Source organism: Hordeum vulgare, chromosome 6H (genome assembly GCF_904849725.1).
Source record: "Hordeum vulgare subsp. vulgare chromosome 6H, MorexV3_pseudomolecules_assembly, whole genome shotgun sequence".
Classification (NCBI taxonomy): Eukaryota; Viridiplantae; Streptophyta; class Magnoliopsida; order Poales; family Poaceae; genus Hordeum; species Hordeum vulgare.
In genome coordinates this window covers 30,271,411-30,343,499 of record NC_058523.1, presented here as the reverse complement: position 1 = coordinate 30,343,499, position 72,089 = coordinate 30,271,411, and the positions used below count along the sequence as shown (strand labels likewise).

The following is a 72,089-nucleotide window of genomic DNA, read 5'->3' as shown; positions in this document are numbered from 1 at the left end:
CGAGCGAGCGGAGCGAGGTCCATGTGGGCCGCCCCCGTCAGGGACGCCTGGGGGTGCGGTACAGATTAGGGTTGACCTAGGACACATGTGTTATATATACCTCTTGTAAGCCGTCGCACGGGATAAGTCAATCAGTTCTAAATCCACGACGTTTGTAACCTCTCCCGATCATAGTGAAGTTTGGTTGGCTGACGCCCATGGATATTTTCCCTTCATGTTGGAGGGGTTTTCCACGTTAAAATACTGTGTCCCTTTTGCTTGGTGCCGTTCTTCATCGTATCGATTGTGTATCGTATCTCTAACAAAGACGATGTTGTAGAGGAGGGCGTCGGGGAGCACGCTGATGCGGTCCTCGCCGTCGGAGGAGGTGATGGTTGCGGAGAGGTGGGCGGCGAGGGAGACCCGGGAGGCCGGGAGGCAGCAGTCCATGATGTGCTCGAGCCAGGCGTTGATGCCCATCGACATGGCGCTTGACAACAGCGGCGGAAATAGGTGTGGGTTTTCCCTTCGGGGGGGGGGGGGAGCAGGTGTGTATCCTTCCTCCCGACCGAACAATGAGAGCTGAGTTAAACTGAGATATAATAAAAAGATTTTTTTTAGAAACTAATAAAAAGAATAAATGGGTTTGGTACTTTGTTCTCTTACTCAGTTGCTAGGGTTTCTTGTTGGTGGGTCGGACAAGGAACGAAGCGGTTGGGCCTTCTGCCTTGTTCGTTTGTGTGGCCGCCTTGGTAGCATTGGCGTGGTTCTTGAAAAAAATAGCATTGGCCTTTGTCTAATAATCAATAAACCGATAATAAAAATAGAATTTTCTAAATCATATTTAGATGTCAAATAAGTAGCTTACATTTAAATTTTAAACTGTAGGATACATTGTTTGAAGATTCCTTTTTTATAGTGTGGGCTCGTTAACCTGGTTGACTGACTAGTGTGTGTATCTGTTTCGTTCCATGTGCCTGGGCCTTTTACTTAAACTTTTAGTTTCTTTTCTATTATTTGACTCGCGTCGGTCCACTCCAACACTTGTGAGTGCATTTGCTTGCTTCACATTGTCATCGTCAGATGGTATGTCCTTGTCGTAAGAATCAAGAATTTCATCAGAATTTTGACTATGACAATGTTCATGTTTATGCATGTGAATGTCTTCAACAATGACATTGTTAATAGTAATGACATCTCCTTTATCACGCATGAGGTCATGAAACTCAAATAGACATTTATCAAAATTAGGATCAGTTGGCTTCATTTTGTGAAAGGCAATGCATTTATGGAAAATGATATCAAGATTTTTCAGGAAATAGTCGGGATATGTTTTCTCTAAGTTTTTCCACAAAGTATGATCACACTCAAAATTCTGCAGTTGATTAAGCACATTTCTTGGCAGTCCTCTAATGATTAGATTAACAGTTTTTAGATTGCCAAGCATATGAAGTTCTTCATCATGAGAAGGATGCAAGGGATCAATGGAAGGCGCATAGAGATATTCAACATACTTGCGCAAATGGAATTCATCAAATATATCAAGCATTTCATATTTTCATTGTGTATAATGCTCCCCATTGAGAATAGGCACTCTACAACTAATATTTCCCAAACTAGGCACATTCGTCTTCCTCCAATGGTGTTTAAACCAAGGCTATGGAAACCTGGCTCTGATACCAATTGTTGGATCGATAGAAGGGTGTCTAGTGGAGGGTGAATAGACTAATTGCGTCAAATTAAAATCCTAGCCTTTTCCTAATTTTATTGGTTGACAGATTTTAGCAATTCTAACAAGTCTAGTGCATCCTACACATGCTAGTCAACATATATGGCACGGAAAGTAAAGACATTGTACATGTAAGTAAGGAGTAGAGTCTAGGAAGATCAAACGCAAAGATGACACTGCAATTTTTGGCGTGGTTCCGATAGGTGGTGTTATCGTACGTCCACGTTAGTGGAGACTTCAACCCGCATAGGGTAACGGTTGTGAGAGTCCATGGAGGGCTCCACCCACAAGGGGTCCACGAAGAAGCGGCCTTGTCTATTCCACCATGGCTTACGTCCACACAGGACTAGCCTCACTCATGGTAGATCTTCACGAAGTAGGCGATCTTCTTGCCCGTACAAACTTCTTGGTTCAACTCCATAACACGAAGTAGGAGGCTCCCAAGCGACACCTAACCAATCTAGGAGGCACCACCCTCCAAAAGGTAATAGATGCGGTAGAACGATGAACTCCTTGCTCTTGTGTTTCAAAAGATAATCTCCTAAACACTCAATCACTCTCTCATTTGGCATGGGTAGGAGAGATTGATTTTATGGAAAGCAACTTGGGGAGGCTAGAAATCAAGTTTCAAATTGTTGGATTGGAATCTCTTGATCTCAACACATGAGTAGGTGGCTCTCTCTGAGAAAAAAAGATCTGGCAAGTGGGTGTGTGTTCTGAGTGCTTCCTATGCGAACGAGAGTGGGTGGAGGGGTATATTGTTGGAAATATGCCCTAGAGGCAATAATAAATTAGTTATTATTATATTTCTTTGTTCATGATAATCGTTTATTATCCATGCTATAATTGTATTGATTGGAAACACAGTGCATGTGTGGATACATAGACAAAACACTGTCCCTAGTAAGCCTCTAGGTGACTAGCTCATTGATCAAAGATGGTCAAGGTTTCCTGACCATAGGCAAGTGTTGTCACTTGATAACGGGATCACATCATTAGGAGAATCATGTGATGGACTAGACCCAAACTAATAGACGTAGCATGTTGATCGTGTCATTTTGTTGCTACTGTTTTCTGCGTGTCAAGTATTTGTTCCTATGACCATGAGATCATATAACTCACTGACACCGGAGGAATGCTTTGTGTGTATCAAACGTCGCACCATAACTGGGTGACTATAAAGATGCTCTACAGGTATCTCCAAAGGTGTTCGTTGAGTTAGTATGGATCGAGACTGGGATTTGTCACTCCGTGTGACGGAGAGGTATCTCGGGGCCCACTCGGTAATACAACATCACACACAAGCCTTGCAAGCAATGTGACTTAGTGTAAGTTGCGGGATCTTGTATTACGGAACGAGTAAAGAGACTTGCCGGTAAACGAGATTGAAATAGGTATGCGGATACTGACGATCGAATCTCGGGCAAGTAACATACTGAAGGACAAAGGGAATGACATACGGGATTATATGAATCCTTGGCACTGAGGTTCAAACGATAAGATCTTCGTAGAATATGTAGGATCCAATATGGGCATCCAGGTCCCTCTATTGGATATTGATCGAGGAGTCACTCGGGTCATGTCTACATAGGTCTCGAACCCGCAGGGTCTGCACACTTAAGGTTCGACGTTGTTTTATGCGTATTTGAGTTATATGGTTGGTTACCGAATGTTGTTCAGAGTCACGGATGAGATCACGGACGTCATGAGGGTTTTCGGAATGGTCCGGAAACGAAGATTGATATATAGGATGACTTCATTTGGTTACCGGAAGGTTTTCGGGCATTACCGGTAATGTACCGGGAATGACGAATGGGTTCCGGATCTTCACCGGGAGGGGGGACCACCCACCCGGGAGGGCCCAAGGACCTTGGGGGTGGCGCACCAAGTAGGTGGGGTCAGCCCAAGGCTGTCTTGCGCAAGAGAAAGAAAAAACCAAAAGAAGAGAAAGAAAAAAAAGTAAAGGTGGGAAAAGAGAGAAGGACTCCACCTTCCAATCCTAGTTGGACTAGGATTGGAGGAGGACTCCTCCTCCCCTTGGTGGCGCAGCCCTTGGGGCTCCTTGAGCCTCAAGGCAAGCCTCCCCTCCCTCCTCCTATATATATGGAGCAATTAGGGATGATTTGAGACAACTTTTTCAAGGCAGCCCGACCACATACCTCCACGGTTTTACCTCTAGATCGCGTTTCTGCGGAGCTCAGGCGGAGCCCTACCGAGATTAGATCACCACCAACCTCCGGAGCGCCGTCACGCTGCCGGAGAACTCATCTACCTCTCCGTCTCTCTTGCTGGATCAAGAAGGCCGAGATCATCGTCGAGCTGTACGTGTGCTGAACGCGGAGGTGCCGTCCGTTCGGCACTAAATCATGGGACGGATCGCGGGACGGTTCGTGGGACGGATCGCGGGGCGGATCGAGGGACGTGAGGACGTTCCACTACATCAACCGCGTTCACTAACGCTTCTGTTGTGCGATCTACAAGGGTACGTAGATCGGAAATCCCCTCTCGTAGATGGACATCACCATGATAGGTCTTCGTGCGCGTAGGAAATTTTTTGTTTCCCATGCGACGTTCCCCTACATATATATAGGTATCCCCTAAAATCCAACCGTTACAACATTATTGCCCAACTCGATGACATCAAAATGAATCTCGGTGATACCGAGTTTCACTAAATATGGCAACTTTTGAATTCTTGGTGAGACCGATATATGAATCTCAGTGGTATCGATACGATGACATGGAGCAGTTTCCAAATCTCAGTGAGACCAATTCCAATCTCAGAAATTTCGATTCTTGGAATTTGATCAACAGAAAGTTGGTCAGTGATCTCGGTGGCACCGATATGAAAGTTGGTGGTACCGAGAGATTAGGGTTTGGCATAGGATCTGTGTGGTGGAAAATTGGTAGGGCCGAGTGGAAAAAGTTAGTGGCACCGATTTTGCTGGTTTGACTTTGGACAGAGATATTTTGTGGGAGATAGGTGTATATTTTTGGTGGCTATCTGTAAGCACTTGAGCAACCAATTCATCATAATATCTCACCCCCTTTTAATAGTATTGGCTTTTCTATGGACTCAAAGTGATTTCTCATAAATGTAAAATGTAGAGTCTTCTTGCTTGAAGCTTGAGCCGATCCTATTCCTTTCCTTGCATGAAGGGCTTCTCCTCACAATTCTATGGCCAATGCTCTCTATGGACTATACCTGAAATATACTAGGTAAAAGTGTTAGTCCAAGAGACAATGTATGTTGTCATGAATTATCAAAACCATCAAGGAAGCATATGTGCTTTCACCTACCACTTACTACCTTGACACGCACCTGATTGGGTGTCAATAAAGGTAATTCGTGTTCGATCGATGCCATGCATCTTGACATCTATAGTTGACTCACTTGGTTGATCAACATCTATCACCAACTCACTAACGTAGAGTGGTGGAATAGTAGATTCTGCCTTGCTTTGCTCTGTCTAGCCGACAGGCTGGGTCAGCTCTTGCCGGGGCGAGATGTTTCCTAGCATTGCTTGATCTTGTATATGTATATCCATTTTCCACACTTGATCGTAAAAAATGAACCAGTCTTGTCTTGTGCTTCTCGGATAAGGAGCTCCACACCTTGTCGGTGGGTAGTCAGGGTAGTGAATAACTACACCAACAGGAGCCCCCGGACCTGGGCCAGACGTGCTTGTGCAGCGTTTTTGTGGGTTAGGCCCATCAACACGCACATGCTAGCGTGTGGTGAAATTTTACTATGGATAAAGACTTGTTACCGTTACTATTAGGATCTTCTGCATTGAATGTGAGACCGTGGATGCTAGAAACAGAGCGAGTGGGTGTCATGTACGTGGAAAGACGCGTCACATCTTGCACGGTGAAGAGGTCATTTCTAAATATAAGTATTTTTAAAGATTTCAATATATACTGCGTACTGATGCGTACAAACATATTTTAGATTGTAGATTCATTCATTTAGCTCCATATATAGTCCATATTGAAATATCTAAAATGATTTATATTTAGGAATGGAGGGAGCAGTATGGATATCGGCATTAGTGGAAGTTAAAAATATATGAAAACAGATTTGAATGCAACCTTTATTTATTTATAAGAAAACATATTTAGTAATATCAAAGGGTTCATGTATGCAAGAAATAAATTGTTTCACAAAATTTCAAATTGTATCAAAACATATTTGCACTTGAAAAATTATGCATACAACATTAAAAGTATATATCGAATAATGTTAGAAGACATGAAAGCAGCAATTATAGAAGAAAATAATGTACCGGACGTAGGTCCGGTTAGCAATTTCAAATACTGAAATTGATATATGCACTCATACTTCATAGAAGAAAAAAAAACGTGAACAAAGACTACAAGCATTGAAACATAGCAAATCAAAGCTAGTAGTACTTCATAGTACATGAGTAAGCAACAGAAATATATCAGTGCGTATCGCCTCTGACCAAATCAAATAGTGATTGGCAAGTATCCATTTTTTACAACGTGAAGTGAAACTGATTCAAGAACTATTTTACTCGCTTTCACCATCAGAATGGAGGAGCCACTACATACTTCATAAAGAACAAAAGAGTAATTACATCCTCATTTACGTTTCCTCATATCCAGTTCACATAGAAGATAACATGAAACAAAGATAAAAATTCATATATAGCTGGAATCCCTTTTCCAAATGTAAATTACATCTTTTTACTCTGTTGCCTCCCTCTCTCTCATCGACTGCCGGCAGCATATGTACACCAATGTCCTTCATCTGCCGTCAACGGCATGTGCTACAGTTAGCCAGATCATCTCCGCTCTCTCCACGCAAATTGGCTCAGAGGATTGTGAGGAAGATGTCAGATCCTACAATGCGTTCCTCTGCCCCACAAACTTCCGCGCAACGCCAAAGATGAGAGCCTTTGTCAGGAGCCCTTGGTCCAGTGTACACGCCAAGGCCACGGCCCCGCCGAGCACAAGGAACCTCGCCATACGGTTTTTCACAGGTTTCTCTTCGGCTTCCATGATATCTGATTGGTCACTGTTGGACTCCAGTCCTCGGACAAAATTGTCACCGACCTTGGTGTTGATCCGTGCCATCAAGGCGCTCGGCGAAGGTGGCTCCCCAGCAGCCCTGGCTTTCTGATAGGCCCGGAGTCCGGGTTCGATTCTCTTCACGCATCCCCACATGCCCTGCCGAATGCCAATCTTCGCAATCTCATTTGGGATGCCCATATCCTCATGGTGGAACAAGAGGATCTCGCAGGCAGACGATCCACCGTTCCCTCGTCTTGACTCCACTGTTCCAAGATCAAAACAAAAGAATCTGAGTTGTCAAATAAGAAATGAAGGAAGGAAAGTGGTATTGTTTCATTAATCTCCAGAAAATATAGTCTCCATTTCATTCATTTCCATGTCTATAGAAAAATTTATTTCCTTCAACCTCACTATTCAAACTGCTTCGTTTCACTTCCTGCCACATATATGCAAACAAGGTAGTCAAGGGAAGTGGCTACCTGCACGGATGCACCAGCTTGAGTAATACGAATCTACTCTGCGAGGTTTGCTGCGCCGTGGGATGGATGAACATGGCACACCCTGCATCATGTACATAAAACAGAGACAGATAAGTAGTTGAGCAAGAGTATACGATGTTAACTTGTAAGCCTGATATACATGTACACATCAACCCCTTCTGGTATTCACTCCATGCAAGGTGAAGTTACATCAAGAGTCTAGACTGCTGATCATTAACAAATTTAATCCACTCTCATCCACAAGTTTTAAAGTCATGCTACTTTCTGGCTGATGCAAAAAATCTCTGAGCTTTGAGAAACTCTACAGAATCACTGCATAGTGTGTAAATAACTGAAATAACAATTATTGAGACACTTGATATCCACCAAATCTACATAATTCCTTTTAGGGAAATCAGAATAACACAATTGCTTCTAACTTTAATTTCATGTGCCTACAAGCTACAAAAGCAACCAAGAGAGAACTCTCATCAAGATAGAATAGGCAGTTTGATGAAGCCATATAAAACATAATCATATCAATTTTTCAAAGAATGAATAACTGAGTGTAGAGGGATGCAGTAACAGAAGAGATAAATGTCAGATGACACGAACAAGCATGTCAAGGGAAACAGTAGTATGCATGGAACTTTCTATAAGGCACGTGATAAGTATCGACATCAAATAACATTTTGTTATAGCAGGAATGGAACGAAGACAATAGAACATGGATTTAGTCATGAAATGCGGTCCAGGTACCAAATTCAAATTAACAGGTACTTGCACGTGTCTTTATTGAGATGATGTTAAGATGAGGAAGACAGCATGGAATAAAACTACAACCAGAACTGGTATTGACATGTTTTTAAGTTTGACACTGATGTACCAACTCTTCCTGGTTTTTTCGTTCCTTTGTATTGTGTGGTTACCACTATTAAAGATAACTTAATGCAAGGGGTTATCTAGCTGTCAACATTGCTTGATTTCAAACAAATAATAGCGAAAAAAAGAAACAGCAGAGACTTTTCCTCCATCAACAACTCAACATTAATATCAAGACTTCAACGAAATTAGAAGTCTGTCCTGGTACATGGACTCGAAGGATGGAGAAGTGGCCTTGTATCATTGTCATTAGAAAAAGATATCAGCATGCTTGACAAAGAAAAGCTGATCTTATCAAGTTACCGTACGTGACACCTCATTGTCATTTATAAGGTATCCACAGAAGTGTCGTTGTCCAGTCAACTATATCATTAAATTTACCTAGCTGTGACTATTCTGAACTGAGTTGGATGATGTGCTACGATGCAATTTTTTGTCAACGTCATCGATTTGTTTACACAGATGTTAAAGCAGCAAAACTGTTGATTTTGCCCGCAGGATTTTCCACACGAGTCCCTTGTTATGTTGGAGCATCTTACTGTGCATTCTTTTCTTGTAAAACAAAAGGAGTAACTAAAATTTCCATTGCAAACAAGGAAACATATAAATTTGATTATGGACATTGTGGTGATGTAACTGCAATTTTACACAATTTCCTTCAGCAGAAGCATATGCTAAGGATCAAGCACGGTTCTCCTATAAACCTCAAACCCCCAGAATAGAAGGAAGCATAAGTGATGAACACTGGTAAATTTCCGAGTTTCCTTACCTTTGTAACACAATAGTACGCGCTTCCCAGTTTCCATATCCGGCGAGCAATGATGTACTCCCTGTCACTACAGAAGAAGGGGAACTGCAAGCAAGAGAGCAAACCATAAGCATGAAGCGATAAACCTAGCAGAACTCGGAGCTAATTCACCATCTCCAGATCATCTACCTTGCGAACCCAATGCACTTTCATCGTCCCGGTTGTCTGGCACTCCTCCAGCGTCTGGTGAGAGATGAGCATATCGTCCCACTTGTTGGACATCCGGAACTCATCGTCCCCAAAAAAGTCCCTTACTTCATCCGGGGTTGCGTTCTCAAAGATTGTGCTGCTCTGGTATTGCGGAGGCCCATTCTGATTTCATCCAAGTACAGTACAGACCCGTAATTAGCTCCCAAATCAGGAAGGATTCAGTACTTCACATCAAACAAGTAGGAGTAGTACGGTATAAGAGGACGCGATCAGTCCACCGAGAAGTGATGTTCACCTGGGGATCCCTCCTCCAGGCCTGGTAGGTCATGTTGGGCAGCGCCTTCTCCATCATCTTGATCCACGCCGGGCCGCCGTCGTTGCCCTCCACCAGCCTCCAGAGGTTCACCAGGTCGTCCTTCCCCACCGCCAGCTCCTCCTTCCCCATCTCCGACGACCTGCCAAGGCAAAGCAGCAGCAGCAGAAGGTGAGCGAACGAAGGCCGCTCCGATTTCGCCAAATTCCCCACTGAGGAACACGCGGCTTTGACCAAAAAGCTGCTCCCCACAGCAGGAAGAACCAGGCGCGCATTTCACCGAACATCTCGCGGGCCAGCCAGGCAACGTACCCGTGCAGGGAGGCCTCGTCGTCGTCCTCCTGCTGCTGCCGCGCGCCGGCGAGGTAGTCGAGGGGGGCGCGGATGCGGGCGGGGAGCTGGGCCCGCCAGAAGTCGAGCGAGGCGAGCTGCGGCGGGTCGGCGGGGGCGACGATGCCGGCGGCCCAGCGCGGGCGCCAGGCCCAGCCGAGCAGGAGGCCGACGAGGGCGGCCGCCCAGAGCGGCCCGGCGAGCAGCGCCATCTCGCAGGCCGCGCCCCACGCCGTCGGCTGCTCCAGCACCCTCGCCACCGCTGACAGCACGTACCCCATCGGCGCCGCAGCCGGGGGCGGGGGCCGGGGCCGGGGCGGGGGTGAGGATTGCGGCGAGGGGAGAGAAGGAAATGGGGGGGGCTTTGCGCTGCGGCCTATCGGAGGAGGATTAAAGACTGGATTTTTCGCTCCCTATCTTCTCTTTTGTTGGGTTTCGTTGGTGGAGGAAAGGAACGGTAAGGTGTGGTGCACGAGGAGCGACGTGACGACTGGCGTGTGGACACGGCGCATGGACTCTCTCTCTCTCTGCTTCCCTTCTTTTTCTATCTAGTTTCTGCCTTTTATTTATGGGGGTTTGTTGGAGCTCTTTTTCAGTTGGAGAAGGAACATATTTTTGTAGCCATAGGATGCTTACTTCCAAACTTCCAACGTAGATCTTTTTAGCATCTCCATGTTATTTTTTAAAAGACTGTGATATAACAACATCTACAGTCAAATCAAATATGACTCAATATACGCCCGCGGAAGCATCCACTCACTGATCAGACGTGTCCCCTATTTTTCCGTTCGCGTAATCACATTTCTTTTTTTCCTAATATATCCGGTTATTTATACGTGATTGGTGAAGAGAAAGAGAGAAAACAATAATGAATAAAGAAAAGGAAAATGTGGTCCAGGCTGGGGTCGCGTCCTACGTGGCGAACTGATCAGACGCGTCCCGACGCATCCGTGAGCCCTCGTACCCTCCCTATATTTGAGATATACTCCCTATATTTGAGATGAATATGAGGGTTTGTGAACGGACCGAACGTATAGGGATGATATCAGGGGTCTGGTTGAGTCATTTTTTTCTTATCTCTTCTGTCCGATCACTGATCGGGTGTATCCATGAACGTACGAGGAATCATTTGAGGCGTTCAGTTATAGATGCTCTAAGTATTAAAAAAGATATGCCTATATAAAAGAAATGAAGACTTTCATAGGATGTGAATGACATAAAAACGGCTAGAGGAACATTGACCGACAATAGTGTAAGCTTTGGTCAATTCGGTGTTGGTTGAGGAGTCATTTTCTCATGGATGTTTAATATGTTTTCCATGTTGTTCCTTGAAGGCACAAAAGATGGTCCAGAGGCATCTAAGCCTTTGTTGAACTAAGAAATGCCATTCCGTTTTATGACAATGATAACGTGTTAGATACTTCCCCCGTCCCCAAAAATGATGTGGTTTTAGTTAAAATCTGAACTAAAACCATGCCATTTATTTTGGGACGGTGAAAGTATAAACAAAACAATATGTTGAAATGAATGTCGTGTAGGCGATTGATGAACTGATGACATCTATGTATACGCATATAAACTAATTGTCACTTGCCATGAGAATGGTACGAGAGAAAACGCTTTATACGAGGGTACCTGCAGAAGAAAAAAAATAACTAGCCGCCAACCATCGTTGTCTCCTCTTGTTGCCGCCAAGGCACCCCACGGCGAGGAGTTCCTCTTTGGGAACAACCTACTCGAGGGTTGCTATGGGATAGTGAAGGAGATGTGTGCTCGAGTAGAGGTGGCGTTCGTCGTCGGGCGGTGCTCGTTGAGGGCATTAGCAAGCTGATGGCAGATGGAGGGATTTAGCGTGGCGATCTTCCATGTTGGTTGGTTCGGCTAGATCACGTGAGAGAAGGTCGTCAATTCATGGTTTTGGACGACGGTGCTCGACACCAATGTCGAATCTGTTGGCATGGGTGATTTATTTGAGGCCCTTTTAGGGAGTCTTTGTGTACGTGTGGGCGACGAGGCGATGTCGTTTCCCCAGGGTAGGAATAATTTTCTCCCCGACCTATCCATGTTTCGTTGGCGTGTTTCTTGCACGCAGAGGGTGTGTGGAGTTGTGTCTCCGACGGGTCTTTTGGGATCTGGTTGGTTCAGGATTCTCATGGATCAGTCTGGATTCGCCTGGCTTTCATGGGCTTCGGAGTTTCTACGTGCCCTTATCTTTGGGGCAGTGATTTGTGTTTGCTTTGCAAATCACGGTCGCAACATATACTAGTCTGCATTGACGAGTTACTTCTACAAGTTCCTCGATTTTTTTTTGCTCCGTCAGAGACCGCGTTGAGCTATGATAGCGATGCACCCTAGATGAATGCAAGAGGAAGATGACTTCTGCATCCTTAGGGCTGTGAATGTAAAAATTTCCTTCTTTTTGGGTGTGTTTTGAACATATATAGTACAATTGTAGACCCTTACATACACTCATAAACATTCATCCATATTAGGGCACTCACGCACACCCCTACCTCGATAAGGATGGCAACTTTACCCAGGGATATGGGTATCCGCGGGTACCGTATCCGCATGGGCAGGGTATGGGCACACTTTTATACCCATGGGTAGTACCCATACCCTACCTGTTAAATCATGGATAGGGTCCGGGTATAGCCTTGTACCCGTGGGTATGCCCATACCCTACCCATTTGTGAACTAATGTTATGTTATCGCCAATTAATCATTAATTTGTCATGTGACTCATCTACTCCTATTAACTTATGAATATGTTGTGACTTCTCAATTTTTCTAATGGTCATGTACTCATCTACCTCTTATCGAGCCAAGATAATTCAATTTTGTGTCAAATATGCTATTAGTGAGTGTAAAATTGTGAACAACTTGTGTACTATTTGTTCTACCCGCTGGATACCCAATGGGTACAGATAATTGTCGGGTATGGGTATGGGTAAAGTTTTATACCCGTGGGTATAGGTATGGGTAGAATTTTATACCCATTAACTATACGGGTATGGCTATGATATTGCTCTACCCTGCCCATACCCTACCCATTGCCATCCTTATACCTCGATGAGCATTTCCAGCACAACATCTTGAGATTGACGAAGTCACTCCAAACGCTTCGTATTTGATGAACACGTCACCTTTCACTGAAGGAATATCGTTAGAAAGTCTAGAATAAATCCAGGAAAATTCGAGAACCAGTGTCAAGTCTAGATATAAAACCCTCGTTAGATGGTTCCACCACAAAGAATTGAACCATCTGAGTTTTGTAGGTACTCGTAATACTTTTTTTTCAAAAGACCTTAGATCTATTGTAAAATCTCATCAAAAGTAAAAAAAATGCATTTCAAATACTCCATCCATTCCTGAATATAAGGTGTATTATTTTCCAAAAAGTCAAACTTCTCTAACTTCGATCAAGTTTATTGATAAAAATATCAATATTTAGAATACCAAATCATTATCACTAGATTGACCATGAAATATATTTTTATATTTGTTATTTTTAATATTTTATATGTTTATATACTTTGCTACAAACTTGGTCAAACATAGACATCATTTGATTTTTTTTAAAACTAACACACCTTATATTAAGGAACCGAGGGAGTATAATAAAGTTACATCAAATCAAAATTCCAAAACCACTGAACGACTACTACTACCGCCAGATATTTTCACACACAAACAAATACTAATAATAACCACCAATTATACGTAACCCGTAAAAGTTATACGAGAAGAGCACAAGCAATATGGATATAAGGGAGTACGTAGATACTACTAATTCGAGGAGTATGAGGGAGTATGGACCAATATGGAAACCTGTGGCTCTATCCCTTCTGTTTTGCAGGGACGTGCCACCCTATCCACCCGCAAAATACTTGTCACAAGCGTTTCCATGTTCAAACATAAGTCCAAATATACAGTGGAGCACTGGAGCTACTACTGGAAAGAGTACACACCATATACGTACATGCCAGCGCGGGAAGGGGCGTATGGACTGGGTTCAGAGACGTGGACGGCAGCAGCCCCAAGAGATAAGGCGATTTGGGGATTAGAGGTCGGGGTGGCGCGTGTCTGATTCCTGTGGGGTCCCGGCCCCCACGCCGTCCAATCAGGGGCCGCCGCGTACACGCGCCGACCCACGCCGTCCAATCAGCGGCCGCCGCGTACACGCGCCTAGTGCGACCATTGGCCAGCCAGGCAGGCAGCCAACAAAACTAGAACGGCCGACGTCGGCCTCCTATTGGTTGGGCGCGGGGTTGGCGCCTCACCAACTGAACACCATCATCGTCGTCCGTCGCCAGGATAAAATTAGGCTGATGCATGCTTAATTGAGACACTGATCCCTATCCTGCCCGATTGACGAATCGCGCCTGTGTGCTTAGAAAACATTGTTTCTATCGTGATGCCTTTTTGTTTAGATATTATTGCCTGTGTTTCTTCACCGTGGCACCTTCGCCGGGCTCGAAGAGTAATTACGCGAGTGGTAGATGCGTGTAAGGCTAATTACTACTCCCTTTGTAAAGAAATATAAAAATGTTTACTTCGTTCAGTCGAGATGTTGATGTGCAACTATGTAAATGCACCTGACGGTACAGTCTCGGGTATTTGCACGAAAGCAAATTGGTTGTGGTCAGCGGTCAGATCTCAGTCGCAATCTTCGGTAACACACCGGGGCGGTTAGTAAGATCACCGCCGACCAGTTTGTTCATATAAGGGTTTGTTTATAGAGGGGCAAAATATACTACATGAAGCCAACCTATATAGTCCATAGTCGAGCTGAACAATAGGGTTAAACTTAAAGCACTTACAAATGCTTGAGCTTAAAGTCACTTTGCGATGGTTGCGACCCCTGCACTTGCCAAAGGGCAGACGAAACGGCTGATCAATGTGGCGTACCATGCTCATTGCTAAAGCTCTAATGCCCCCAGAGCCGTGCATATGGGTTAACAAATCTAAGCTAACCAGTAATCAAATGAGCTAGCGATCGTGACTGGTGACGAGTGAAGAGCACTAAAAGTACGTAGTACCAGCACTAAAAATTAACAAAGGTTTTCGTACTACTTGGGGGTCCCGGGTGCAAAAGCTCCCACTAAAATTGTTTAGTTGATTATTAATTATTAGTTGGTGTGCGACGCGCATCCGTGTCTCGGGTCAAGGGGCAGCTAATAATGCATGCATGGCTGCTAGCTAAAGCTTTGTGCGTGTGTGTGCAAGCATATGCTCCGGTGTGTTACACGTTGTTTGTGATGTGAAATTAGCGGCTGGATGGGCACCAACAAGGAGCACCGTCCACCTCCGTCCTCTTAATTAATTATATTGACCGGCACACGGCCGAAATGACCTCCCCAGAGCACATGCTAGCTCCTGGGAAAATATGTTTTTAAGAGATTAGATGCATATTAGTGTTGCTACCATGTGAACTTTTTGTGTGTGTGTGTGTGTGTATTTTTTGTGTCTAACTTTTGTTTCAGTAGTTTTACACCTACACATAGGACACGACTAGCACATGTATATTTGTCGCCCAAGCCTTTTATGAGGAATCAAATTGGCACACGGTATATTTGCCTATCTTGTGAGTACTATATTGCTATTGACAAATGCATCGTTTAACCTCCTTTACGTGTCATGAAAATGTAGGATAAGGTAGTGTTTCACGGCTCCAGGCTTGGGCGCGCCGGTCGAGAGCACCGTCCGCACCACGCCGTGGAGTCTCTGTGCCTATTCAACGTTGAAGAGATTTGATCAGATGGGATGCGACGATTCTCTATGGGTTCAAAAGGGTTGCCCTTTCGACGATGAGCCGACGACATCACCCACGGCGGTCCATGCCTGCTTCACCTTGGAGCGGGCACGTGCACACTTCAGTGCCGTAATGGCGGTAGAGCAGCCGGCATAACGGGTGTTGGCGTTCCAGTGGGTACAGGAAGACCAACGTTGTAACCTCCGCCTCCTTGACGACCATCGGCTCATGTAGGGACAAATCGTAGGTGAGCATGCCAACAACAATGTCACCGCGACCACGGTGGAGGACAATCCAGGCTTCTTGGATTAGCAGCGAGCACTATACAAGTCCACATGTAGCCCACAATATTAGCCGAGAGCGATGGTCCCCGGGGATCATACGGGTGGAGAGGGACAACCCATTCGTCGAGCTTGACACGGAGGTGTTGGGTAACGTAGCAAAAAATCAAAACTTTCCTACGCCATACATGGATCTTCCTATGGAGAAACCAGCAAGGAGAGAGGGGTGAGAGCATCTTCATACCTTTGAAGATCGCTAAGCGGAAGCGTTGCTAGAACGCGGTTGATGGAGTCGTACTCGTTGCGATTCTGATCTAGTGCCGAACCACGGCACCTCCGCGTTCAACACACGTGCAGCCCGGTGACGTCTCCCGCACCTTGAACCAGCAAGGAGGAGGAAGAGGTTGGGGAAGAGCTCCGGCAGCACGACGGTGTGGTGGCGGTGGAGCTACGAGGTCTCCCGACAGGGCTTCGCCAAGCACCGTGGGAGAGGAGAAAGAGGGCTGCGCCGAGAGAGAGAGAATTGCCTATCTCCAAAGGCCAAAACCCCCACTATATATAGGGGGAAGGGGAGGGAGGCACATCCCTTAGGGTTCCCACCCCTAAGGGGTGTGACAGTCTCCCAGATGGGAGGTGTGGGCGGCAGCTAGGGAGGAGAGGGGGTGGCGCACCCCTAGGTGGGCCTTAGGCCCACCAGCGCCTAGGGTTTCCCCTCCCTCCCTCTTTGGTGCGCCTTGGGCTGGGTGTGGGGGGCGCACCAGCCCATCTAGGGGCTGGTTCCCTCTCACACTTGGCCCATGTATCCTCCCGGGGCTGGTGGCCCCTCCCGGTGGGCCCCCGGAACCCTTCCGGAGTTCCTCGTGACGTCCGAGATCTCATCGAGGACTCTGAACAACCTTCGGTAACCTCGTACAATAATTCCCTATAACCCTAGCGTCATCGAACCTTAAGTGTGTAGACCCTACGGGTTCGGGAGGCATGCAGACATGACCGAGACACCTCTCCGGCCAATAACCATCAGCGGGATCTGGATACCCATGGTGGCTCCCACATGTTCCACGATGATCTCATCGGATGAACCACGATATCAAGGATTCAATCAATCCCGTATACAATTCCCTTTGTCTATCGGTATAGAACTTCCCGAGATTCGATCGTCGGTATCCCTATACCTTGTTCAATCTCGTTACCGGCAAGTCTCTTTACTCGTTCCGTAGTACATCATCCCGTGACTAATTCCTTAGTCACATTGAGCTCATTATGATGATGTTCTACTGAGTGGGCCAGAGATACCTCTCCGTCACACGGAGTGACAAATCCCGATCTCGATTCGTACCAACCCAACAGATACTTTTAGAGATACCCATAGTGCACCTTTATAGTCACCCAGTTACGTTGTGACGTTCGATACACCCAAAGCACTCCTACGGTATCCGGGAGTTGCACAATCTCACGGTCGAAGGAAAAGATAGTTGACATTAGATAATCTTTAGCATACGAACAACATGATCTAGTGCTATGCTTAGGATTGGGTCTAGTCCATCACATCATTCTCCTAATGATGTGATCCCGTTATCAATGATATCCAAATGTCCATGATCAGGAAACCATGATCATCTATTGATCAACGAGCTAGCCAACTAGAGGCTTGCTAGGGACACATTGTGATCTATTTATTCACACATGTATTACTGTTTCCTGTTAATACAATTATAGCATGAACAATAAACGATTATCATGAACAAGGAAATATGATAATAACCATTTTATTATTGCCTCTAGGGCATATTTCCAACAGTCTCCCACTTGCACTAGAGTCAATAATCTAGTTACATTGTGATGAATCGAACACCCATAGCATTGTGGTGTTGATCATGTTTTGCTCGTGGAAGAGGTTTAGTCAACGGGTCTGCAATATTCAGATCCGTGTGTACTTTACAAATATCTATGACTCCTCTCTGGACCTGGTCCTGGATGGATTTGTAGCGGCGTTGAATGTGCTTGGTCTTCCTTTGAAATCTGGGCTCCTTGGCTATGGCAATGGCTCCAGTGTTATCACAGAAGAGTGTCATCGGACCGGACGCGCTTGTAACCACTCCAAGGTCGATGATGAACTCCTTCATCCAGATCCCTTCATGAGCTACTTCTGAAGCAGCTATGTACTCCGCTTCACATGTAGATGTTGCCATGACGTCTTGCTTGTTGCTGCACCAACTCACCGCCCCAGCATTCAGAACATACACGTATCCGGTTTGAGACTTAGAGTCATCTGGATCTATGTCGAAGCTAGCATCGGCGTAAACCTTTACGACAAGCTCTTCGTCACCTCCATAAACGAGAAACATTTCCTTAGTCCTTTTCAGGTACTTAAGGATATTCTTGACCGATGTCCAGTGTTCCATACCGGGATCACTTTGGTACCTCCCTACCAAACTTATGGCAAGGTTTATTTCAGGTCCGGTACACAACATGGCATACATTAGAGAGCCCACGGCTGAAGCGTAGGAGACAATACTCATCTTCTCTCTATCTGCTGCCATGGTCGGTGACTGAGTCTTACTCAATCTCATACCTTGTAAAACTGGCAAGAACCCCTTCTCCGAGTTTTCCATATTGAACTTCTTCAATATCTTGTCAAGGTATGTACTTTATGAAAGACCTATGAGGCCTCTCGATCTATCTCTATAGATCTTGATGCCTAATATGTATGCAGCTTCTTCAAGATCCTTCATTGAAAAACTCTTATTCAAGTAGGCCTTTATGCTCTCCAATAACTCAATATCATTCCCATCAATAATATGTCATCCACATATAGTATGAGAAAAGCTACAAAGCTCCCACTCACTTTCTTGTATAGACAGGCTTCTCCATAAACCTGTATGAACCCAAACGCTTTAATCACCTCATTAAAGCGAATGTTCCAACACTGAGATGCTTGCACCAGTCCATAGATGGAGCGCTGGAGCTTGCATACCTTGTTAGCACTCTTAGGATCGACAAAACCTTCTGGTTGCATCATATACAACTCTTCCTTAAGATACCCGTTAAGGAACGCTGTTTTGACGTCCATTTGCCAAATTTCATAATCATGAAAAGCGGAAATTGCTAACATGATTCAGACTGACTTAAGCTTCGCTACGGGAGAGAAAGTCTCATCATAGTCAACTCCTTGAATTTGTCGAAAACCCTTTGCGACAAGTTGAGCTTTATAAACGGTCACATTACCGTTTGCGTCAGTCTTCTTCTTGAAGATCCATTTATTTTCTATGGCTCGCCGATCATCGGGCAAGTCCACCAAAGTCCATACTTTGTTCTCATACATGGATCCTATCTCGGATTTCATGGCCTCAAGCCATTTGTTGGAATCCGGGCCCGCCATTGCTTCTTCATAGTTTGAAGGTTCTCCGTTGTCTAACAACATGACCTCCATTACAGGGTTGCCGTACCACTCTCGTGCGGAATGAACCCTTGTGGACCTTCGTGGTTCAGTAGCAACTTGATTCAAATCTTCATGATCAACATCATTAACTTCCTCTTCAGTTGGCGTAGGCACCACAGGAACATTTTCCTACGCTGCGCTACTCTTCGGTTCGAGAGGAGGTACAGTTACGTCATCAAGTTCTACTTTCCTCCCACTTACTTCTTTCGAGAGAAACTCTTTCTCTAGAAAGGATCCGTTCTTGGCAACAAAGATTTTACCTTCGGATCTAAGATAGAAGGTATACCCAATAGTTTTCTTAGGGTATTCTATGAATACGCATTTCTCCGCTTTGGGTTCGAGCTTTTCTGGTTGAAGTTTCTTCATATAAGCATCGCAGCCCCAAACTTTTAGAAACGACAGCTTAGGTTTCTTGCCAAACCATAATTCATACGGTGTCGTCTCAACGGATTTAGATGGTGCCCTATTTAAAGTGAATGTTGCAGTTTCCAATGGGTATCCCCAAAATGATAGCGGTAAGTCGGTAAGAGACAACATAGATCGCACCATATCTAATAAAGTGCGATTACGACGTTCAGACACTTCGTTACGTTGCGGTGTGCGAGGCGGCGTTAGTTGTGAAACAATTCCACATTTCCTTAGGTGTGTGCCAAACTCGTGACTCAAATATTCTCCTCCACGATCAGATCGTAGACACTTTATTTTCTTGTCACGTTGATTCTCAACCTCACTCTGAAATTCCTTGAACTTTTCAAATGTTTCAGACTTGTGCTTCATCAAGTAGATATATCCATACCTACTCAAATCATCGGTGAGAGTGAGAACATAACGATAGCCACCGCGAGCTTCAACGTTCATTGGACCGCATACATCAGTATGTATTATTTCCAATAAGTCGGTTGCTCGCTCCATTACTCCTGAGAACAGATTTTTAGTCATCTTTCCCATGAGGCACGGTTCGCATGTGTCAAATGATTCAAAATCAAGAGACTCTAACAGTCCATTAGTATGGAGTTTCTTCATGCGCTTGACACCGATATGACCAAGGTGGCAGTGCCACAAGTATGTGGGACTATCATTATCAACCTTACATCTTTTGGTATTCACACTATGAATATGTGTAACATCACGATTGAAATTCATCAAGAATAAACCATTCACCAGCGGAGCATGACCATAGATTATATCACTCATATAAATAGAACAACCATTATTCTCTGACTTGAATGAGTAGCCGTCTCGCATTAAGCAAGACCCTGATACAATTTTCATGCTCAAAGCCGGTACTAAATAACAATTATTAAGGTTTAGAACTAACCCCGAAGGTAGATGTAGAGGTAGCGTGCCGACGGCGATCACATCGACCTTGGAACCATTCCCGACGCGTATCGTCACCTCGTCCTTGGCCAGCCTCCGTTTATTCCGCAGTTCCTGCTTTGAGTTGCAAATGTGAGCAACATCACCGGTATCAAATACCCAGGAGCTAATACGAGCGCTGGTAAGGTACACATGAATAACATGTATGGCATATATACCTTTGACGTTGCCGGTCTTCTTATCCGCTAAGTACTTGGGACAGTTCCGCTTCTAGTGACCGTTTCCCTTGCAATAGTAGCACTCAGTCTCAGGCTTGGGTCCATTCCTTTTCTTCTTTCCGGCAGCTGTCTTACCGGGCGTGGCAACAACTTTGCCGTCTTTCTTGAAGTTCTTCTTACCCATGCGCTTTTTGAAACTGGTGGTATTATTGACCATCAACACTTGATGCTCTTTCTTGATTTCTACTTCTGCAGATTTCAACATCGAGTACAACTCGGGAATGGTCTTCTCTATCCCTTGCATGTTGTAGTTCAGCACAAAACCCTTGTAGCTTGGTGGGAGACTGGAGGATTCTGTCAATTACAGCGTCATCCGGAAGTTCGACTCCAAGCTGAGTCAGACGACCGTGCAACCCAGACATTCTGAGTATATGCTCACTAACAGAACTGTTCTCCTCCATCTTACAACTATAGAACTTGTCAGAGACTTCATATCTCTCGACCCGGGTATGAGCTTCAAAAACTAGTTTCAGCTCCTGGAACATCTCATATGCTCTGTGTTGCTCAAAACGCCTTTGGAGCCCCGTTTCTAAACTGTATAGCATGCCACACCTAACCAGAGAGTAGTCATCACTCCACGTTTGCCAGATGTTCTGAACATCTTGGGCTGCCGCGGGAACAGGAGGGTCACCTAGCGGTGCATCAAGGACATAAGCCTTCTTGGATGCAATGAGGATGAGCTTCAAGTTGTGGACCCAGCCCACATAGTTGCTACCATCATCTTTCAGCTTGTTTTTCTCTAGGAGCGCGTTGAAATTGAGGTTGACAGGTGCGTTGGCCATTGGATCTACAATATTTGTAAAGACAACTTTTAGACTAAGTTCATGATAATTAAGTTCATGTAATCAAATTATGTATGAACTCCCACTTAAATCGACATCCCTCTAGTCATCTAAGTGTTACATGATCCATGTTGACTAACCCGTGTCCGATCATCACGTGAGACGGACTAGTCGTCGATGGTGAGCATCTCCATGATGATCGTATTCAACCATACGACTCATGTTCGGCCTTTCAGTCTCTCATATTTGAGGCCATGTCTGTACATGCTAGGCTTGTCGAGTCAACCTAAGTGTTCCACGTGTGTAAATCTGGCTTACACCCGTTGTATGCGAACGTTAGAATCTATCACACCCGATCATCACGAGGTGCTTCGAGACAACGATCCTTCGCAACGGTGCACACTTAGGGGAATACATTCTCGAAATTTTATGAGGGATCATCTTATTATGCTACCATCATTCTAAGCAATAAGATGAAAAACATGATAAACATCACCTGTAATCATATTGTGACATGATATGGCCATTATCATCTTTGCTCCTTCGATCTCCATCTTCGGGCATCGCATGATCATCATCGTCACCGGCGTGACACCATGATCTCTATCATCATGATCTCCATCATTGTGTCTCCGTGAAGTTGTCACGCCAACTATCACTACTACTACTATAGCTAACCGTTAGCAATGAAGTAAAAGTAGTAAACACACGACGTCAAAGTTGTCAGAATCGCGATTCTGAATCGGATCGGAGCTCCGTTGCTAGGATCGTGAATCGTAGAATCTTAACTATCAGGATCATAGAAACTTAGATTCTGTGAGCAAAATCGTAGAATCGGAGGGGCTAGTTTGGATCGTAAGATCGTAAGATTCCAAGACTTGAGTCACGATTCTGACAACTTTGCATGGCGTTGCATCTCATACAATAAATTAAGACAACTCCTATGGCTCCTGTCGGTTGTCATACTCATCGACATGCAAGTCGTGAATCCTATTACAAGAACATGATCATCTCATACATCACACATGTAAGATCACATCCTTTGGCCATATCACATCACATGTCATACCCTGCAAAAACAAGTTAGACGTCCTCTAATTGTTGTTGCAAGTTTTACGTGGCTGATTTGGGTTTCTAGCAAGAACGCCTTCTTACCTACATGACAGCCACAACGTTGATATGCCAAAGCTATTTACCCTTCATAAGGACCCTTTTCATCAAATCCAATCCGACTAGAGTAGGAGAGACAGACACCCACTAGCCACCTTATACACCATGTGCATGTCAGGCGGTGGAACCTGTCTCACGTAAGCGTATGTGTAATGTCGGTCCGGGCCGCTTCATCTCACAATACCGCCGGAAAGGAATAAGACTAGTAGTGGCAAGCAATTGACAAAATAAGCACCCACAACCTTTGTGTTCTACTCGTGCAAAGAATCTACGCATAGAAAACCTGGCTCTGATACCACTTTTGGGTTACGTAGCAAAAATTCAAAATTTTCCTACGCCATACATGGATCTTCCTATGGAGAAACCAACAAGGAGAGAGGCGTACCTTTGAAGATCGCTAACCGGAAGCGTTGCTAGAACGCAGTTGATGGAGTCGTACTCGTTGCGATCCAGATCGCAGTGTGATTCCGATATAGTGCCGAACCACGGCACCTCCGCGTTCAACACACGTGCAGCCCAGTGACGTCTCCCGCACCTTGAACCAACAAGGAGGAGGAAGAGATTGGGGAAGAGGTCCGGCAACACGACGGCGTGCTGGCGGTGGAGCTACGAGGTCTCCCGGCAGGGCTTCGCCAAGCACCGTGGGAGAGAAGGGAGAGGAGAAGCAGGGCTGCGCCGAGAGAGAGAGAGAGAGAGAATTGCCTATCTCCAAAGGCCAAAAACCCCAATATATATAGGGGGAAGGGGAGGGAGGCACAACCCTTAGGGTTCCCACCCCTAAGGGGTGCGGCAGCCTCCCAGATGGGAGGTGTGGGTGGCAGCAGGGAGGAGAGGGGGTGGTGCACCCCTAGGTGGGCCTTAGGACCACCAGTGCCTAGGGTTTCCCCTCCCTCCCTCTTTGGTGCGCCTTGGGCTGGGTCTGGGGGGCGCACCAGCCCACCTAGGGTCTCGTTCCCTCTCACACTTGGCCCATGTATCCTCTCGGGGCTGGTGGCCCCTCCCGGTGGGCCCCCGGAACCCTTTCGGTGGTCCCGACACATTGCCGGTGGTGCCCGAAACATTTCCGGCGTCCAAACCATCCATCCTATATATCTATCTTTACCTCCGGACCATTCCGGAGTTCCTAGTGACGTCCGGGATCTCATCTGGAACTCCGAACTATTGGGTAACGTAGCATAAATTCAAAAATTTCCTATGCATATTCAGATCTTCCTATGGAGAGACCAGCAACGAGATAGGGGTGAGTGCATCTTCATACCTTTGAAGATCGCTAAGTGGAAGCGTTGCTAGAACGCGGTTGATCGAGTCGTACTCGCGGCGATTCAGATCGCGGTGTGATTCCGATCTAGTGCCGAACCACGACACCTCCGCATTCAACACACGTGCAGCCCGGTGACGTCTCCCGCACCTTGATCCAGCAAGGAGGAGGGAGAGGTTGGCGAAGATCTCCAGCAGCACGACGGCGTGGTGTCGATGGAGATACGAGGTCTCCCGGCAGGGCTTCGCCAAGCACCGGCAGAGAGGAGGAGAAAGAAGGGCAGGGCTGCGCCGAGGGAGAGGGAAAACTGTGTCTCCAAAAGCCCAAAAGTGCCCACTATATATAGGAGGAGGGGAGGGGGGGTGCCACCCCTAGGGTTCCCACCCTAGGTGGTGCGGCAGCCCCCCAGATGGGAGGTGCGGTGGCCAGGGCCAAGGGGAGGGGTGGCGCACCCCTAGGTGGGCCTTAGGCCCACCAGCGCCTAGGGTTTCCCCCTTCTCCACCTCCTGCGCCTTGGGCTGAGTGTGGGGGGTGCACCAGCCCACCTAGGGGCTCGTTCCCTCCCGCACTTGGCACATCTAGCCTCCCGGGGTCGTTGCCCCCTTCCGGTGGACCCCGGGGCCACCTCTGGTGGTCCCGGTACGAAACCGGTGACGCCCGAAACACTTTCCATGTTCGAAACCATCCGTCGTATATATCAATCTTTACCTCCGAACCATTCAGAGCTCCTCGTGACGTCCGGGATCTCATCTGGGACTCCGAACAACTTTCGATATCCTCGTATAACAATTCCCTATAACCCTAGCATCATCGAACCTTAAGTGTGTAGACCCTACGGGTTCGGGAGACAGGTAGACATGACCGAGACACCTCTCCGGCCAATAACCATAAGCGGGGTCTGGATACCCATGGTGGCTCCCACTTGCTCCACGATGATCTCATCGGATGAACCACGATGTCAAGGATTCAATTAATCCCATATACATTTCCCTTTGCCTGTCGGTATAGAACTTGCCCAAGATTCGATCGTTGGTATACCTATACCTTGTGCAATCTCGTTACCGGTAAGTCTCTTTACTCGTTCCGTAGCACGTCATCATGTGACTAACTCCTTAGTCACATTGAGCTCATGATGATGTTCTACCGAGTGGGCCCAGAGATACCTCTCCGTCACACGGAGTGACAAATCCCGATCTCGATTCGTACCAACCCAACAGACACTTTCAGAGGTACCCATAGTGCACCTTTATAGTCACCCAGTTACGTTGTGACTCTGATACACCCAAAGCACTCCTACGGTATCCGGGAGTTGCACAATCTCACGGTCGAAGGAAAAGACACTTGACATTAGAAAAGCTTTAGCATACGAACAATACGATCTAGTGCTACGCTTAGGATTGGGTCTTGTCCATCACATCATTCTCCCAATGATGTGATCTCGTTATTAATGACATCTAATGCCCATGACCAGGAAACCATGATCATCTATTGACTAACGAGCTAGCCAACTAGAGGCTTGCTAGGGACACATTATGATCTATTTATTCACACATGTATTACTGTTTCCTGTTAATACAATTATAGCATGAACAATAGACAATTATCATGAACAAGGAAATATGATAATAACCATTTTATTATTGCCTCTAGGGCATATTTCCAACAGTCTCCCAATTGCACTAGAGTCAATAATCTAGTTACATTGTGATGTATCGAACACCCATAGCATTATGGTGTTGATCATGTTTTGCTCGTGGAAGAGGTTTAGTCAACGGGTCTGTGACATTCAGATCCGTGTGTACTTTACAAATCTCTATTACTCCACTCTGGACATGGTCCTGGATGGAGTTGTAGCGGTGTTTGATGTGCTTCGTACTCCGGTGAAACCTGGGTCCTTGGCTATGGCAATGGCCCAGTGTTATCACAGAAGAGTGTCATTGGACCCGACGCGCTTGGAACCACTCCAAGGTCGGTGATGAGCTCCTTCATCCAAATTCCTTCATGAGCCGCTTCTGAAGCAGCTATGTACTCCGCTTCACATGTAGATGATGCCACGACTTCTTGCTTGCTGCTGCACCAGCCCACTGCCCCACCATTCAACACGTATAAGTATCCGGGTCTGTGACTTAGAGTCATCCGGATCTGTGTCGAAGCTAGCGTCGATGTAACCCTTTACGACGAGCTCTTCGTCACCTCCATAAACGAGAAACATTTCCTTAGTCCTTTTCAGGTACTTAAGGATATTCTTGACCGTTGTCCAGTGTTCCATACCGGGATCACTTTGGTACCTCCCTACCAAACTTATGGCAAGGTTTATATCAGGTCTGGTACACAGCATGGCATACATAAGAGAACCTACGGCTGAAGCGTAGGGGACAGAACTCATCTTCTCTCTATCTGCTGTCATGGTCGGCGACTGAGTCTCACTCAATCTCATACCTTGCAAAACTGGCAAGAACCCTTTCTTTGAGTTTTCCATATTGAACTTTCTTCAATATCTTGTCAAGGTATGTACTTTGCGAAAGACCTATGAGGCGTCTCGATCTATCTCTATAGATCTTGATGCCTAATATGTATGCAGCTTCTCCAAGGTCCTTCATTGAAAAACTCTTGTTCAAATAGGCCTTTATGCTCTCTAACATCTCTATATTGTTCCCCATCAATAATATGTCATCCACATACAGTATGAGGAAAGCTAGAGAGCTCCCACTCACTTTCTTGTACAGACAGGCTTCTCCGTAAACCTGTATGAACCCAAACGCTTTAATCACCTCATTAAAGCGAATGTTCCAACTCCGAGATGCTTGCACCAGCCCATAGATGGAGCGCTGGAGCTTGCACACTTTGTTAGCACCCTTAGGGTCGACAAAACCTTCTGGTTGCATCATATACAACTCTTCCTTAAGGTTCCCGTTAAGGAACGCTCTTTTGACGTCCATTTGCCAAATTTCATAATCATAAAAGGCGGCAATTGCTAACATGATTCAGACTGATTTCAGCTTCGCTACGGGAGACAAAGTCTCTTCGTAGTCAATCCCTTGAATTTTTCGAAAACCCTTTGCGACAAGTCGAGCTTTATAAACGGTTACATTACCGTTTGCATCGGTCTTCTTCTTGAAGATCCATTTATTTACTATGGCTCCCCGGTCATCGGGCAAGTCCACCAAAGTCCATACTTTGTTCTCATACATGGATCCTATCTCGGATTTCATAGCTTCAAGCCATTTGTTGGAATCCGAGCCCGCCATTGCTTCTTCATAGTTCGAAGGTTCACCGTTGTCTAACAACATAATTTCCATCACAGGGTTGCCGTACCACTCTGGTGCGGAGTGTACCCTTGTGGACCTTCGCGGTTTAGTAGTAACTTGATCCGAAGCTTCATGATCATTATCATTAACTTCCTCCTCAGTTGGTGTAGGCGCCACACGAACAACTTCCCACGCTGCGCTACTATCCTGTTCGAGAGGGGGTGTAATTACCTCATCAAGTTCTACGTTCCTCCCACTTACTTCTTTCGAGAGAAACTCTTTCTCTAGAAAGGATCCGTTCTTGGCAACAAAGGTTTTACCTTCGGATCTAAGATAGAAGGTATACCCAATAGTTTCCTTAGGGTATCCTATGAATACACATTTCTCCGCTTTGGGTTCGAGCTTTTCTGGTTGAATTTTCTTCACATAAGCATCGCAGCCCCAAACTTTAAGAAACGACAACTTAGGTTTCTTGCCAAACCATAGTTCATACGGTGTCGTCTCAACGGATTTAGACGGGGCCCTATTTAAAGTGAATGCTGAAGTTTCTAATGCGTATCCCCAAAATGATAGCGGTAAGTCAGTAAGAGACATCATAGATCGTACCATATCTAATAAAGTGCGATTACGACGTTCAGACACTCCGTTGCGTTGCGGTGTGCCTAGCGGCGTCAGTTGTGAAACGATTCCACACTTCCTTAGGTGTGTGCCAAACTCGTGACTCAAATATTCTCCTCCACGATCAGATCGTAGACACTTAATTTTTTTGTCACGTTGATTCTCGACCTCACTCTGAAATTCCTTGAAATTTTCAAACGTGTCAGATTTGTGCTTCATCAAGTAGATATACCCATACCTACTCAAATCATCGGTGAGAGTGAGAACATAACGATAGCCACCGCGAGCTTCAACGTTCATTGGACCACACACATCAGTATGTATTATTTCCAATAAGTCGGTTGCTCTCTCCATTATTACTGAGAATGGACTCTTAGTCATCTTGCCCATGAGGCACGGTTCGCATGTGTCAAATGATTCAAAGTCAAGAGACTCTAATAGTCCATCAGTATGGAGCTTCTTCATGCGCTTAACGCCGATATGACCAAGGCGGCCGTGCCACAAGTATGTGGGATTATCATTATCAACTTTACATCTTTTGGTACTCACACTATGAATATGCGTAACATCACGATCGAGATTCATCAAGAATAAACCATTCACCAGCGGAGCATGATCATAAAACATATCACTCATATAAATAGAACAACCATTATTCTCTGACTTAAATGAGTAGCCGTCTCGCATTAAGCAAGACCCTGATACAATATTCATGCTCAAAGCTGGTACTAAATAACAATTATTAAGGTTTAAAACTAATCCCGACGATAGATGTAGAGGTAGCGTACCGACAACGATCACATCGACCTTGGAGCCATTCCCGACGCACATCGTCACCTCGTCCTTTGCCAGTCTCCGCTTATTCCGCAGTTCCTGCTTTGAGTTGCAAATGTGAGCAACATCACCGGTATCAAATACCCAGGAGCTACTACAGCACTGGTAAGGTACACATCAATAACATGTATATCACATATACCTTTAACGTTGCCGGCCTTCTTGTCCGCTAAGTATTTGGGGCAGTTCCGCTTCGAGTGACCCTTTCCCTTGCAATAGAAGCACTCAGTCTCAGGCTTGGGTCCATTCTTTTTCTTCTTCCCGGCATCTGGCTTACCGGGCGCGGCAACGGCTTTGCCGTCTTTCTTGAAGTTCTTGGTACCCTTGCCCTTCTTGAAACTAGTGGTCTTGTTGACCATCAACACTTGATGCTCTTTCTTGATTTCTACTTCTGCAGACTTGAGCATCGAGTACAACTCGGGAATGGTCTTCTCCATCCCTTGCATGTTGTAGTTCAGCACAAAACCTTTGTAGCTTGGTGGGAGAGACTGGAGGATTCTGTCAATTATAGCATCATCCGGAAGTTCGACTCCAAGTGAAGTCAGACGACCGTGTAAACCATACATTTTGAGTATGTGCTCACTGACAGAACTGTTCTCCTCCATCTTACAGCTAAAGAACTTGTCGGAGACTTCATATCTCTCGACACGGGCATGAGCTTGAAAAACTAGCTTCAGCTCTTGGAACATCTCATATGCACCGTGTTGCTCAAAACGCCTTTGGAGCCCCGTTTCTAAACTGTATAGCATGCCACACCTAACCAGAGAGTAGTCATCACTCCGTGTTTGCTAGACGTTCAGAATGTCCTGGGTTGCTACGGGAGCGGGAGGGTCACCTAGCGGCGCATCAAGGACATAAGCCTTTTTAGCTGCTTCAAGGATGAGCTTCAAGTTGCGAACCCAGTCCGCATAGTTGCTACCATCATCTTTCAGCTTGTTTTTCTCTAGGAATGCGTTGAAATTGAGGTTGACGTTGGCCATCTACAATATTTATAAAGACAACTTTTAGACTAAGTTCATGATAATTAAGTTCAGTTAATCAAATTAAGTATGAACTCCCACTTAAATCGACATCCCTCTAGTCATCTAAGTGATACATGATCCATGTTGACTAACCCGTGTCCGATCATCACGTGAGACGGACTAGTCACCATGGTGAGCAACTTCATGCTGATCGTATTCAACCATATGACTCATATTCGACCTTTCGGTCTCTTGTATTCGAGGTCATGTCTGTACATGCTAAGCTCGTCGAGTCAACCTAGGTGTTTCGCGTGTGTAAATCTGGCTTACACCCGTTGTATGCGAACGTTAGAATCTATCACACCCGATCATCACGTGGTGCTTCGAGACAAAGATCCTTCGCAACGGTGCACACTTAGGGGAATACGTTCTCGAAATTTTAAGAGGGATCATCTTATTATGCTACCGTCGTTCTAAGCAATAAGATGAAAAACATGATAAACATCACAATGCAATCATATAGTGACATGATATGGCCATTATCATCTTTGCTCTTTCGATCTCCATCTTCAGGCATCACATGATCATCATCGTCACCGGCGTGACACCATGATCTCCATCATCATGATCTCCATCATCGTGTCTCCATGAAGTCGTCACGCCAACTACTACTATCACTACTACTATAGCTAACCGTTGGCAATGAAGTAAAAGTAGTAAGCACATGGCATTGCATGTTATACAATAAATTAAGACAACTCATATGGCTCCTGCCGGTTGTCATACTCATCGACATGCAAGTCGTGAAACCTATTACAATAACATGATCATCTCATACATCATCATGCAACATCACAACTTTGGCCATATCCCATCACATGTCAAACCCTGCAAAAACAAGTTAGACGTCCTCTAATTGTTGTTGCAAGTTTTACGTGGCTGATTTGGGTTTCTAGCAAGAACGCCTTCTTACCTACGTGACAGCCACAACGATGATATGCCAAAGCTATTTACCCTTCGTACGGACCCTTTTCATGAAATCCAATCCGACTAGAGTGGGAGAGACAGACACCCGCTAGCCACCTTTATGCATGGTGTGCATGTCTGTCGGTGGAACCAGTCTCACGTAAGCGTACGTGTAAGGTCGGTCCGGGCCGCTTCATCCCACAATACCGCTGGAAAAGAATAAGACTAGTAGCGGCAAGCAATTGACAGATCATCGCCCACAACCTTTTGTGTTCTACTCGTGCATATAATCTACGCATAGAAAACCTGGCTCTGATACCACTGTTGGGTAACGTAGCATAAATTCAAAAAATTTCCTACGCATATTCAGATCTTCCTATGGAGAGACCAGCAACGAGATAGGGGTGAGTGCATCTTCATACCTTTGAAGATCGCTAAGCGGAAGCGTTGCTAGAACGTGGTTGATGGAGTCGTACTCGCGGCGATTCAAATCGCGGTGTGATTCCGATCTAGTGCCGAACCACGACACCTCCGCGTTCAACACACGTGCAACCCGTTGACGTCTCCCGCACCTTGATCCAGCAAGGAGGAGGGAGTGGTTGGGGAAGATCTCCAGCATCACGATGGTGTGGTGTCGATGGACAGACGAGGTCTCCCGGCACGGCTTCGCCAAGCACCGGCACAGAGGAGGAGAAAGAAGGGCAGGGCTGCGCCGAGGGAGAGGGAAAACTGTGTCTCCAAAAGCCCAAAAGTGCCCACTATATATAGGAGGAGGGGAGGGGGTGCCACCCCTAGGGTTCCCACCCTAGGTGGTGCGGCAGCCCCCCAGATGGGAGGTGTGGCGGCCAGGGCAAGGGGGAGGGGTGGCGCACCCCCTAGGTGGGCCTTAGGCCCACCAGCGCCTAGGGTTTCCCCCCCTTCTCCACCTCCCGCGCCTTGGGCCGAGTGTGGGGGGCGCACCAGCCCACCTAGGGGCTGGTTCCCTCCCGCACTTGGCCCATCTAGCCTCCCGGGGTCGTTGCCCCCTTCCGGTGGACCCCGGGGCCACCTCCGGTGGTCCTGGTGGTCCCGGTACGTTACCGGTGACGCCCGAAACACTTCTGGTGTCCAAAACCATCCGTCCTATATATCAATCTTTACCTTCGGACCATTCCGGAGCTCCTCATGAGGTCCGGGATCTCATCCGGGACTCCGAACAACTTTCAATATCCTCGTATAACAATTCCCTATAACCCTAGCATCATCGAACCTTAAGTGTGTAGACCCTACGGGTTCGGGAGAGAGGTAGACATGACCGATACACCTCTCCGACCAATAACCATCAGTGGGGTCTGGATACCCATGGTGGCTCCCACTTGCTCCACGATGATCTCATCGGATGAACCACGATGTCAAGGATTCAATCAACCCCGTATACAATTCCCTTTGTTTGTCGGTATAGAACTTGCCCGAGATTTGATCGTCGGTATACCTATACCTTGTTCAATCTCGTTACCGATAAGTCTCTTTACTCGTTCCGTAGCACGTCATCGTGTGACTAACTCCTTAGTCACATTGAGATCATGATGATGTTCTACCGAGTGGGCCCAGAGATACCTCTCCATCACACAGAGTGACAAATCCCGATATCGATTCGTACCAACCCAACAGACACTTTCGGAGGTACCCGTAGTGCACCTTTATAGTCACCCAGTTACAACACGAACAACCTTCGGTAACCTCGTACAACAATTCCCTATAACCCTAGCGTCATCGAACCTTAAGTGTGTAGACCCTACGTGTTCGGGAGGCATGCAGACATGACCGAGACACCTCTCCGGCCAATAACCATCAGCGGGGTCTGGATACCCATGGTGGCTCCCACACGTTCCACGATGATCTCATCGGATGAACCACGATGCCAAGGATTCAATCAATCCCGTATACAATTCCCTTTGTCTATCGGTATAGAACTTGCCCGAGATTCGATCGTCGGTATCCCTATACCTTGTTCAATCTCGTTACGTGCAAATCTTTTTACTCGTTCTGTAGTACATCATCCCGTGACTAACTCCTTAGTCACATTGAGCTCATTATGATGATGTTCTACTGAGTGGGCCCGGAGACACCTCTCCGCCACACAGAGTGATAAATCCCGATCTTGATTCGTACCAACCCAACAGATACTTTTGGAGTTACCCGTAGTGCACCTTTATAGTCACCCAGTTACGTTGTGACGTTTGATACACCCAAAACACTCCTACGGTATCCGGGAGTTGCACAATCTCACGGTCGAAGGAAAAGATACTTGACATTAGAAAAGCTTTAGCATACGAACAACACGATCTAGTGCTATGCTTAGGATTGGGTCTTGTCCATCACATCATTCTCCCGTTATCAATGACATCCAATGTCCATGATCAGGAAACCATGATCATCTATTGATCAACGAGCTAGCCAACTAGAGGCTTGCTAGGGACACATTGTGATCTATTTATTCACACATGTATTACTGTTTTCTGTTAATACAATTATAGCATGAACAATAGACAATTATCATGAACAAGGAAATATGATAATAATCATTTTATTATTGCCTCTAGGGCATATTTCCAACAGGAGGCACCGAAAAGGAGGCGCAAACCTAGAACATCGCCAGCTTCGTGCTGGTCGCGCGCCCACACGGTTCACGTCTAGCCGCAACGGCCACAAGTCCAGCCCATCCACTTCTGGCGGGGTCCAGACGACAAACTCTGACAACGAATAGTAGGAGGTGGCCACATGGGTGTGGGCACTTCTGGTGTCCCATGTGGGCCGTGTCCCACGTCATATTCTTCCCCTCCAACAACTCCACTTCCCGAGGCTAACGATTATTGACCTTGCCGAACATGGGGAAGACAGGACATGGAACACATACATCTCCATGACCGTGAAGATTTTTGTCAAGGTTAAAAAAGTGCCTTCAGTTAGTTGAAATATGTTGAAAATGTAATGAATTTGATCCGGTTTAAAGGAACATCATATGACTTGCATGATGTTTGTTTGATATGCCCGATTTTGGTTTGAAATGTATGCGAACACGGTTGTCACATTTCTGTGTCCTTGGAGTGGTTGCGGACCAGTCTGTGGATAAAATACAATGTTCATTTTAGGGGTCCGAGTTGAAGATGCCCTTACATGACTTTTGAACTAAAGTAATAATGTTTCAAACCATAGCCCCATTTCCAAAACCCAGTGTTTTTTTCACTTACCGTATAATATATTTTTTCAAGGATATGATGTTTTATTTTCTTTTTAGAAAACCGGATTTTGAGAGAAAACAACTTGTTTGTAAGCAAAACTTGTTCAAATGGCTAGCCCGACCCGGTTCCACACGTCCCGACCTAGGTTATACATGCCACGCGCGACACGACCGACAAAGGCACGCTAAATACATGGGTCGTATCGCGATGACAGGCGTGCTTCCCTCCCTGGGCCATGCACGACCCCTTGTTACACTGGCCAACACGACTGTCCGTTTAACCTGTTGATCGATGTAGAATCCAATCTATCAAGCTTTTTTTGACCTATATTCAACCTATTAGGTTGTATAAATTTTTAAAAATAAAAATAAAAAATAAAAAAAAACTCAATGGGTTGTGTTATGCCGGCACTCGTGCCCAGCCTCACGGTCTAGGCATGGCCCTCGACGGGCCATGTGCCGGCATGGCCCGATTATAAACGTGACATGCAGGCTATCGGGCAAGCTCGCTAAGACTTGCCCATTCGGCCAGGTTAGTTTGTAAGAAGGCCAGGCCGAAACCATCGGGCCTGACCTCTGAAATCAAAATGGGCTTCATTCCACACAAAAGATGAACTGAAACCACAGTGTCTTTTCCACGGTCCAGCCCATGAAACCCGCCTCGTCGCCTCCACCACCACCGCCCACTCCACAGAGCGAGCCAAGGTAGCCAGAGATAACAAAGCTCGGACGCGCCGGCAGCGCAGCAACCGCACGCCGTCGCCATGGCCACGGCCTGCTCCTCCACCTCCCTCTCCGCCCCGTCCTTCCTCTCCCCGGCCCCATCTCGCCCCCGCCCCCTCTTCCGCGCCCTCGCGGCCTCGGGCTCGGGCTCGGGCGGCGGCAAGAAGAAGTCCGGCAAGTCCAAGAACAGCAGCAGCAGCAGCAAGGGCAAGGGCAAAGACAAGGCGCTGGAGCCGCCGCCCGACGTGGTGGTCCGCCGCGCCCCGGCCGGGAGCGCGTCGGTGTTCGAGCAGCAGCGTACGGAGGCCGGGTTCAACCCCGGCGGCGACGGGAACCGGCCGACCGCGGAGGAGGTGCGCCAGCGGCAGGCCACCGAGAGCGCCTTCCTCTTCGCCTGGCTGGGCCTCGGCGGGATCATCCTCTTCCAGGGCCTCGCGCTCGCCGCCTCCGGTAACTCACCTACCTTTGTACAGTAGCTGGTTTAAGCCTGTATCATGGGGAATCTGGTGGGCATTGCTCGTAGATATCGTAGGTATTCGAAATTTACGCTGATGCCATGATGCGATAAGAGTTAAGAGGCATCGTGGCGCACTGGAGTACTACGTATTACTAAACATCCTTTGCTCTGTAAATGCTAGATGCGTTTTTCAGGTTCGCCATGATGCCGTTGACTTGGTGATTTTAACTGGACTGAAATTTTGCTTGCCTGATGCCGAGCGATGGATATAACTCATCGTCGCCTTGGCTCGTTCTAAATTATCTGAGTTAATTATCTACCAACCAAATTCTCTAAGTTGGACCGTTTGGAATGAGAGAAAAGCTAGGGTCTTCCACCACAAGTCCGCTCCGCCGACAATCCTCCTTTAGGGTATATGGAAAGAGGCAAAACTTTGGGTTATCGCGGGGGTGAAACACTTGGGTCTAATCATGCCGGGAGAGTAGTGTCCTTGTTCAATGTTGGTGGACGCTTGGGTGTCGTCTTTGTAACCATAAGTCCGTAACACTCTATTTCTTCCTTAATTAATGGATGAGGCAAATCTTTTGCCTCTGTTATCATCATTTTTTTTTTGCTAAGGGTGGCCAAGACTTTGGTACTGTAGAATTGTTGACTCAACTAATCATACTTGAACCTTCTTATGAAAATGTAGGTTTCCTGCCCACAGAATGGGACAGCTTTTTAGTCAAGTACCTCTATCCATCGTTCACTCCGACAGTACTCCTGTTCCTTGGGGGTACGACTGGGTATGGTGTCTTCAAGTACTTTGAAGGCGAGAAAAGCAAAGGCTAGATACATTTCAATACAAAGGTGAGGCTAAATATCATCATCCCGTCAGTATGTGATGTTCTTTGGTACGTTTGTTTTGTTCACCCCACTTGAGGTATTCTTCAGTAAGTCTGAAATACATGTCTACTTCATATACATTATGTAGCTATTGTTGGATTGGATCTCTTGTTCCAGCTTTAGAAAGCTACAACACAATAGACTCATCATTATTGACTACTGCATTATGGTATATATGTGCTTGCATCTACAAGTTTCACAGTGTAACAGATCATCTACATTATAATACTACTGCATTATGGTATATATGTGCTTGCATCTACAAGTTTCACAGTGTAACAGATCATCTACATTATAATACTACTGCATTATAGTATATATGTGCTTGCATCTACAAGTTTCACAGTGTAACAGATCATCTACATTATAATACTACTGCATTATAGTATATATGTGCTTGCATCTACAAGTTTCACAGTGTAACAGATCATCTACATTATAATACTACTGCATTATAGTATATATGTGCTTGCATCTACAAGTTTCACAGTGTAACAGATCATCTACATTTGCGGAAAGCACCACCTGTGCTCCTCTTATATAGAAAGAACTAGTCATAGATCATAATCCCCAAAATAAACAGAGGTTGCTAAAACAACGACTACCCAGTACATGCGTGGGGTTCACCTTTCCTGTCATGTTTTATGCTGCTCAACATTCTTCAGTTGTTACAGTTGAGATCATCCTTATCGTCTAGGTACATGAATTGAAACTTGATTTTCCATTTGGTGTCTTTTCCACAGTCCACACTATGACCCTGTCATCTATTCTTCTTTTACATGACCCTATCCATTCCATCTGATACAGCATCTCGGAGCAGAATTTGCTAACTTTGAGGGGTGGAGTTCCTTGTTACTGTGTGGTAAAGGCATATAGCGGCCCAGAAGTAGCTTAAGGCAGGAGATGAGTCCCAGAGAGCTAGGCTGTTGCTGTAAAAGAATTTATCTTTTGGTCGCCAATCCCGAATCACTGATGATCTTCTTTGTAAAGGTGTTGGCCATTGTATATTCATGTATGAACTGAGCTGTATAATGGTTCCTACGCATTAGTCACCTGGCTGCCTGTACATGTTACTCGTATCGAACATTTGTGCCCTGTACAGTGTGCATGGATTGCATGTCCTGTTAGAATGATGCTAACTGAGTTTAGTTATGGTTCTTTTCATGAAGAAATCCTAAACAAAATCAGTTATGTATCATAGGATGTCCACAATCATCTGGAGTAAAATGTGTGGTCGTTTTAGCCAAATTATTTATCTTATTGTGATTGTTTGGTATCACTATTTTGGTTATCCACGAGATTTATCAGGTTATTCGTGACACCATGCACCCTCAATCGGATGGGAGAAGGGAGCATGCTAACGGACCTGTATGCTGCTGGTTTGTTTTTTACACTTGCAGCTGATACAGGTTATCCATGGATGCACCCCACCCCACACAAACTTTCATCTCAACATTTCAATGTAGAGCCATGCATGCATGATCAAATGAATTCAGTCAAAGGAGCACATAGAATAGATTATTTTGCTGCATTTCATATTTCAGTATTCAGCACACATTTGAATCATCAGTGGTAGACATCAACAAAACTCTATGTCCTGGGGTTGGATAGTACGGATATGCATCAGGAACACAATAATAACCTTATATGTAGGAATCATGAAGCACAGATTCAGGAAGCAAACTTGGAGAGAAGCTCCTTGAGAAAGGATGGGCTGCAGGTCATGATTATTTGCTCCAGCCCATCAGCCGTGAATCCGCGTGCAAATTTGTGCTAGTTTTGAAGAACTCCAAGCAAGACTGCTTCAACAAGAGGCACCCGTTCCGCTCAGCCACGACAATGACGTCTGCCACCGTGTCCTTGCAAATCAATTCGGTCAACTTCTCTTCACAGATCGACTTGAGCCTTTGGATACCATATCTTTCTGCAGCTTCAAGGAGCTGCCGCAGCCAGTCTTCTTCCGTTTCATCCTCTTCTGTGTCATCATCCTCTTCCTTATCTTCAGTCTCATTGTCACTGTCAATCTCGAATTTGGGCATTCCATCAGTGTAGATGAAAGTAAGCAAGCCCTGGAAGACGTTGGCTTTGATGTTTTCTATCTTGGCAACAGTTGACGTAGCAGCACCCCAACAGTTGACGTAGCAGCACCCGCGTTCATGGAGCCAAAGAGTTGTGCTTTGAAGACGGCAGATCGGGCTGCAAGCATGTTCCTATGTGCAGCAAACTGCTTGCCGTCAACCTCAAACGTAATGTCACCACCCTCCTTGCTCAGGAGGAGATCGCCAAGATGGCTTTGCAAGTCAGACCGTGGCAATTCAGTGAATGGGAGAAGGGTGGTGCCCTTCTCCTTGTTCGCAGCCGACTCGAGGACAACAAGGTCACAGCGGATGACGAAGCTGTCGTCCTTGAGATGCCTTGATCTTTCAAAAACCTCCCTTTTCACGAATTCAAAATATTCATCCAAGTCCAAGTAAACTGGTTGGCTTTGCCGTTGCCGGATGTGCTTTGGTACCCGCAACTCAGGCTGGTCAATGAAACTGAAGACATACTGAACCTCAATGCTATGCTTGATATCGTCCTCACACTAGTGGGGACCGGGCCTATAGTCCCGGCCCGTAAGGGGCTTTAGTCCCGGTTCATCAACCGGGACCAAAGGCTTTAGTCCCGGCCCTGTTCCAAGCCGGGACCAAAGGTGCTCCACGTGGGCGCCTCGGAGCGCCCTCAGGGGCAGACCCTTTAGTCCCGGGTCTTTACACGGACCGGGACTAAAGAGTTTCAGATTTTATTTATTTTTGGGTTTTAGGTTTTAGGGTTTAGGTGTTCGGGAGATTAACGTGATGCCTCGTTTGGTGTTTGGGAATTAGTTTTCATATAATTCTAAATAGAAATAATTATGCATATATATATAAGATTAACTTATCTTACAAGCGAGCATATATATACAATTATATGGAGATCTGAATTATCGGGACTAGAGCCCGTCTATTCGATTACATGGACCAACATCAATAATGGTCCTTAGCTACACTAAATCGTCCTTTGTCATCTATAGCTTCCGTCCTCAGAAAGGTCGCAAGCTCCTCTGCAACAGCAATCGCGCGTTGCTCTGGTAGGGACTTCTCCCTCATGGCCATGTACTATATAAGCAGAGGAGATGAATATGAATATCAATCATGATAACAAAGAATGACGGGTAAAAATAGAGGTGTGAATGTTCATTGCTTACGTCGTATCTGTGATCCTTGTGCTCAGAGGTAAACGTGCGAATGGTCTCGCAAACATAGTATCCGCATAGATGCGTCCCCCGTGGCTGCTGGTCGCACTTTACGAGAATAGAATATATATAATCAAAATAATAATCTAGCATCATAAATGTATTGAAAATAGAAGTATATCATACTACTACTTACCTGAGCCGCTCTAAAGGTCAGCTTCTCAGGCTCGATACCGGGAGTCACGCACTTGAACCGCTTCCAAACCCTGCCCGACAAGGATAATGATTTGCTAAGTTTTTCATTAATTGATATATCAGAAAATCATCGAAAGAGACCGATAGAGCGCAAGAATGATTGAAATTACCCTTGGAGCATGTCCTGCAGGCTTTGGAACTGTTCCAAGGGTCTCGATAATGGGTCGAAGGCATCAACTCTTCCCTTATCAATTTGAATGTCCAACAGAATCCAATGAAAGCTGCACATGTATATATATATATGTGTGTGTGTGTGTGTCAGTAACTTATCAATTACACTTATAAGTGAATGGACACAACAGAGTAAAGACCCTCACCTGAAGTTGTATGGAAACAGTATGTGGTCACAGAAATTTTGATCTGTTAGAAACCTTAGAAGGTTTTCCTCCGTCTCCTTGGGTTTATCAGTTAGCGTCGCTATATGTATTTTATCTGGGTCAATAAACCTAATATTTAGGATGTTCCTATTTTTACAATCCAGAATCTTCATTCTGCATAATAGAGTACAAGTTATATATAGACAATGAATTGAAATAACTAAACAAGTTATATGTAGACAACGAATTGAAAAACTTACAGACAATAGCAACTCATAAGCGATTTGTCGAGGGCGTCGGCATTGTACATCTGGAAGAGATCATCAAAGTCGATATGGATTTCTTCGGGGTGGCCGTAGTACTCCCGTGGGACACTCACCACGATCATCATTCTCCCATTCTTTGATTCACTTAAGTACCATGTATGCAAGTAACGCATATTTGTTGGAAGATCATCTTTGCTGACCAAAGGCGCTCCCATGACAAACTGTGGCTTAGGGGCTACCACAGCCTTGGGTAACTTGTCGTCTTGGGAAGCCAGAATGTCTTCAACCGGGATACCCCATTCATTCGCCCACTTCTTTGCTAATTCCAAATCTTGCCCCTGCACCAGAGGGGGGACATTCTCGGGTAACACCCTGAGGGGTGGGATCGACTGTTTGGCCTGTTGTCCAAGCTGAGGAACGTCTGATCTTTTTTTGCTTGTAGTTGAACTTGATTTGCTCCCACTTGCACTTGCACGTGATCTGCTCTTTTTCACTTCCTTCTGCAATGTGCGTGTATAGTCATCAGGCTTATGGTGTAAGTCATAATGTGATGGAAGGTTCATGAAGTATTTTGCAAACGCTATTTGCTTCTCGGTGTATTCCGGGCGGGGCTCGGGTTCCTTCTTTTTCATCTGCGCATCATGATGTTCCTTTGCTATCCTGGCGTTTTCCTTGGGGGTACGATCATAAGGTCTGATAGGAAGATTAGCATGAGGTACCTTCGGGAGGGGCGACAGTTTGCGCTTTGGGAGGCTCCGTCGCTTAGAAATCATCGGCGGAGCGTTCTTGCTGGCACGCTTCCGCTTAGTATCCGGAGCGGGCGGCGGCGGAGACGGACGACCCAAGTCTGGCGGCGGTGATCGAGATGGACTCGTGTTGTGCTGGCCGACGTCATGTGGAGGGCTTGGAGGTGATGGAGGTGTAGGTGACCTGCGACGACTCGGAGGCGGTGTTGTCCTTGGGGCCGAGCCTGGAAGCTTGATGTAGTTCTTGTTCCATAGGATGACTCCACCCAGTACTTCTCCGAGTGTCCTCTCATCTTCGGGCCCAGCTATGTCGAGCTCCATATCATGAAACCCCGCCATGATTTCATCCACCCCGACTTTAGCAAAGCCAGCTGGAATCTCACGGCCATGCCAGCGTGCATCAGGGCCAGAAGGTAAAGCTTGTCCGACGGCCACCTTCATGGATATGTTCTTGAATTTCTGATGGAGTTCACATGATGTTGACTCCTTGATTCCATCCACGGGGTAGCCGGGACCGCCCTCTATCATTCTTTGTGCATCATCGGGCGGGGCCTCAGATTCAGCCACGCTGCTTTTCCGCTTAGATGGGGCGCCGGTAATATCGAGTGCAGGATCTTCCTGGCGCGCTACTCCTCTAAGCTCATCAATCTGTTTATGTTGCTCGTTAATCCTGGCAAGCAACTGGTTGAACTTGTCATTATCCTCATCGTGCTGCCGCTTCTTTGCTCTCGCTCGGCTTCTGTAAGTGTCTTGGTCTCTGGCAAACCCAAGCCACCATGGGTAAGAAGGACCGAAGCCTCGCGTTCGTCCTCCATGTTCGTCATTGCCGAGGACCAGTGTGAGCAAATCTTTCTCTCTATCTGAAGTGAACTGTCTTTTTCCCTCCTTAATTTCTTTCACTATCTTTTTCCAATTCTCCCTGGGTATCCTAAGACCGTCACTGCAGATGAGGTCCCCTGTTTCTTCGTCGTACGAACCACCATGCGCAAGGAACCAATTTCTTGCTCTCAATTCCCACTCATCACGGAGTGGTTCAGGTACGATGCCTTTAGCTAGCAGATCTTGCTCTTTTCTTATCCCACTTTGGGATGGCAGTCTCATAGCCCCCTGGCCCCAGCTTGTGGTGATATTTCTTCTTGTCGGCATTTTTCTTGTTCTTTAATGATAATGCCTGGGCATCTTCTGACTCCTTGTACTCTTGAAATGCCTTCCAATGATTCGCCTGCTTTGCTAGATACCCCTTGAATACTGGCACTTTCTTTGTCTTCAGATAGTTTTTCCATAGCTTCTTCTTCTAGCTACAGAACAGTTCGGCCATGTTCTTTAGAGTTCACTGCTTGACTTTGGCCCTCAGTTTTTTTGCGGCGTCTTCATTCTCACATTATGGCAGGTTGAAATGTGACATGAGATCATTCCAAAGATTATCTTTGTACCTTTCAGCGACATAGTCACTATCGGCTGCCCCTTTGCGCTTGTTCCACTCCCGAACGCTGATCGGGACGTGATCCCTAATGAGAACTCCGTATTGCTTCTTGAATGTGTCAGCAACATTCTTAGAAAGCTTGGGTTCGCTTGTAGGCAATATCACCTCAAAGGTGTAATGCGTCCGTGCATCCAACTTTCTAGTCGGGCCTCGTTTCGTAGCTTTGCTCGACGTGGAGGCCTAAGAGGGAGAAACATTCGTCAAATGAATGTATATGTATACAATATAGAGCTATCTCCAATATTTTTCACATATTACAAGTGATTGTCGAACTTCATATGTATACCTCGCCGGACTCTCTACCGGCTTCTCCACCGGCTTCTCCACCAGTGGAGCTATCACCTTCTCCGTCATTGGACCTATCTCCTGCCCCATCGGCTCCATCTTCGTGTCGGTCGACCTCTATTCCATATCTGGAGGGGTTTAGATATGACGACGGAGATTCAGCTGGTTCAACGTCGGGGCCGTCTTTGATTATATCTTCGAGAAGTTCTTCCTCTTTGAGGTTCCTGATATGTGGATCCATAGTTCTGCAAAAAACGGACATTTGATTATCTAATAAACTAACAAACTATATAAGAGGGGTTGGAAACTTCGAAGTGTCGTTTTATATAGGAGGACCTTTAGTCCCGGGTCTTGGCTAGAACCTAAACTCTAAAATATGTCTAACGAATTCTCTTAACCTTTAAGGATTTAACAAAATGGCGACATTCTAGATGTGTAGAAAATGATCCTATTTTTCCTGATCTCATCTACCCTTCTATATGTCACATTGTCTAGTGTCAAAGGACTTTGTTGAACTTTGTACCAAAAAAGAATTATTCTATCAGGAACTCCGTTCCAAAACAACTTTAGTCCCGGGTCGTGGCTCCACCCGGGACTCCTAGATTTCTGCATAGTATTCAAAGTAGGAGTACTTTTCCAATTTGAGCATTCAATAAGCAAAACCAAATCGTAAAATAAAGTAGTATTCAAATTAGCATGCATTCAATTATAAGCAAAACTACATCATCTCTTTTGTCCGTACATCGTCGAATATTATCACTAATACTCCTCGAATACTATCATACATATAGCATCACTGATACAGCTAGAACCGTAGCGCCCGACGGGTATCGTCGCGGGCGGTGGACACCCAAAGTGAAGGAACCATCACATGATCATAGCTCCAGTGAGATCCCCGAAGAACCTGCCAGGTATGTTCGAACCTGCCCTCCAACGCAACCATGTAGCGACGGACGTGCTCATCCTCCTCACTGACACGGTGACGTACCACCTCCGCGGTGTCCGAAAGCCTCGACACCGTCACTGGCCCACGCGACCGCCACCAAACAAGGATCGGGTCAACAACGGGCTGGCTCCTCACCAACCTATGCCCCCTGGAAGGTAGCACCTTCCAATACCAGCCGGGCGGAGCCCAATCCCGGACATGGCCCCTCTGATCAAGCAGGTGTCCTCCGCCGAGTCGACGACGAGGATGCGGGATAGGCATCGTAAAATGAACTAAAAAAAATAAACTAATTCTATTAATTTTCTTGCTAAAAATAAACTAATTGTATATATAGTAAAATAAACTATTAACACTTAAGCATATACAATAGAAAAATTAAGCAATAATCTAAGAAACACTAATTAAGCATCTATATGCGTAGAAATGTCTTCTTCTTCTTCTTCTTCTTCTTCTTCTTCTCTCTTATTTTCTTCTCCGCTTCTTCTTCAACTTCTCTTCTTCTACTTCTCCTCTTCTTCTATTTTTCCTCTTCTTCTCCTCCCCTCCTCTTCTTATTCTCCTTTTTCTTCTTTTCTTCTCCTCCTCTTCTTATTTTCCTTTTTCCTAATCGTATTTTCTTATTTTTGTTCATCTTTCTTCTTCTTGTAACCCTAACCTAATTCTAAATATTACTAACCCTAATAATCTAGCACAAACCTAATAACAATAGGAATTAAATGACAAAAAAAATCTTTTCTTCTTTTCTTCTCCTTTTTCTTCCTTTCTTCTCCTTTTTCTTCCTTTCTTCCCTTTTTCTTCTTTTCCTCTCCTTTTTCTTCTTTTCTTCTCCTTTTTCTTATTTTCTTCTCCTTTTTCTTCTTTTCTTCTCCTTTTTCTTCTTTTCTTCTCCTTTTTCTTCTTTTCTTCTTTTCTTCTCCTTTTTCTCCCTTTCTTCTCCTTTTTCTTCCTTTCTTCTCCTTTTTCTTCCTTTCTTCCCTTTTTCTTCTTTTCTTCTCCTTTTTCTTATTTTCTTTTCCTTTTTCTTCTTTTATTCTCCTTTTTCTTCTTTTCTCCCCTTTTTCTTCTTTTCTTCTCCTTTTTCTTCTTTTCTTCTCCTTTTTCTTCTTTTCTTCTCCTTTTTCTTCTTTTCTTCTACCGACCGGAGTGTTGGGGAGGAGGGGGCGGGGGGCTTACCGACCGGAGGCGTCGACGACGGCGAGGAGGACGGCAGGAGGCGGCGAGGAGGACGGCGGCGGCGAGGAGGACGACGGTGACTGCGAGGAGGACGTCAGGCGGCGGCGAGGAGGATGGCGGGCAGCCTGACGGCGTCGTCGAGTTCGTCGGTGCGCCGCGCCGGGAGGAGAACGAGGAAGAAGAGAGAACGAAATGCGATTTGGGATGGAAATTTTCTAACTCCCGCTTATATAGGTGGATCTTTAGTCCCGGTTCGGGGCTCGAACTGGGACTAAAGACACCCTTTAGTCCCGGGTGGAGCCACGACCCGGGACAAAGGCCCTTTTTCGGCACACCAAAAGGCGGGAAGCAGGGGCCTTTAGTCCCGGGTCGGGGCTCGAACCGGGACTAAAGACACCCTTTAGTCCCGGGTCGTGGCTCCACCCGGGACTAAAGCCCCTCCGCTGGCTGTCGATAAGTTTAGTCCCACCTCGCCCAGCGAGGGGGACTAACACTTGTTTATAAGCCCCGTCGGAGCATCTCCATCGAGCTCCTCTCTAAAGCAGGCTTACGGGCCTAAACTGATTGTAAATTTAAAAATTGAAACTATATTTGAAATTATGGAGAAAATTAAACCTGAATTCAAAGTGAGGTCACTTTGAATTTAGGTTTAAGTTTCTCTATAAATTCTCATATAGTTTCAATTTTTTTCTATTCTCAAAATTAACTATTTTGTTATTTTCAATTAAAAACTATGTTTATTAAAATTCTTTTTGCATATTTGAGAATTTGACAAAACTATGATAATGAAAAGTGTTTGAAATTGAATAAATAATTAAAAACTATTTTATATTTTCAAAATTAATTATTTTGACTATCCAAACTATTAACTATTTTGTTATTTTCAATTAAAAACTATGTTTATTAAAATTCTTTTTGCATATTTGAGAATTTGACAAAACTATGGTAATGAAAAGTGTTTGAAATTGAATAAATAATTCAAAACTATTTTCTATTTTCAAAAGTAATTATTTTGACTATCCAAACTATTAACTATTTTGTTATTTTCAATAAAAAAACTATGTTTATTAAAATTCTTTTTGCATATTTGAGAATTTGACAAAACTATGATAATGAAAAGTGTTTGAAATTGAATAAATAATTAAAAACTATTTTCTATTTTCAAAACTAATTATTTTGACTATCCAAACTATTAACTATTTTGTTATTTTCAATTAAAAACTATGTTTAATAAAATTCTTTTTGCATATTTGAGAATTTGACAAACTATGATAATGAAAAGTGTTTGAAATTGAATAAATAATTCAAAACTATTTTCTATTTTCAAAAGTAATTATTTTGACTATCCAAACTATTAACTATTTTGTTATTTTCAATTAAAAACTATGTTTATTAAAATTCTTTTTTCATATTTGAGAATTTGACAAAACTATGATAATGAAAAGTGTTTGACAAAAACTGGATGCACTTCGTGTACAAAACGGACAATCTCTCACGAAGTATCAGGGTTTCGAACGAGAAGTCATCTCTTACAAAGGGATTTCATTTTTTTGAACTTATTTGAACTCCATACTTTTCGTGTGTTCAAAATGCACCATTCAAAGGCACATCACAAAATTTCAACAATTTCTGACTTCATTTGGTATTCTTCGTGCATTTACTTATTTTTTTTTAGCTAGTTGACCCTGAAATTGAAAAGCACTACAAATGAACTCTGAAAATGTTGAAAGTTGGCATGGTATCAGTGCCGGCCCTGGGGCGGGGCGAGCTGGGCGGCCGCCCCGGGCCCCCCAAAAGTTAGGGCCCCCATACAAGGTATATACGTAGGCATACATCTCTTCACCGGCAGCGATTGAGCGAATGTTTTTTAAATCAATTTCAGCGGTAGTGCTTTAGCGCTCAGCCTGTACGACATGCAAAATTGTAAAGTAGATACGATGGGCCTGGCTCATAATTGCACGTACGTGAAGAGTGGAGACTGAGTAGAAAGAAAGGAATCATTTGATTCAGTAATCACGATTTGCTCCTGTTAATTATGATCGTTCGGTCCTTCCCTGCCTCTCGGCTCTGGCTGCGTAAATGACTCGATGACTGCGGCAGTAGGTACGTCTCGTCGAGCCCTCTGTCCCTAGTAGCCTGTTCTTCTTCCTGGTTTTTTATTCTAATCCTCATTCCCAAATTCTCAAACAGATTAACAGGAAATTGTTGATAGGGCGCTGATGTGATGTAGATCTCTATTTATTTTGCAGGTGATCTCATGTAGATCTTTTTGATCGTGGTTTTGGTTTCGATCATGACTTTCATATATTTTTAGATGGACTCAGCAATGACGACACCGACGGTCTAATCAACTCTTATTTTCTCATTCGCGTAGTTCGGTATGACTGATTTTGTATTTTCACTGTACTGTTGATTTCGTTTTTGTTGATATAATGGGATTTAATATTTAAACATATGAAGCAATGTTTTTCACGTCATTCATATGGATTTACTTATCAATTTTAAATTTTTAATTGCTCTGACTCTTTTATTTGGGGTAACAAAATTAAAATTAACATTAGTTAGTGCAGAAACTAAACTATATGCAAATTTGTATTCAGACTATATATATGGACTTAACTTGGCTTATCTACCTAATTGGTATCTGAACCTGTAGTTTACTCCAATAGTTACAGTGAAACTCGGCACTAAATATGGCCTTTTGCACACAGTTTTTTCTACTTTTTTTCATACACCAATATTTCAATGTTTATGTTAAAGGCCCCGTGTTTTATTTTTGCCCCGGGCCCCTAAAATCTCAGGACCGGCCCTGCATGGTATCATCATTTCACCCACATAGCATGTGTTAAAAAGTTGAGAGGGCTACGACAAAAACTGGATGCACTTCGTGTACAAAACGGACAATCTCTCTCGAAGTATCAGGGTTTCGAACGAGAAGTCATCTCTTACAAAGGGATTTCATTTTTTGAACTTATTTGAACTCCATACTTTTTGTGTGTTCAAAATGCACCATTCAAAGGCACATCACAAAATTTCAACAATTTCTGACTTCATTTGGTATTCTTCGTGCATTTACTTAATTTTTTTTGAGCTAGTTGAGCCTGAAATTGAAAAGCACTACAAATTATCTCTGAAAATGTTGAAAGTTGGCATGCTATCATAATTTCACCCACATAGCAATGTGTTAAAAAGTTGAGAGGGCTACGACAAAAACTGGATGCACTTCGTGTACAAAACGGACAATCTCTCTCGAAGTATCATCGTTTCGAACGAGAACTCATCTCTTACAAAGGGATTTCATTTTTTTGAACTTATTTGAACTCCATAATTTTTGTGTGTTAAAAATGCACCATTCAAAGGCACATCACAAAATTTCAACAATTTCTGACTTCATTTGGTATTCTTCGTGCATTTACTTATTTTTTTTGAGCTAGTTGACCCTGAAATTGAAAAGCACTACAAATGAACTCTGAAAATGTTGAAAGTTGGCATGGTATCATCATTTCACCCACATAGCATGTGTTAAAAAGTTGAGAGGGCTACGACAAAAACTGGATGCACTTCGTGTACAAAACGGACAATCTCTCTCGAAGTATCAGCGTTTCGAACGAGAACTCATCTCTTACAAAGGGATTTCATTTTTTTTGAACTTATTTGAACTCCATACTTTTTGTGTGTTCAAAATGCACCATTCAAAGGCACATCACAAAATTTCAACAATTTCTGACTTCATTTGGTATTCTTCGTGCATTTACTTTTTTTTGAGCTAGTTGACCCTGAAATTGAAAAGCACTACAAATGAACTCTGAAAATGTTGAAAGTTGGCATGGTATCATCATTTTACCCACATAGCATGTGTTAAAAAGTTGAGAGGGCTACGACAAAAACTGGATGCACTTCGTGTACAAAACGGACAATCTCTCTCGAAGTATGAGCGTTCCGAACGAGAACTCATCTCTTATAAAGGGATTTCATTTTTTTGAACTTATTTGAACTCCATACTTTTTGTGCGTTCAAAATGCACCATTCAAAGGCACATCACAAAATTTCAACAATTTCTGACTTCATTTGGTATTCTTCGTGCATTTACTTATTTTTTTGAGCTAGTTGACCCTGAAATTGAAAAGCACTACAAAACTATGGAAATGAAAAGTGTTTGAAATTGAATAAATAATTCAAAACTAAAAGTTTTAGTACATTCCATACATGCATTACATAAAAGGTTTAATACATTATTACATTATTGCACCAATATTCCTCTCTATTATTTCTGTTTTCTTCTGGGTCGTAGCCATGGAGAATCTTCATCATTCAGTAGGATGCTTGGGTCAGTTTTCACTTTGAAGGGCGGAATTTCATGAAACTTATTATAATCTACTCACATGTCTGTCTTGTCATCTACTCCCACGATGTTTCTTTTCCCTGAAAGAACTACGTGGCGTTTTGGCTCATCGGACGATATCTTCTTTTGCTGATTTCTTTTTCTCGTTTTTGTAGACATGTCCTTCACATAGAAAACCTAAGCGACATCATTGGCTAGGACAAATGGTTCGTCCATGTACGCAAGATTGTTGAGATCCACTGTTGTCATGCCGTACTTTTGGTCTACAACTACCCCGCCTCCTGTCAGCTTCACCCATTTGCACCGAAACAAAGGGATCTTAAAAGTAGGCCCATAGTCAAGTTCCCATATCTCCTCTATGTACCCGTAATATGTTTCCAAACAGTGCCCATTCTCGTCTGTTGCATCAAAGCGGATAACACTATTTTGGTTGGTGCTCTTTTTATCTTGGGCAACCGTGTAAAATGTATTCCCATTTATCTCATACCCTTGAAAAGTACATATAGTCGAAGATGGTGGCCTGGCCAAACAGTACAACTGATCTCCAACGGTGTCGTCATTCATGAGATGTGTCTGCAACCAACTGCCGAAAGTCTTCTCGTGTTCCCCTTTAATCCAAGAGTCAGCCTTCCCCGGGTTTTCGGAGCATAGAATATTCTTGTGTCTCATGATATACGGAGCCACCACGGTGGAATTGTGTAGAACTGTGTAGTGTGCTTGAGAGAAAGAATGCCCGTCCATACATACTTTTTCTTTCCTTCCTAGTGTGCCTTTTCCTGTCAGCCTACCCTCATATCGAGATTCAGGAACACCAATCGGCTTAAGGTCAGGAAGAAAGTCCACACAAAACTCAATGACCTCCTCTGTTCCATAGCCCTTGGAGATGCTTCCTTCTGGCCTAGCACGGTTACGAACATATTTCTTTAAGACTCCCATGAACCTCTCGAAGGGGAACATATTGTGTAGAAACACAGGACCGAGAATTCTAATCTCTTCGACTAGGTGAACTAGGAGGTGTGTCATTATATTGAAGAAGGATGGCGGGAACAACAACTCAAAGCTGACCAGACATTGGACCACATCAATTTGTAACCTTGATAGACTTTCTCGATCGATTACCTTCTAAGAAATTGCATTGAGGAATGCACATACCTTCACAATTGCCAGGCGAACATTTTCCGGTAGAATTCCCCTCAATGCAACCGGAAGCAATTGTGTCATAAGCACGTGGCAGTCATGAGACTTTAGGTTTTGGAATTTTTTGTCTTTCATATTTATGATTCCCTTTATATTCGACGAGAAGCCAGTTGGGACCTTGATACTGAAAAGGACTTCAAAGAAGATTTCCTTCTCTTCCTTAGTAAGAGCGTAGCTGGCACGCCCTTGAAACTGCCCTGGATGCATGCCATCTTTTCCTTTATGACGTTCCTGGTCCTCCGGTGCTTCCGGTGTATCTTTTGACTTCCCATACAAGCCCAGGAAGCCTAGAATATTCACGCAGAGATTCTTCGTCAGGTGCATCACATCGATTGCCGAGCGGACCTCATGGACCTCCCAGTAGTAGCTCCCAAAATATAGATTTCTTCTTCCACATGGGTACGCGCTTATCAGGGCCGTTAGGAACAGGTTGGCTGCCAGGACCCTTTCCAAAGATTACTTTTAAATCTTTGACCATATCAAATACTTCAGCACCTGTACGGATGACAGGCTTCCCCCGGGGTTCTGCCTTGCCATTGAAATGATTGCCTTTTTTCTTAAAGGGATGCTTGGGCGGAAGAAAACGACGATTGTACGGGTACACATTCTTCCTACATTTGTCGAGATATATACTTCCTGTCTAATCCAAACAGTGCGTGCATGCATTGTATCCCTTGTTTGACTATCCTGAAATGTTACTAAGAGCAGGCCAATCATTGATGGTTACGAAAAGCAACGCTCGAAGGTCAAATTCCTCTTGTTTGTGCTCGTCCCACACACGTACACCTGGTTCAGCCCACAGCTGTAAAAGTTCATCAACTAATGGCCTTAGGTACACATCAATATCGTTGTCGGGTTGCTTTGGACCTTGGATAAGCACTGGCATCATAATGAACTTCCGCTTCATGCACAACCAAGGAGGAAGGTTGTAGATACATAGAGTAACGGGCCAGGTGTTGTGACTGCAACTCTGCTCCCCAAAAGGATTCATGCCATCTGTACTCAGACCTAACCATAAGTTCCTTGCGTCAGCTGCAAATCTCGGGAACTCTCTCTCGATTTTTCTCCACTGCCGACCATCAGCGGTGTGCCTCAACTTATCGTCTTTCATATGATCTTCCATGTGCCATCGCAACAACTTCGCATGATCTTTATTTCTGAACATACGTTTCAACCGTGGCATTATAGGAGCATACCACATCACCTTGGCAGGAACCCTCTTCCTGGGTGGCTCGCCCTCAATATCACCAGGGTCATCTTTTCTGATCTTATACCGCAATGCAGTGCATACCGGGCATTTATCCATATTCTCGTACTTCTCACCGCGGTAGAGGATGCAGTCATTAGGGCATGCATGTATCTTCTGCACGTCTAATCCTAGAGGGCAGACAAGCTTCTTTGCTTCGTACGTGCTGGCGGGCAATTCATTCTTTCTTGGAAGCATCTTCTTCATCAGTACCAGCAAATTTTCGAATGACGAGTCAGTCACACCGGTCTCTGCCTTCCACTTCAGGAATTGCAGTGTGCTACCCAGCTTCTTCTGGCCATCTTCACAAGTTGGGTACAACAATTTGTTGTGGTCCTGTAACATCTGCTCGAACGGCAACCTCTCCTTTTCTGTGTCGCAACCTCGCCGTGCATCAGAAATGCCCGGCCAAGATCGTCAGCGGGCTCATCTGGTTCCCGTTCTTCATCCTGATCTTCTTCTTCATTGTCTTCCATTGCGGTATCAGCATACTCAGGGAACATAGATCGGTAGTTGTCATCATCGTTCTCTTCTTCTTCATCGTCGTCTTCCATCATAACCCCTCTTTCTCCGTGCTTGGTCCAAACATTATAGCCCGACATAAAACCGGACCGAAGCAGGTGGCTCTGAATGACTCTTGAGGAAGTGTAATCCTTCTCATTCCGACATTCAACACATGGACAAAACATATAGCCACCACCATGCTTGTTCGCATCGGCTGCATCTCGAAAAGAATGCACGCCTTCTCTGTAAGCGGCTGTGCGTCGATCACCGTACATCCATGGATGGCTCATCTGCGTTATACGACAGTATATCAAATACAATCACGATCCTAAAAATTAGTACCGCACGGTCTAAACGAGGAAATATAGTTGCTAACCTTTTAGAATAAGTAGAAATAAAGAGGAAGAGGTTTAAGCGTGGCTCGGGCATCTCATATCGTAGTTGTGTTCGGTGAACTGAAGCGGCATCGCTCTAACACACATTTCAACAAACACCTCTAGTGCATCCAAGAAAAATGGAGAGCTAGCACACACCCACACTCTTCCATCTAAGAAAAATGCAAGGAAGAGGGGAGAGGGGGCTGTGGCCAATATATATAGGCAGAGGACTTTAGTCCCGGTTTGAAACACAAACCGGGACTAAAGGTGGCGCACATGCGGGCTGCACACCGCGTAGCCCTTTAGTCCCGGTTTGAGACACAAACTGGGACTAAAGGCTCCTTACGGGCCGGGACCAAAGCCTCGTGGGCGGCATTGCGATTTGGGGCCACGTGGCCGGGCCTTTAGTCCCGGGCCAGATGGAGGCCGGGACTAAAGGGTCCAGGCCAAAGGCCCGTTTTCCACTAGTGAATATCATCCTCCTTTAGAAGTCAATGTAGTTAAACCCACTCCAGTTGAAGAGAAAGTCATTGCCTATAATGATCCTGTTGTTCCTAGTGCTTACATTGAGAAACCACCTTTCCTTGTTAGGATAAAGGATCATTCTAAAGCTTCAACTGTGATATGCAGAGGCTACATTAGAACACCTACACCGCCTGAGCAAATTAGAGTTGAACCTAGCATTGCTATTATCAAAGATCTTCTATCTGACGATGTTGAGGGACATAATATTCACTTCTGTGAAGATGCTGCTAGAATTGCTAAACCTCACGCTAGGGACAAACATAGGCCTCTTATTGGCATGCCTGTTGTTTCTGTTAAGATAGGAGATCATTGTTATCATGGCTTATGTGACGTGGGTGCTAGTGTTAGTGCAATACCTCAATCCTTATATGATGAAATTAAAGATGAGATTGCACCTGTTGAGATAGAGCCTATTGATGTCACTATTCAGCTTGCCAATAGAGATACTATCTTCCCTGTGGGAATTGTTAGGGATGTTGAAGTCTTGTGTGGTAAAACGAAGTATCCTGCTGATTTCCTCGTTCTTGCTACCGCACAAGATAGCTTTTGTCCCATCATATTTGGCAGACCTTTTCTCAATACCGTCAATGCTCATATTTATTGTGAGAATCAAATTGTCACTGTTGGCTTTGAAGGTGTGTCACACGAGTTCAATTTCTCTAAGTTTGGTAGACAACCTCATGAAAAGGAGTTGCCTAGTAGGGATGAAACTATTGCCTTAGCCTCTATTGTCGTGCCTCCGACTGATCCCTTAGAGCAATACTTGCTTGAGCATGAAAATGATATGCATATGGATGAAAGGGATGAGATAGATAGAGTTGTCTTAGAACAATATCCTATCCTTAAGAATAACTTGCCTGTTGAACTGCTTGGGGATCCACCCCCACCAAAAGGCGATCCTGTGTTCGAGCTTAAACAGTTGCCTAATACTCTTAAGTATGCCTATCTTGATGAAAAGGAGATATATCCTGTCATTATTAGTGCCACCCTCTCAGAGCATGAAGAAAAGAAGTTACTAAAAACTCCGAGGAAGCACCGTGCTGCTATTGGATATACTCTTGATGATCTTAAGGGCATTAGTCCTACCCTATGCCAACACAAGATTAAAACTGATCCTGATTTCAAACCAGTTGCTGATCATCAAAGGAGATTAAATCCTAAGATGAAAGAAGTAGTAAGAAAAGAAATACTAAAGCTACTGGAAGCATGTATCATCTATCCTGTTGCTCATAGTGATTGGGTGAGTCCGGTGCATTGCGTTCCTAAGAAGGGAGGCATTACCGTTGTCCCTAATGATAAGGATGAGTTGATCCCACAGAGGATTATTACTGGCTGTTGGATGGTGATCGATTTTAGGAAATTGAATAAAGCCACTAGGAAAGATCATTACCCTTTGCCTTTTATCGACCAAATGCTAGAAAGGTTGTCCAAACTCACACACTTCTGCTTTCTAGACGGTTACTCTGGTTTCTCCCAAATACCAGTTGCACAATCTGATCAGGAGAAAACCACTTTCACCTGCCCTTTCGGTACCTTTGCTTATAGATGTATGCCTTTTGGCTTATGTAATGCACATGCCACCTTTCAAAGATGTATGATGGCTATATTCTCAGACTTCTGTGAAAAGATTGTTGAGGTTTTCATGGATGACTTCTCCGTTTATGGGTCTTCCTTTGATGATTGCCTCAGCAACCTTGATCGAGTCTTGCAGAGATGTAAAGACACCAATCTTGTCTTGAATTGGGAGAAGTGCCACTTTATGGTTAATGAAGGCATCATCTTAGGACATAAAATTTCTAAAAGAGGTATTGAAGTCGATAAGGCTAAGGTTGATGCAATCGAGAAAATGCCATACCCCACAGATATCAAAGGTATAAGAAGTTTCCTTGGTCATGCTGGTTTCTATAGAAGGTTCATTAAAGACTTCTCTAAGATTTCTAGGCCTCTTACCAATCTCTTGCAAAAGGATATTCCTTTTGTTTTTGGCGATGATTGTGAGGAAGCCTTCGAAATACTTAAGAGGGCTTTGATAACTGCACCTATTGTTCAACCACCTGATTGGAACTTACCTTTTGAGATCATGTGTGACGCTAGTGATTATGCTGTTGATGTTGTTCTAGGGAAAACAGTCGATAAGAAGTTGAATGTTATTCACTATGCTAGTAAAACTCTAGACAGTGCCCAGAGAAACTATGCTACTACGGAGAAGGAATTTTTAGCAGACGTGTTTGCCTGTGAAAAATTCAGGTCTTACATAGTTGATTCCAAAGTCACTATTCACACTAATCATGCTGCTATTAAGTACCTCATGGAGAAGAAGGACGCTAAACCTAGACTTATCAGATGGGTTCTCTTGCTACAAGAATTTGATTTGCACGTTGTTGACAGAAAGGGTGCTGATAACCCAGTAGTAGATAACTTGTCTAGGTTGGAGAACATTCTTGATGACCCACAACCTATTGATGATAGCTTTCCCGATGAGCAACTGAATGTCATCAATGCTTCACGTAGTGCACCGTGGTATGCTGATTATGAAAACTATATCGTTGCCAAATATATACCACCTAGTTTCATGTACCAGCAAAAGAAGAATTCTTCTTTGACCTGAGCCATTACTTTTGGGATGATCCTCACCTTTATAAGGAAGGAGTAGATGGTGTTATTAGACGTTGTGTACCTGAACATGAACAGGTACATATCCTACATAAGTGTCACTCCGAGGCCTACGGAGGACACCATGCAGGAGATAGAACCGCACACAAGGTATTGCAATCCGGTTTCTATTGGCCCACTCTCTTCAAGGATGCCCGTAAGTTTGTCTTGTCTTGTGACGAATGTCAAAGAATAGGTAATATTAGCAAACGTCAGGAAATGCCTATGAACTATTCACTTGGCATTGAACCATTTGATGTCTGGGGCTTTGATTATATGGGACCTTTTCCAAAATCTAACGGGTATACTCACATCTTAGTTGGTGTTGATTATGTCACTAAGTGGGTAGAAGCTATCCCCACTAGTAGTGCTGATCACAACACCTCTATCAAGATGCTGAAAGAAGTTATCTTCCCTAGATTTGGAGTCCCTAGATATCTAATGACCGACGGTGGTTCACACTTCATTCATGGTGCTTTCCGTAGAACGCTTGCTAAGTATGATGTCAACCATAGAATTGCGTCTCCCTATGACCCTCAGTCCAGTGGTCAAGTAGAGCTAAGTAATAGAGAGATTAAACTGATTCTGCAAAAGACTGTCAAGAGGTCTAGAAAGAATTGGTCTAAGAAGCTCGATGATGCACTGTGGGCTTATAGAACTGCCTATAAGAATCCCATGGGCATGTCTCCGTACAAAATGGTGTACGATAAAGCATGTCATTTTCCTCTTGAGCTAGAGCATAAAGCTTATTGGGCAATCAAAGAACTCAACTTTGATTTCAAACTTGCCGGTGAAAAGAGGTTATTTGATATTAGCTCGCTTGATGAGTGGAGAACTCAGGCATATGAGAATGCCAAGCTGTTCAAAGAGAAGGTTAAAAGGTGGCATGATAAGAGGATACAAAAGCGTGAGTTCAATGTAGGTGATTATGTCTTGCTATATAACTCTCGTTTAAGATTCTTTGCAGGCAAGCTTCTCTCTAAATGGGAAGGTCCCTATGTTGTTGAGGAAGTATATCGTTCCGGTGCTATCAAGATCAACAACACGGAAGGTAATTGTCCGAGAGTGGTAAATGGGCAGAGAATCAAGCATTATATCTCAGGTACTCCCATAAATGTTGAAAGCAATATCATCAATACCATAACTCCGGAAGAATACCTAAGGGATATTTATCAACCTGTTTCAGACTCTAAAAACGAAGAGGTATGTGATTCGGTAAGAAAACAGAGTCCAAAACTTTTCTAGTACGCAATTTTCTCCGTTTTGGAATATTCGAAAAATACAAAAAATGGAAGTAGTCCGGAAAGTGCGCGAGGAGGCGACAAGCCTGCACGGCGCGGGCCCAGCCCCTGGCCGCGCCGTGAGGGCTTGTGGCCATCTCGTGCGCCTCCCGGACTCCGATTTCGTGCGGGGTCCTCCTTCTGGTCTGTAAAAATCATTATATATACTTCCGTTTGGTCTGACCCCTGCATCACGCAGATCTCTTCTGTTTTTCGTTTCGAGCTTGTTTTCTGCGGCAGATCTAGGTCAAGATGTCTTCTCAGGATTCAGAGGGGGAGAGCTATGTGCCTGATTACCTTGCTAACCCCAAGGTTTATGGGGACTTGGATCCTTATAGCTCGACAACTGATGAGGAAGAAGATTATGTTCCGAAGGGGAAGGAACAAACAAGTTCCGATGAAGAGGAGGCTCCTCTACCTCAAGCTGGGCACACTCATGTGAAGTTCAAGAAGTCGAGCCTCCCTGACTCAAGGAAGAAGCCTAAGACCTTGTTTATCCCTTCTCGTTTCTTGCAGGAGAGTAAGCAGGAATTATGCCAAAGGGTGTTGAAGCTTGAAGAGGAAAATGATGATTTGAGGGAGCAGAATTTTATGCTCAAGTGGAAATTAAACAAACTCAAGACCTCTTCAACAACTCCACCACCATCACCACCAAAGGAAGACAAATGAGCATTGGTATGGGCCATCCCCTTGGCTTGTGCCAATCTAGGGGGAGTTGCCCCGGTATCGTATCACCATCACATCTTTTGCCTTTACCTTTGTTTTAGTTTTCCTTTTCAGTTTTCTCTTTGTCTAGTAGATTAAAAGTGTTAGTGTTTTAGTTTTGATTTTTGCTTTGTGTCACCCCCTATGTATTCGATCTTGTGAGCCATATAATAAAGAGTGTCTTAGTTGAAGGGCTTTGCCTCTTGCCATGATCAAAAGAGTGAGAATAGAACAAAAGCATGAAAGATCATGTAATGATCTTATGGGAAGTGATGGCTTCACACATAAAAAGAATGATGATTGAAACTTGTTGAGGGTAGCCAAACGTAGACCTTGGTCATTGTTGCAATTAATAGGAAGTGATAAAGAAGGAGAGGTTCACATATAAATATATCATCTCTGACACCATCTATGATTGTGAACACTCACTAAACTATTGCATGCCTAGAAGTAGATGTTGGACAAGGAAGACAACATAATGAATTTTGTTTGCTTGGCTCCGAACAATGTTATATGATTCGAGATACCTTAGCATGTGACGATTGCTTCCACCTCATATTAGCCAAAACCTCCCGCACCAAGTAGAGATACTACTCGTGCATCCATAAACCTTCAACCCAGTTTTGCCATGTGAGTCCACCATACCTACCTATGGATTGAATAAGATCCCTCAAGTAAGTTGTCATCGGTGCAAGCAATAAAAATTGCTCTCTAATATGTATGATCTATTAGTGTGTGGAAAATAAGCTTTGTACGAACCTGTGATGAGGAAGACATAAAAGCGACAGACTGCATAATAAAGTTCTTTATCACAGGAGGCAATATAAAGTGACATTCCTCCGCACTAAGAGGACACAGATTCAAACCTCAAAAGCGCATGACAACCTCTGCTTCCCTCTGCGAAGGGCCTATCTTGTACTTTTACTTTTTGCCCTTGAAAGAGTCATGGTGATCTTCACCTAATTCCTTATCTCGCCTTTATCTTGGCTAACATCATATGCTAGGGAAAGATCTATATTCATATGTCAACTTGGAGGTAGGCATTCATGAATTATTATTGTTGACATTACCCTTGAGGTAAGCAGTTGGGAGGCAAAACTGTAAGCCCCTATCTTTCTCTGTGTCTAGCTGAAACTTTGATCTCATGAGTACCACGTGAGTTGTAGCAATTGTAGAGAACGAAAGAATGATTGAGTATGTGGATTTGCTTTACAAGCTCTTATTTGACTCTTTGTGATGTTGTGATAAATTGCAATTGCTTCAATGACTAAAGGCTATCGGTTGTTATTTCTCGGTAAGGTTCTTGATCCATGCTTTACTTTGTGAAGGAATTATCACTTTAGCATGAGAAATTATATGTTGGTATTGCTGTTCTGATCTTGATCATGATGCATGCATGTTCGTATCTTGTTTTGTCGACACCTCTCTCCCTAAACATGTGGACATATTTATTGAGCTACGCTTTCGCTTGAGGACAAGCGAGGTCTAAGCTTGGGGGAGTTGATACGTCCATTTTGCATCATGTTTTCATGTTGATATTTATCGCTTCTTTGACTGTTATTTCACTCCACGGTACAATTCTTATGCCTTTTCCCTCTTATTTTGCAAGGTTTACATGAAGAGGGAGAATGTCGGCAACTGGAATTCTGGCCTGAAAGTGGAGCAAAGTTGAGATACCTATTCTGCGCAACTCCAAACGCCGTAAAAATCAACGAGGATTTTTTCTTGATTTATCAAAAATACCGGGCCGAAGAAGTGCCAGAGGGGCGCCAGGGGTTGGCCACAAGCGTGCACGGCGCGGCCACCCCCCCAGGTCGCGCCATGAGGGCTTGTGGGCAGCCTGCTGGCCCACTTGCTCTCCTCTTTTGCTATATGAAGGGTTTCGTCCAGGAAAAAAAATCAAGGAGGAGCTTTTTCGTGGATTCGCCGCCGCCACGAGGCGGAACTTGAGCAGAACCAATCTAGAGCTCCGGCAGGACAATCCTGTCGGGGAAACTTCCCTCCCGGAGGGGGAAATCGTTGCCATCGTCATCACCAACACTCCTCTCATCGGAGGGGACTCGTCACCATCAACATCTTCATCAGCACCATCTCATCTCCAAACCCTAGTTCATCACTTGTAACCAATCTCCGTCTCGCGACTCCGATTGGTACTTGTAAGGTTGCTAGTAGTGTTGATTACTCTTTGTAGTTGATGCTAGTTGGATTACTTGGTGGAAGAGTTTATGTTCAGATCCTTGATGCTACTCATTACCTCTCTGGTCATGAATATGATTATGCTTTGTGAGTAGTTACTTTTGTTCCTGAGGACATGGGATAAGTCATGCTAATAGTAGTCATGTGAATTTAATATTCGTTCGATAATTTGATATGTTGTATGTTGTTTTTCCTCTAGTGGTGTTATGTGAACGTCGACTACATAACACTTCACTATTATTTTGGCCTAGAGGAAGGCATTGGGAAGTAGTAATTAGATGATGGGTTGCTAGAGTGACAGAAGCTTAAACCCTAGTTTATGCGTTGCTTCGTAAGGGGCTGATTTGGATCCACTAGTTTTATGCTATGGTTAGACTTTGTCTTAATTCTTCTTTCGTAGTTGCGGATGCTTGCGAGAGGGGTTAATCATAAGTGGGATGCTTGTCCAAGTAAGGGCAGTACCCAAGCGCCGGTCCACCCACATATCAAACTATCAAAGTAACGAACGCGAATCATATGAACATGATGAAACTAGCATGACAGAAATTCCCGTGCGTCCTCGGGAGCATTTTTCCTCCTATAAGGCTTTGTCCAGGCTTGTCCCTTGCTACAAAAGTGATTGGGCCACTTTGCTGCACCGTTGCTCCTTTTGTTACTTGTTGCTTGCTATGAATCGTCTCACCACACAATCACTTGTTACCGACAATTTCAGTGCTTGCAGATATTTCCTTGCCGAAAACCACTTGTCAGATCCTTCTGCTCCTCGTTGGGTTCCACAATTTTACTTATCGGAAGGACTACGATTGATCCCCTATACTTGTGGGTCATCAGCCGATAAGTAGGGAGTCAGGTCAGCAGGGACAAACAGATGGTTATGCTTGTCCACAAAATTCTTGACGAACAAGAGGCCACTGCTATCTTGTAGCTCAACCTAAAAGAGAGCGGGACACCCGCACCGAGTAAGACCCCTCGGTGTTCTTTTTTATTTCAGCTCTGTTAAAGTGCTTAAGGGACCGTCATCCTTGTCTGCAGCACTTGTATGTCCTTATGTATGCATTTTGTTTCGGACCCGGACCCCTGTACTTCAGATCATCCTTTCTAACACCAAACCCTTTTTCGCATATCCTACGTAAAACATGTAGGCTTCTACCTCAGTTCTGAAAGTCTTATTCACAATCTCTAAGTATTCCATATACTCATTCATGTCTGAACTAGCCATGCCTTTATTATCAATTCCTGTACCTTGCAAGTGTACATCATCCATGTCTATGTCATCCTTGCATGCATCCTCATCATTATCATCCGTGCACGTACCATTCATTTCTTTGGGGTCCATGGCTACGAAATCATTATCCTTATCATCCATGCCTTTGCCTTCGTTTCCTCTATCATCCATGTCCTTGTCATCCTTGCCTGTATCACCCAAATTTTCATGTTTCTAACTCAGTCCTTCAAAATCTGTAAGTAAGTATAAAATATGCCCTCATTGAATCCATAAATATTTAATTGATTGTACTTGCTGTAACTCATTATCTCCTAACTAAATCCAAAGTCGACGAATCCTTCAAGTCCCCTGATAGATCTGCCCTGATAGATCAATTATCTCTAAACTCCATTCAAAATTGTCTCCTAACTAAATCCAAAATTATGACCTAAGTAAATCCAAATTATCTCCTAACTAAATCCAAAATAACTCCAAACTCCCTACAAAAATAATTATCTCCTAACTAAATCCAAAATATCTCGAAACTCAATTCAAAAGTATCTCCTAACTAAATCCAAAATAACTCCAAACTCCCTACAAAATAATTATCTCCTAACTAAATCCAAAATATCTCGAAACTCAATTCAAAAGTATCTCCTAACTAAATCCAAAATAACTTTCTTTGAATCCAAATCCGCTGACAACTTTCTCATGCCACATAAGCCTAACTAACTCCATCAATATGTCCTATGCGGAAGGGACGAGACAAGATGAGAGATCGCAGCGACACTTACATCTCATAGGTGGTTGCGAAGATCCGGCGCAATGGACGGCGATGATGATGATCTGGCCCCGCGTCAGGGAAGGGGTGGAGGAGGAGAAGGAGAAGGAGGGACTGGTGTGAGGGAGGGGGTGAAGGGGGAGAAGGAGGTGGAGGCAGTGGCACAACGGTGATAGGGTTCGAGAGGAGCTGACGAACCGCTCTGAGGAGGAGGGAGTGGCACGGCGGTGATAGGGTTCGAGAGGAGCTGACGAACCGTTCTGACGGCAATTCAAGTGTTATGTTAATGCAATTATTAATTTGAAATTTTAGGACAAAAATGCCCCTAGACTTAATTGGGCCACCCTAAACTTTAATATTCTTAGGTTGAAAATGCCCTTGGGCTTTAATAAGGCCCAATTAATATCATCTGTTGGATCGCTTATATAATACACGTGTTGTCGTATATTATGATGTACTATAAAATCTCCCAACAGGTTATGTTTGCATCTCCCCAAACAATTCTGTGAGCTTCCACTCATGTCTTTCCCAAAAGCTTCCCCACGTACCCGACAAGGGACCAGTTTCTGGAGTACCTGGAGTCCTATGCAAGGAGTTTCAACATCGAGCCACAGTTCCGGCACGCTGTCGTTGTTGCCGAATTCATTGATGGCTCTTGGTGGATTCGCACAAAGGAGGTCACCTCACTACCAATCTGCAGCGAGCAGGCCTCACTCAGCGGCAAAACAACTTTGTACCACTGTAAGTGGGTTGTAGTTGCCACCGGAGAGAATGCCGAGCCAGCGGTGCCGGAGATCAAGGGCAATGGAAGGTTTAAATGGAAGCTCATGCACTCGTGCGAGAACCGTAGCGGTCAAGGGTATGTTGGAAAACGAGTGCTTGTCATCGGATGTGGAAATTCTGGGATGGAAGTGTCTCTCGACCTCGCCAATCACAATGCACTGACTTCCATGGTTGTCCGTGGCACGGTGAGTTTTACTTTTTCTTTTCAATTGCATGAATATTTTTCATCTTTTACAATATGTCAACTTGTATGTGTTTTTCTATTTATGATGTATTTGTAATTATACCATTGTAGAAATTAACGACATAGTTTTTTTACTGCATTCATTATATATAATCATTTTTATGATATGTTTACGCATTCCTTTTATTATGATATATCTATTAATTTTAAGGAAATCAGCATGTACCATTTTCTCCATACTAATCACCACATACAACATTTAATTCTAGAGTATCAATGATGCAATTATTTCAACACGTATTTTTTTCCCGATCAAATCACATTTTTTATCTGAAAAAATTATCATGTAATTTTTTCAAATTAAACATCATTACATATATAGACACGATTTGCAATGAAAATACCATAAACTTGTTATTTATTATTTAGTAAGTACAAATTACACAGTGCACATATTTCCTTTGAAACACTTTCTTTTTCGGTCATTTTGACACATCTATGTAAGATGATAACAACGAAATTCATAGACTCTTATTTGTATGGGCCTCAGATGACTTTATTATTTTTTGCGTTATTAATATAAATAAATTGTCAACATCCCACAAAAAACATAAATGATGGTTATTTTTAATGTGTTCCCATTTTGGTGTTAGTTATACTCGTGTGCTTAATTTATAAGTAGGTATATATTTAAGAATGTGTAATTGTAATATATGTGTAATTGTAATATATACTCACGCTAGATAATGGTTTGTTTTTTGTAGGGTTTTTATTTTGTTAAATTCATAAATTCATTTTATTCTTGAATTTTTTATTAGATTTAATTGTAAGAAAAGAATGCCTCTCAAGGTATTTTATAAAACATGCAATATATCTATCTTTTTCCTATGGTGTGACTTTTATTTGTGTTACTTATGATTTGAATTATTATAGTGTTTGCAAAATATCCATATATACTTCTATTTATTTTTAAATAAAATTATAATCATCAAATTTAACTTACTATTTGTTTAAAATCAGCAAGTGATCATTTGCAGTATTGAATATTACTAAATGTGGGCGCACACACACTCTCTCTCTATCTCTCTCTTTCCTGCGATGCATCCTTTATTATATATAGTTCTCGAGGTATAGATCTGTATAGAATGTCCCAGTAGTAGCTAATATTTTATTTAGAGACCATTTATGTTTAGTTAACCATGTTATTCATTTTTAAGTGGGCAACTGTGTCCGGCAATTATTTAATGAGATAGATTTACATTTTTGAATTAAGTGCAACTCGATAAGTTCGAAATAACCATTTCTTTAAAAATACAAACTATCTTTCCATTATGCACCGCAGATGCTTTTAATTATACCTTGTCATTATGCACTGTAACTTACATGTTGGTCTATATGGAACTTTAGAAATGAAAAGAAGGAGTTGTGACAGACGAGATTTAAGAGTATTGCAGATGTGTTTCTCAAATATGTGCTCTATTTATGGTAGGATCTTTTCCCCCAAGGTTTACATGAAGAGGGAGAATGTCGGCAACTGGAATTCTGGCCTGAAAGTGGAGCAAAGTTGAGATACCTATTCTGCGCAACTCCAAACGCCGTAAAAATCAACGAGGATTTTTTCTTGATTTATCAAAAATACCGGGCCGAAGAAGTGCCAGAGGGGCGCCAGGGGTTGGCCACAAGCGTGCACGGCGCGGCCACCCCCCCAGGTCGCGCCATGAGGGCTTGTGGGCAGCCTGCTGGCCCACTTGCTCTCCTCTTTTGCTATATGAAGGGTTTCGTCCAGGAAAAAAAATCAAGGAGGAGCTTTTTCGTGGATTCGCCGCCGCCACGAGGCGGAACTTGAGCAGAACCAATCTAGAGCTCCGGCAGGACAATCCTGTCGGGGAAACTTCCCTCCCGGAGGGGGAAATCGTTGCCATCGTCATCACCAACACTCCTCTCATCGGAGGGGACTCGTCACCATCAACATCTTCATCAGCACCATCTCATCTCCAAACCCTAGTTCATCACTTGTAACCAATCTCCGTCTCGCGACTCCGATTGGTACTTGTAAGGTTGCTAGTAGTGTTGATTACTCTTTGTAGTTGATGCTAGTTGGATTACTTGGTGGAAGAGTTTATGTTCAGATCCTTGATGCTACTCATTACCTCTCTGGTCATGAATATGATTATGCTTTGTGAGTAGTTACTTTTGTTCCTGAGGACATGGGATAAGTCATGCTAATAGTAGTCATGTGAATTTAATATTCGTTCGATAATTTGATATGTTGTATGTTGTTTTTCCTCTAGTGGTGTTATGTGAACGTCGACTACATAACACTTCACTATTATTTTGGCCTAGAGGAAGGCATTGGGAAGTAGTAATTAGATGATGGGTTGCTAGAGTGACAGAAGCTTAAACCCTAGTTTATGCGTTGCTTCGTAAGGGGCTGATTTGGATCCACTAGTTTTATGCTATGGTTAGACTTTGTCTTAATTCTTCTTTCGTAGTTGCGGATGCTTGCGAGAGGGGTTAATCATAAGTGGGATGCTTGTCCAAGTAAGGGCAGTACCCAAGCGCCGGTCCACCCACATATCAAACTATCAAAGTAACGAACGCGAATCATATGAACATGATGAAACTAGCATGACAGAAATTCCCGTGCGTCCTCGGGAGCATTTTTCCTCCTATAAGGCTTTGTCCAGGCTTGTCCCTTGCTACAAAAGTGATTGGGCCACTTTGCTGCACCGTTGCTCCTTTTGTTACTTGTTGCTTGCTATGAATCGTCTCACCACACAATCACTTGTTACCGACAATTTCAGTGCTTGCAGATATTTCCTTGCCGAAAACCACTTGTCAGATCCTTCTGCTCCTCGTTGGGTTCCACAATTTTACTTATCGGAAGGACTACGATTGATCCCCTATACTTGTGGGTCATCAGCCGATAAGTAGGGAGTCAGGTCAGCAGGGACAAACAGATGGTTATGCTTGTCCACAAAATTCTTGACGAACAAGAGGCCACTGCTATCTTGTAGCTCAACCTAAAAGAGAGCGGGACACCCGCACCGAGTAAGACCCCTCGGTGTTCTTTTTTATTTCAGCTCTGTTAAAGTGCTTAAGGGACCGTCATCCTTGTCTGCAGCACTTGTATGTCCTTATGTATGCATTTTGTTTCGGACCCGGACCCCTGTACTTCAGATCATCCTTTCTAACACCAAACCCTTTTTCGCATATCCTACGTAAAACATGTAGGCTTCTACCTCAGTTCTGAAAGTCTTATTCACAATCTCTAAGTATTCCATATACTCATTCATGTCTGAACTAGCCATGCCTTTATTATCAATTCCTGTACCTTGCAAGTGTACATCATCCATGTCTATGTCATCCTTGCATGCATCCTCATCATTATCATCCGTGCACGTACCATTCATTTCTTTGGGGTCCATGGCTACGAAATCATTATCCTTATCATCCATGCCTTTGCCTTCGTTTCCTCTATCATCCATGTCCTTGTCATCCTTGCCTGTATCACCCAAATTTTCATGTTTCTAACTCAGTCCTTCAAAATCTGTAAGTAAGTATAAAATATGCCCTCATTGAATCCATAAATATTTAATTGATTGTACTTGCTGTAACTCATTATCTCCTAACTAAATCCAAAGTCGACGAATCCTTCAAGTCCCCTGATAGATCTGCCCTGATAGATCAATTATCTCTAAACTCCATTCAAAATTGTCTCCTAACTAAATCCAAAATTATGACCTAAGTAAATCCAAATTATCTCCTAACTAAATCCAAAATAACTCCAAACTCCCTACAAAAATAATTATCTCCTAACTAAATCCAAAATATCTCGAAACTCAATTCAAAAGTATCTCCTAACTAAATCCAAAATAACTCCAAACTCCCTACAAAATAATTATCTCCTAACTAAATCCAAAATATCTCGAAACTCAATTCAAAAGTATCTCCTAACTAAATCCAAAATAACTTTCTTTGAATCCAAATCCGCTGACAACTTTCTCATGCCACATAAGCCTAACTAACTCCATCAATATGTCCTATGCGGAAGGGACGAGACAAGATGAGAGATCGCAGCGACACTTACATCTCATAGGTGGTTGCGAAGATCCGGCGCAATGGACGGCGATGATGATGATCTGGCCCCGCGTCAGGGAAGGGGTGGAGGAGGAGAAGGAGAAGGAGGGACTGGTGTGAGGGAGGGGGTGAAGGGGGAGAAGGAGGTGGAGGCAGTGGCACAACGGTGATAGGGTTCGAGAGGAGCTGACGAACCGCTCTGAGGAGGAGGGAGTGGCACGGCGGTGATAGGGTTCGAGAGGAGCTGACGAACCGTTCTGACGGCAATTCAAGTGTTATGTTAATGCAATTATTAATTTGAAATTTTAGGACAAAAATGCCCCTAGACTTAATTGGGCCACCCTAAACTTTAATATTCTTAGGTTGAAAATGCCCTTGGGCTTTAATAAGGCCCAATTAATATCATCTGTTGGATCGCTTATATAATACACGTGTTGTCGTATATTATGATGTACTATAAAATCTCCCAACAGGTTATGTTTGCATCTCCCCAAACAATTCTGTGAGCTTCCACTCATGTCTTTCCCAAAAGCTTCCCCACGTACCCGACAAGGGACCAGTTTCTGGAGTACCTGGAGTCCTATGCAAGGAGTTTCAACATCGAGCCACAGTTCCGGCACGCTGTCGTTGTTGCCGAATTCATTGATGGCTCTTGGTGGATTCGCACAAAGGAGGTCACCTCACTACCAATCTGCAGCGAGCAGGCCTCACTCAGCGGCAAAACAACTTTGTACCACTGTAAGTGGGTTGTAGTTGCCACCGGAGAGAATGCCGAGCCAGCGGTGCCGGAGATCAAGGGCAATGGAAGGTTTAAATGGAAGCTCATGCACTCGTGCGAGAACCGTAGCGGTCAAGGGTATGTTGGAAAACGAGTGCTTGTCATCGGATGTGGAAATTCTGGGATGGAAGTGTCTCTCGACCTCGCCAATCACAATGCACTGACTTCCATGGTTGTCCGTGGCACGGTGAGTTTTACTTTTTCTTTTCAATTGCATGAATATTTTTCATCTTTTACAATATGTCAACTTGTATGTGTTTTTCTATTTATGATGTATTTGTAATTATACCATTGTAGAAATTAACGACATAGTTTTTTTACTGCATTCATTATATATAATCATTTTTATGATATGTTTACGCATTCCTTTTATTATGATATATCTATTAATTTTAAGGAAATCAGCATGTACCATTTTCTCCATACTAATCACCACATACAACATTTAATTCTAGAGTATCAATGATGCAATTATTTCAACACGTATTTTTTTCCCGATCAAATCACATTTTTTATCTGAAAAAATTATCATGTAATTTTTTCAAATTAAACATCATTACATATATAGACACGATTTGCAATGAAAATACCATAAACTTGTTATTTATTATTTAGTAAGTACAAATTACACAGTGCACATATTTCCTTTGAAACACTTTCTTTTTCGGTCATTTTGACACATCTATGTAAGATGATAACAACGAAATTCATAGACTCTTATTTGTATGGGCCTCAGATGACTTTATTATTTTTTGCGTTATTAATATAAATAAATTGTCAACATCCCACAAAAAACATAAATGATGGTTATTTTTAATGTGTTCCCATTTTGGTGTTAGTTATACTCGTGTGCTTAATTTATAAGTAGGTATATATTTAAGAATGTGTAATTGTAATATATGTGTAATTGTAATATATACTCACGCTAGATAATGGTTTGTTTTTTGTAGGGTTTTTATTTTGTTAAATTCATAAATTCATTTTATTCTTGAATTTTTTATTAGATTTAATTGTAAGAAAAGAATGCCTCTCAAGGTATTTTATAAAACATGCAATATATCTATCTTTTTCCTATGGTGTGACTTTTATTTGTGTTACTTATGATTTGAATTATTATAGTGTTTGCAAAATATCCATATATACTTCTATTTATTTTTAAATAAAATTATAATCATCAAATTTAACTTACTATTTGTTTAAAATCAGCAAGTGATCATTTGCAGTATTGAATATTACTAAATGTGGGCGCACACACACTCTCTCTCTATCTCTCTCTTTCCTGCGATGCATCCTTTATTATATATAGTTCTCGAGGTATAGATCTGTATAGAATGTCCCAGTAGTAGCTAATATTTTATTTAGAGACCATTTATGTTTAGTTAACCATGTTATTCATTTTTAAGTGGGCAACTGTGTCCGGCAATTATTTAATGAGATAGATTTACATTTTTGAATTAAGTGCAACTCGATAAGTTCGAAATAACCATTTCTTTAAAAATACAAACTATCTTTCCATTATGCACCGCAGATGCTTTTAATTATACCTTGTCATTATGCACTGTAACTTACATGTTGGTCTATATGGAACTTTAGAAATGAAAAGAAGGAGTTGTGACAGACGAGATTTAAGAGTATTGCAGATGTGTTTCTCAAATATGTGCTCTATTTATGGTAGGATCTTTTCCCCCAAGTCCATTATATTTGGAACCGTGTACACCGATTGACTCAATATGCAAATCATTTGGATGTTTAACCTTGTGCTTATAGGCCTACATGTCGTTACCAAGGGCATCTCCAATGCCATCACTGTTTCTCTCCTACAAATATCTCTTTTTACACGTCCGCGGACAAAATATGGAAGGTCACCATCCAACGTTGTTTGCATACATTCAACAACAATTTGAATTAACCGTATGGAATTCGTTCAAACACAACGGAACTCATTCAAGTTAGGTTATACTTTACATAAAAAGTCCATATTTTGATTGTTTTACAAAACAATTAAGAAAATAACCTAAACCCCATAGCGGACAACCACCTTGTGTGCGTGGCCTCCCTGCACTTCCGCACCACCGTCGTCGTCTGTGTCGTCTTCGTCATCATGGTCCATCCAGCGACAGAACGGTGCTGGAGGACTGCGACAGCCTTGACCGGTGGATGTTTGCCTCTCGCGGAGGAGACGATCTGCCTCCTGATGCACTATGCAAACTGCCGCTGCGGCCATTGCTGACATCGCATGCGGAGCCCTGGTGTCGGTGTCAAAACCGACATATCTCGTGTAGGGGGTCCCGAGCTTTGGACCATGGATCGATGGGTTCCAGGGGACGAAGGAGATAGTCTTTTCCCCAGTTTTGGGCCCTGTTATGGAGGTAAAACCCTACGTCCTGCTTGATTATATTGTTGTGGATGAGAATTACAGAATTGATCTACCTCGAGATCGTATGAGCTAAAACCCTAGATGAGTCAACTTGCCTATACGGATGGAACTTTCTGGTTTATATAGACACGAGGGGTTTCTAGGATTACATACAACCGACCTCCAGCTGGGGACAGATGCGCCGACCTAGCCTACTTAACTTGGATGGCATGCCAATCTTGGGAGCATTCCTTCCTGAACATGAGGTCGTCACGCAATCCTGTCTTCAACAACACGACCCATTAGGTCGGCGTGTAAGTGATAAACCGACCGTCCGGGGACCCCTTAGTCCCGGACTCCCTGAGTAGCCCCTGAACTGGACCCATTAGGTTGGCGTGTATATGGTCTTCGGGAACTCCTCGTATCCAGAGTAATCGTCTTGCAAGGCGAGATCCCTTCACATTTGGCTGGTTTTGACTTGGTCGTTTGGTGATGTCGTGCCTTTTAAAAAGTTATTGCTTAATTTGAAGGCTTAAAACCCTCGGTGTGAACAATTCCTCATCCAACAGCCTTTCTGACGAAAGGTCGTGATAGCCAGTTATGAAAAAACTCGATTCGCGCTTCGAGGCCACTTTCCCATGGGCATATCTTACCAATGAGGACATCGTGACCCGCATTTAAGGGGATACGAATAATGGTCTGGGCTATCCCGCCCACGTTCAACGGGGCGGTCGTTTCGGGATGTGGCAGGGCTTGTAGCGCAGTAAATAGGAACCCTTGGTCTTACGCCGCCATAAAAGGGAAAAAAGATCCTCAGAACCACCACAACCATTCGAGACTCGACCCCCCTTTCATTCAATCTCCAAGTGCCGGCCAGATCCATTTCATTTTCCGTCCTCTCCAAGCCGCACTTCCCCAAGCTCAGCCATGGCGAGCTCAGGCTCCCAAGGCAAGTGGGCGGTCTCATGCGTCACTGACAAGGATATCCGGGAGTTGAAGCTCGCCGACTATCTCTCTCCCAACATTGCCCCCAGTGCGCCGGAGGAAGGCCAGGTGGTGCCTAGACCAAAGCCAGGCGAGAGGGTGGTGTTCATCCCCCACTTCATCCGAGGACTAGGCTTCCCGCTCCACCCCTTCGTCAGGGTCTGATGTTCTTCTATGGATTAGATTTTCATGATCTTCCCGGCCTCGAACTCGTTTATGCACATCTCATCTTTCATCACCATTTGTGAGGCCTTCCTACGGGTTCAACCGGACTTCGGCCTATGGATCAAGACTTTCAACGTCAAGCCGAAGATGGTTAACGTCCAACACGTCAACTACAGAGGAGCCGTGATCAGCAAACTCCCCCGGGACGAATGGCTACCATCGAAGCTTGGCAAAAAGAGTGGTTTTACATCACAGAACCTCGGGAAACAAACTGGTCGATGCACGCCGCCGAGTTCAGATCTAGACCCTGGAGAGGCTATCCTCGTGGTTTACAAAAGGTCTTGACTCGGGATCGGCCTCGGATGTGAAGTCACTGCAGAAGCGCATCGTGCAGATGGTGGAGGTGAAGATTGAGCTGACCAACGTGATTCAGGTCATGCTCCGTCGCCGCGTCCTACCCTACCAGAGTCGGGATTCTCCAATGTGATCCCACCAGCTCGGCGACCCCGGCATCGTGCGCCTGTTCTACCACACTACCCACGAGAAATTGTGGAAGGTGTTGTTCAAACCTCGATAGGAATGGCCGACCGAGGAAGAAGACGTCGGCTTAGATGTCGATACCCCTCCTTTGAAGGTATGACCGAACTTTTATTCCTATTCAAAGCTTTAGTTTTTAGCAAGAATCTTATCGTGTCCCCCAATATCCCTGCATGGCTGGCTTGACAAGGCCGTGAAAATAAACGGCCCAAAACCCCTGCCTGAGGACCTTAGGTCGCCATTGTTGACTGTGATGCTGGTTGTAGCGCCATAAGGGGCGCTAGAGAAAAAAGACAAGAAAAAGAGGGAGACCCGCGCGGGCCTCTGCTCGAGGGGTCATCCAGATAGCAAGTCTGGAGACACCCGTGCTTCCTCCGCCCATGAGGAAGAGGATACGGAGGATGGGGAGGAGAAAGACTCCCCCCAAACAAGAAAGAGAGTCGCGACGGAGCAGGCCGAGGAGGGCTTGCCTCCTCAGGCCTCGAAAAGACCCTGGAGGGGCAAGGTCATCCTACCCGACGACAACGTGGATTCCGATGAGGACTCCGAAGCTTTCGAGAGGGTTCGCTGATGGACCCGTGGGATCAAGCCCCCCGCCCAAAGTTATGGAATCTCAACTTTATTTTAT

The 72,089-nt window shown here is 44.1% G+C and overlaps 2 protein-coding genes and 1 pseudogene across 2 annotated transcripts; 1 reads left to right on the top strand and 2 right to left on the bottom strand.

Moving 5' to 3' along the window:
- Positions 1 to 6,287: 6,287 nt before the first annotated feature.
- On the bottom strand, positions 6,288 to 10,117 carry LOC123401739. The gene is made up of 6 exons (XM_045095593.1): positions 9,690 to 10,117; positions 9,360 to 9,519; positions 9,044 to 9,226; positions 8,876 to 8,959; positions 7,225 to 7,306; positions 6,288 to 7,008 (listed from the first exon to the last, which is right to left on the bottom strand). Exons 1-6 carry the CDS (start codon positions 9,986 to 9,988, stop codon positions 6,575 to 6,577), a joined length of 1,242 nt encoding a protein of 413 aa, XP_044951528.1. The 5' UTR covers positions 9,989 to 10,117; the 3' UTR covers positions 6,288 to 6,574.
- Positions 10,118 to 34,453: 24,336 nt separating this feature from the next.
- LOC123401850 (protein LPA2) lies at positions 34,454 to 37,072 on the top strand. The gene is made up of 3 exons (XM_045095708.1): positions 34,454 to 35,008; positions 35,707 to 35,864; positions 36,708 to 37,072. Exons 1-2 carry the CDS (start codon positions 34,600 to 34,602, stop codon positions 35,844 to 35,846), a joined length of 549 nt encoding a protein of 182 aa, XP_044951643.1. The 5' UTR covers positions 34,454 to 34,599; the 3' UTR covers positions 35,847 to 35,864; positions 36,708 to 37,072.
- Positions 37,073 to 37,571: 499 nt separating this feature from the next.
- Positions 37,572 to 60,945, bottom strand: LOC123404993 (annotated as a pseudogene).
- Between the last annotated feature and the right edge of the window lie 11,144 nt (positions 60,946 to 72,089).

Excerpts from the sequence above, each read along its gene's own strand:
- LOC123401739 (XM_045095593.1), bottom strand. The coding sequence starts at position 9,988 with ATGGGGTACGTGCTGTCAGCGGTGGCGAGGGTGCTGGAGCAGCCGACG. Across the intron at positions 9,520-9,689 it reads GACGAGGCCTCCCTGCACGG|GTCGTCGGAGATGGGGAAGG; the intron begins GTACGTTGCCTG and ends TTGCCTTGGCAG. Across the intron at positions 8,960-9,043 it reads AAGTGCATTGGGTTCGCAAG|TTCCCCTTCTTCTGTAGTGA; the intron begins GTAGATGATCTG and ends TCTTGCTTGCAG.
- LOC123401850 (XM_045095708.1), top strand. The coding sequence starts at position 34,600 with ATGGCCACGGCCTGCTCCTCCACCTCCCTCTCCGCCCCGTCCTTCCTC. Across the intron at positions 35,009-35,706 it reads CCTCGCGCTCGCCGCCTCCG|GTTTCCTGCCCACAGAATGG; the intron begins GTAACTCACCTA and ends ATGAAAATGTAG.